Source organism: Sturnira hondurensis, unplaced genomic scaffold (assembly GCF_014824575.4).
Source record: "Sturnira hondurensis isolate 20B ecotype Veracruz unplaced genomic scaffold, ASM1482457v3 Scaffold0009733, whole genome shotgun sequence".
NCBI classification, from domain to species: domain Eukaryota; kingdom Metazoa; phylum Chordata; class Mammalia; order Chiroptera; family Phyllostomidae; genus Sturnira; species Sturnira hondurensis.
In genome coordinates this window covers 6,913,380-6,981,369 of record NW_028082364.1, presented here as the reverse complement: position 1 = coordinate 6,981,369, position 67,990 = coordinate 6,913,380, and the positions used below count along the sequence as shown (strand labels likewise).

At 62.5% G+C, this 67,990-nt stretch overlaps 3 protein-coding genes across 4 annotated transcripts; 1 reads left to right on the top strand and 2 right to left on the bottom strand.

Moving 5' to 3' along the window:
- Nucleotides 1-2,090: 2,090 nt before the first annotated feature.
- GRIFIN (galectin-related inter-fiber protein) lies at nucleotides 2,091-3,490 on the top strand. The gene is made up of 4 exons (XM_037057730.1): nucleotides 2,091-2,174; nucleotides 2,389-2,468; nucleotides 2,563-2,722; nucleotides 3,024-3,490. The coding sequence occupies exons 1-4, from the start codon at nucleotides 2,163-2,165 to the stop codon at nucleotides 3,192-3,194; spliced, it is 423 nt and encodes a 140-aa protein (XP_036913625.1). The 5' UTR covers nucleotides 2,091-2,162; the 3' UTR covers nucleotides 3,195-3,490.
- Nucleotides 3,491-20,465: 16,975 nt separating this feature from the next.
- CHST12 (carbohydrate sulfotransferase 12) lies at nucleotides 20,466-33,227 on the bottom strand. Of its 2 annotated transcripts, none has more exons than XM_037057929.1 (2): nucleotides 33,163-33,227; nucleotides 20,466-22,173 (listed from the first exon to the last, which is right to left on the bottom strand). In XM_037057929.1, exon 2 carries the CDS (start codon nucleotides 22,114-22,116, stop codon nucleotides 20,857-20,859), a length of 1,260 nt encoding a protein of 419 aa, XP_036913824.1. In that variant the 5' UTR covers nucleotides 22,117-22,173; nucleotides 33,163-33,227; the 3' UTR covers nucleotides 20,466-20,856. The 2 variants fall into 2 exon arrangements, with proteins under 2 accessions (XP_036913824.1, XP_036913825.1); XM_037057930.1 differs by having other exon boundaries at nucleotides 33,158-33,179.
- Nucleotides 33,228-40,332: 7,105 nt separating this feature from the next.
- On the bottom strand, nucleotides 40,333-67,732 carry LOC118995036 (kinesin-like protein KIF19). The gene is made up of 19 exons (XM_037057928.1): nucleotides 67,556-67,732; nucleotides 66,776-66,856; nucleotides 63,819-63,929; nucleotides 63,094-63,181; nucleotides 62,260-62,396; nucleotides 61,967-62,092; nucleotides 60,816-61,010; nucleotides 59,672-59,821; nucleotides 58,851-58,973; nucleotides 56,782-56,932; nucleotides 54,640-54,817; nucleotides 53,196-53,388; nucleotides 50,377-50,647; nucleotides 49,709-49,830; nucleotides 49,210-49,349; nucleotides 48,906-49,014; nucleotides 48,112-48,453; nucleotides 46,604-46,751; nucleotides 40,333-40,509 (listed from the first exon to the last, which is right to left on the bottom strand). The coding sequence occupies exons 1-19, from the start codon at nucleotides 67,580-67,582 to the stop codon at nucleotides 40,418-40,420; spliced, it is 2,784 nt and encodes a 927-aa protein (XP_036913823.1). The 5' UTR covers nucleotides 67,583-67,732; the 3' UTR covers nucleotides 40,333-40,417.
- Between the last annotated feature and the right edge of the window lie 258 nt (nucleotides 67,733-67,990).

Here is a 67,990-nt window from a genome sequence, read left to right as displayed (position 1 = left end):
TCTCCTCCTGCACCTCGCTTCCCCCGCCCGTGGATCGGTGGCCCGGTGCTTTCAAACTTCACCATCCCTCATCGTGGGGCTCTGGGGGCGATTGCTTCTGCCTGAGCCTCAGTTTCCTTTTCATCAGATAGGCACCATCACGCCTGACCCCAGGAGGCCATGGAAGCAGAGCTGGCCTCCTGAGAGACGAGGTGATCCTCCAGCTTGTCCCAGGGACTTGTGCCCGCCACCACGGGGGCCGCGGAGGTGTGTGGGACCCCTCTGCCCTCTACCCCTGGGGCCTTGCCTCCAGCACAGACTGGCCTCCCAGGGTGAGGCCAGCCCCCCTGCTCAGCTTCCTTTTCCCTGTAGTACCCTTCCTTCCCTGCCACCTTCTGACTCCTACTTGCCCTTCAAGGCCCACTTTAGGTGCCTCCTCCTCCTCCAGGAAGCCGACCCTGACCACCCCCATCCTAGCCTGGTGTGGGGCTCCACATTTAGGAGGCAGGTGGCTGGGTACAAACTCTGGCTTTGCCACACCCTAGCGGTATGCCCTTGGGCCAGTGCCCTAACTCCTCTGAGTCCTTGAGTCCTTCTCTGTAACTCGGGATGGCAGTCTCACCCTGCAGTCGGGTGCAGCGCAGATGGTGACGTGTGGAGAGAGCTTAGGCCGGCGCTGGAACAGCGACCAGCAGTGGTGCTGTCTGCAGGTCCCTGGGGAAGGACTGCCCACCACTGGATGACGGAGGCCCCAGGCCCAGGGTGGGCTGTGGAGCCCAGGTGGCCACCTGCTGAAGACCCTCACTGACTCTGGGGGAGACCCTGCTGCTCCTGCTCCTCCAGAGCCTCTGAGAGTCCACAGCCCGGGCACATCCGGGATTGGGGGCAGGGAGGGCGGCGCCTGCAGGCTGGGTCTGTCTGCTCCAGGGCACCAGCTCTGGCTGGCCAGCAACACAGGGTGGGGGCCTGCCCACTGCACCCCCGCCCACCAGGCCAGGCTGGGCCCCACCTGGGCTCCTTGGTGCCGGGGTGTGCCTGCCGGGCTGGGTCGGCCACATGGGGCCTTAGAATCCCCCCACCCCCTCCAATAACGGACTGGGCACTCCCCTGCACTGTCCACGGGGAGAGGCCAGGCTGCTGTTGGGCCACCCTGCCTGGGAACTGGGGGGAAGAACGGGGCTGTGGGGAGCGCTCGGGGCTCAGGGGCTGAACACCCAGGAGCCCAGGGGCCACATGAGTGCCCACCCTCCTCAAGAAGCAGGGGCTCCCGAGCCACACACGCGGGCACTCACCCCAGGACACACATGGGCCCCGGTGTGCACACACACAGCCCCGCACTCAGCACAAGCTCACACGCATTGCACGCTCACGCAGCAGCCCTGGAGCTCTGTGTGCCCTACCCCCACCAGCTCTCCTTTGGGTAGGTTCCCAGGTCAGTGCAGCCAAGGGGCCCCACCGCTGCCAGAAAGCTTGGGGAGACCCTGCCCATCTCCCCTACATGCTCTGCAAGGGCCCCGGCCTGGCTGCCTCCTCAGTTTAGACACCAGGAGGGGCCTGGGGGTGGGGAAAGCGGCCCCCCTTCACTTCTGCCTGCTCTGGAATGCGCTGACCGGAGTGCCCAGCCTAATCCCTACTGGGTGCTCACGGGGCCGCTGACCCACTGCTGAGCCAGCCAGAATGGCACCAAGGGAGGCTGGGCAAAGTGGAGTGTGGTGGGGTGGGGTGGGGTGGGGGACCCAGGCTTCTGGCCTGCAGTGGCCAGACAGGCCCCCAGAAGGCCAGGGAAGGGGTGGCAAGCCCACCTCCCTCCCCCCCCCCTCACTGGACCAAATGGGAGGGTTTGTGTCCTTGGGGGCAGAGGCTGGGCTGGGGCCTGCCTCAGGGCGTCCTTCCTACGAGAATGGGGAGTGGCTGCCTTCCTGTTCCTAGGTGTCCGAGGGTCTTGACAGAAGTTTGAGAGCCAGGTGAAGCCTGAGGAAATGGGGGGGCAGGGGAGGGGAGCTGGGCAACCCTCTCCCTGGTGCCTGAATGAAGCGCCTGCGGAGGCCGGAGAGGCCAGGACGGAGGGAGAGGCGGGGCAGGGAGGGGCAGGGAGCGAGACAGCTGGGGGGGGCGGGGCGGGGCCCAGCCCCTGCTGGGCCTATATCCCAGGCCTGCTCTGCCCACCAGCAGCGGCTGTGGCCATGGCATTGCAGGTGGGTGAGGCCTGGTGTGCAGGGAAGGAAGCAGGGCTAGGACAGGGGGCTCCCCAGTCACCTGGCTCCTTCCAGGCACAGCTGCCCTCTCATCAGACCCTGGGCAGAGACCCCTGTTTCCTGCACCCATCAGGGAGGGAGCCCTGCCCACAGGGCCGGCTGGGGTGGGCCTCCTCACCCTGGGCCCCCTGCCTCCGCCGTTGTCTGCCTGCAGTTCGAAGCCTTCTGTGCGGAGGGCCTGGCTCCGGGCTGGAGCCTGCTGGTGCAGGGGCACACGGACTCTGGAGAGGACAAGTAAGGGCAGCCCCTTCCCCGGGGCCACTCCTCGGCTCTGTGTGGCGTGGCCACCCAGCTGTCGGCTGCTCTCACAGCCCTAGGATGCCCCCAGGTTTGAGATCAACTTCCTGTCCGAGACGGGGGACATTGCCTTCCACATCAAGCCCCGCTTTGCCAGCGCCACCATGGTGGGCAACGCCTTCCAGGGCGGCCGCTGGGGCCAGGAGGAGGTGTCCAGTGTCTTCCCGCTGGTGCTGGGGGAGCCCTTTGAGGTGATGGGGGCAGGGAGCCTGGGGGGCTGGGTTCGGGGCCCTGTGGCCCACAGGGGGCATTTGCAGGCCAACAGGCTAGCGCCTATCTCAGGACGGGTGGGTGCACGGGATAGCCCCCTGCTCCCCAAACACCCCCCCAGGAGAGAGGAGGGGGTGGGCCTGAGTGACAGGGTTCTATGGGGTGAGGGGACCCTCGGGCCCACCTGGCTGTGCTTCCGGGACTCAGAGGGCGTGTGGAGCAGGGCCAGGACCAGGCCCCGGGTAGGTGAGGGTCACTGGCTGCCCGCCCACCCGCCTGCAGATGGAGGTCAGCTCGGACGCTCAGCACTTCCACGTCCACGCCCAGGAGCGCACGGTGCTGCAGTTCGCCCACCGCCACAGGCCACTGGCAGCCATCACCCGGGTGCAGGTGCTGAGCGACCAGCACCTGGCCCAGGTGCAGCTGGTCAGGAGGGGCCTGGGCTGGGGGTGACACTCCTGCCCCACCCCTCCCCGCCGCAGGGCCATCAGTGTGCATCCTTACGCTGGGACCCCAGCAGCCTGGAGGGGCTGTGGGCTTGGTCCTCCCTCTGCCCCCGTGTGGGTGGGGGCCAGGGCTGAGCCAAGTGGAGTTGGGTCTGGCAGCTGGCCGGGCTGGGGGCTGCTGAGCACGACCCAGGAGCCAGCCTCGGCCACCAGCCACCCCCTATGCCCCGGGGCCATGGGGAGCGGTGGGTGGCTCTGGGGACCCCTCTCCAGCTCCACATTCAATAAAGTCTGAGCAGAGTGCAGGGCCTGGCTGCTGTGAGGGGGGAGAACGGTGTCAATGGGCAGTGGGGTGGGGGGGCTCCTGGCCCGGCCGAAGGTCCAGCTGGTCCTCGCCAGGGCTGCTGAGCTCACCACCCCCTCCAACAAGCTCCCTCAGCGTCTTTCCTGTGGGTGGAGGGAGGGCCTTCCTGTTTCCCCTCCCACCTGGAAACGGGACGTGCTCCTCTCCTTGTCCCTTGTCCCTCCTGAGTGTGGTGGCAGGAGGGGTGACAGGGAGGCCTGAGGACCACCTCTGGGGGCAGTGAGCAGCGCGGGGGGTCTCCCAGCCCTGGTTTCAGATCGAGGTTTGCCTGTCACCTATCTGCCACGTATCATATCTGCATCTCCATCACCTACCTGTCATCTGTTGTAACTGCCTTTTACCTGTTATACCTGTCTACCAATCATGTGCACATCTGTCATCTATCGTATCTGTCTCCTATCTGGCCATCTTTTTTTCTAAGATTTTATTTATTCTCACAGAGCAGGAAAGGGAGGAAGGCAGAGAAACATCAATGTGTGGTTGCCTCTTGCACGCTCCCTACGGGGGACCTGGCCCACAACCCAGGCATGTGCCCTGACTGGGAATTGAACTGGTGACCCTTTGTCAGCCTAAGACGGCTGATCTGGCCGTCTTAATTACACTGGTGATGTCACAGCTTAGGGCCAGGCCTGACCGGTACTGGCCTTTTGAAGGAGTTATTTAAAGAAAGGCAGGAGGTCAGCTGTGGCGGGCAGGGCAGTCAGGCCTGGGCTGTGGGGCCTTGGCTCCTCTGCCGCGTGTGGCCGTGGGCAAGTCCTGCGTTCTGGGGCAGCTGGAGCCCTCTGCTCATCGGAAACAGGGAGGCTCCGGTGAGTTCAGGTAAAGCACTAGGTACAGTCATGTACCAGGTCATGACGACCTTTGTCATGATGTCACCTGTGTGGAACTTCAGGCACACGGGTCTAGCGCAGACCTCATGCCCTCTAAGGTTTTATAAGTGGGGAAACTGAGGCTGAGTGGGGGAGGAAAGCAGCAAGGTGGCGCCCAGAGAGGGAAGGACCTGTTGAGATCCCTCTAGGCAGTGCCGCGGGATGGAAGGGAGCCCACAGCGTCCCCACCCCCAGGTGGGACAATGGTGGCCCCAGCCTCCTGCAGCGAAGCTTCCTTCCTGTCTCCACTCCCGTCCTGCCTCATCCCCTTCTTCGGTGGGTCTGGCTGTCTGTCAAGGGAAGGGGTGGGGCAGGCAGGCAGACACAGTGGACCAGGCCCTGGGCCCTGGGGAGGACTGGGGCAGCGGGAGGGGCGGCCTACATGGGGACACCAGGCCTGGCTCTGTGGTCAGGCCAGGCTGCGCCTGTCCCTGGAGGGGCATCGCTGCTGGGAGCCCCAGGCCCTGCTCCTGTCCTCGGGCCTCAGTTTCCCCGCAGACAAAAGCCCCTCCCGGAGATGCGCTGCCTCCAGACCAGCAGACGCCATGCTTTCTGGCTCGGGTGGGTGGGTGGCGGGCGCTGAGCCTGGGGACGGCCTGAGGCTCAGAGTCGGGGCGCAGGCCTTCCCTGAATTTTCCGGGCTCCATGCCAGGGTCCAGCCTGTATCATCTCCCAAGAACCGAGCAAGTCTCGGAGAGAAGCGAGCACCCAGCCACCCAGCTCTGAGAGGTCGAGGGACTTGTCTTGGGCTGTTCGGCCAGTGAGGGAAGGAGCCAGACACGCAGGTCTGACAGGCTCCGTGTGCACGTAGCCCTGGCCCTTGGCTGCCACCCCCGAGCAACCTTGAGCCCGCCCTCTGTCTCCTCCAGGGTCCAAGCTGCTGTGGGCAAGTCAGACCCCAGCGGCCCCAGACCCTGCCTCTTTGGGCCTCCGTCTCCCCACCTATGAAATGGCGGGGGGGCTGTGGTGTCAGAGTGCGACCCCTCCCTGATGCCCACTGCCCTCAGCACACAGTGTGCGTGCCCACCCAGCTGTCTGTAGCTGTGCTCCCGCCCAGCGCTGCAGCCCTGTGGCCAGAACTGCCGACTGGCTCCTCAGCTCAGTTGACACCTCCTCTGGGAAGCCTTCCCTGACCTCCAGTGGGCTCTTCACCCTCTGCTTCCCTGTGCCCTGACGTCCAGCACACTGCCTCGCTGTGGGTAGGGAGTCTGGTCTGCCCCAGCCCCACCGCCCCGCAGCACGCCCGGCTCTGGGAATGTAGGCCAAGTAAACGATTGAGTTCATGCATGAATGACTGGCTCAGGGAAGTCACTTAGAGTCAGGTGCCCCTCCCAATAGGGGCCACAGGATGACGGAGGCTTCTAGTGCAACACCGCCCCGATACCTGGACCCCCACTCTAGAGGTGAGAATAAACACAACCCTCCCCACAGCAGCACGGTGGGAGCCCTCGCTCCCCGGCTCACCCCCTTCCTCTCCAGTCCTGGTGCACACTGAGCCACCCCTGCCTCAGGACATTTGCACGGCACCTCCCTGCACACCCCAGCGTGCAGCCTGCCCAGATCACTGTTCGGGCCTCTCCTGGACACTGCATCCTCAGCGACACCTCTCACATCCCTGGCTGTGCTTATCCTCCATCACTGTTGCAGTTATGGTCGTGGGTTCACCTGCTCACAGGTGGGTCGGCCACCCTCTCCCACTGGGCAGTCGGCGCCAGGACAGGGCCAGCCACCAGTGTGCTCACCACTGGGTTCTGCAGATTTGGCACATCTTAGGCACCAAAGATATCTGTTAAACTAACAAATACATGCAGCCAGACCCTGCTTGAATGCTGTGAAGGACGGGCAGCTCACCACCTACCACAGTAGCCCATCTTCCTGATGCTCATAGGCAAACCCTGGAGTTGACAACTGTCTCTACCTCCTGCACACCTCCTGCCCCTCCCTGGTGCTGTCATAGAGTCCCCAGGAGGAGCCCAAACAGCCCTTGACACCCTCTGGAGACCCAAAGGTATCAGCAAGGTGCTGTGCTCCCACTGCAGGGGTTCTGGGAGGTCACCAGGGCAGCCCCTGCTCCTGGCAATTCTCTTGGAGGACTGTCTGCTGTGGGGATAGGGCAGACACCTCTGGGCCAGGCCTTGGCAAGGAGGGTCAAGTCCACAGCCTTCCAACACCACCAACTGGCTGAAGGTGCCAGACCCTCGGGATGGTCCAGGAGAGAGCTCCAATGCCACGGGCCCCAGGACCAAATGAGGCAGGTGGGCACAGGGCAATAGGGATGGGTGGGGTCTGTGGCTAACAGGAAGGCACATAACCCATTGTGCTCAGCTATGCACAGGGAGAGGGGGGGTTCAGAGTGGGAAGATCTTCTCATTTTAAAAAACACGAGGTTACCTGGCTGTCCGATGCCTGTCTTTAATTACCGGCCACCACAGTGGGACCCAAACAAGGTATCCCCAGGGGTGACTAGTCAGAGACCTCTGCTCTAAAACCAAATTTGCCCTGCTTTGTCCCACCAGCGCAGAGGTCATCGGTCACCCCAGGGTGCAGGTGCCTTTCTGGTCCCCCATATTCCTGGCTCTCAAGCCTCTTGGACCATGAGGAACAGTCCCACCAGCAGGGGGCGCTCCAGACATGGTTTTCCTTGACCGTCACTCCTGGTTCCAGCACCAGGACAGGGAGAGGTTTTGTTTCCACGGAATGACACCCTAGGGGTGTGTGTGGGGGGGGAGAGAATCAGGCATGGCCACGCCCCTCCTGCCTTTCCTACTGTGCTGAGCGCCAGGCGAGCTGATGGACTGGACAAATGCCACGTGGACTGGAGCGAAAGGCCACCTCCCGGAGCCTCCGTTTCCAGTTCTGTGAGGCGGCGTGGCCGTGAGGAGCACACGGCACCGGACAAGCATGGTGGGGTGAGGTCTGTGTGCCCCCCCAACCAAGGCAGCAGGGGCCAGGCCCCAGCTGCTCCCCATGGGGCCCTGTGGGTGTCTACAGCCTGCCTGGTTTCCCCACTCCGTGCCCAGGCCAGGCCCCTGTCCTCAGCTCGCCTATTCTTGCTTCAGGTTGGAGACCAGCCACCAGGGCTCCCTCAAGGGCCACCAGAGCACAGGGGCTGCCGGCAGGGCCTGGTGTCGAGCTCCAAGCATGCCTCAGCCTGGCCCCGGAGGGCTGGAGGGCTGGAGGCCACTGGGGCTACGGCGACACCCCCAGAGAGATCCCTGCTGCTGGGGGGTGAGGTGGGCTGCATGGCGAACCCACGCCCCCTCAGACTCCCCAGGGCAGTGCCTTCAATGAGGGCAGTGGCCCGCAGGTGCCGATGGTGCAGGGACGGTGGCCAATCCCAGTGCAGACAAAGCTGCTGCATTGGTGGGGGGGGGGGGTGGCGGCAGGAAGAGGGGAGGAGACACCTGGCTCTCCACCATTGGCCTTGGAAGAATTCAATAAACCTGGTGGCAGGAGCTGCGGGGAAGGGCGTCAGGGGGCTGGAGACCCCTTCTTAAGCCTGCACTTTAACCCCCCAACCTTTGGTTATGAGAAACTTCAATCGCCCAATCGGTAGCTCCGAAGTGATTCCCAGTGAGCAGGCCCTGCCTGAGGGATGAGGAGCTGTCTTTTCAGCACCAAGTGGCCCGCGGCTCCACGCTCCACCCGTGACCCAACCCAGGGCACCTGGGGCCCTCAGGGTCCATCCCCCGTGGCCTAGGTGTTCCTAGGGCAGGAGGAGACGAGTCAGCCAGGCACAGGGGCATGGGACACAGGACAGGGAGGAGCGGTGGGTGGCCGAAAGGGCACACACCTGGGAGGGTCTTCTCGTCTGGGGGTACTTGCAAGAGGACCCCTTCTTTGCAGGCTGCAGTGGGGGCCTCTTCCCTCAGGGACACCTTCTTGGATGAGTCCCAAGGCTTTGCTTCCCTCCTGTCCTATTGAGCCCTAGGACCACCAGGCAGGGATTTGGGGTCAAAATGGGGGGGGCTCCACGATGTCACCTGTGGGAACCCAGCACCCTGGTCCCCACTGATGGAGTGGGGTGGAGGGGGCCCCTCAAGTTGGCACTGAGCCCCCACCCCTGGTCCTCCTGGCCTGCAGGTCTCCTCTGGGAGGTGGGGCCATCCTGGGGGCTCGGCTTGTCCAGGACGAGGAGGCCCGTGGAGAGTGAGTCCTACAGACAGGGGCTTGACCAGGCCTCCTCCCTGGGTCACGGCCTTGATTTTTACTCGGGCCAGAGCCTCTGCATTACCCACGGGGGTGGGATCCTGCTGGCTCCCCAAAGCTTCAGCACCCCAGCCATACTCTAGGTCCCCATCAGGGGGACAGGAGACAGGAGAAAAGTCCCTTCTCGGACGCCAGCAGGGCCTGGGCCTGACACCCTGCCCCAAAAGGGACAGAGCAGCCCAGGGCACCTTGTGGGTGCTGGGGAGGCTCCCCATTGGGAGGGCACGGCAGTGGGGGCAGCTCTGGGACAGGGAGGAGGCACCTCGCTCCCACCTCCGCAGAGGCCCCTCCAATGCCCCACTCCTAGCTGGGGGGGGCGGCGGTGGCACATCCGACAGTGGTGTCCAGAGTCCTGTTCCCCCCAAACCTACCTCCTCTCTGCTCACTGTCCCTCCCACTTGGGGTTTCCGTGAGGACCCCCTGGGCTAAGAAGCCCTGCTCCAGGGCAACTCACGGAAAACCAGAAACACAGGACCAGCCCTTGGGGCTCAGCCGCCTCCTCTCCGACCTCAGGGGCCCTCATGAGAGCCCTGCGAGGTTGGTCTGCCATTCGATTTACACAGGAGCAAGGGAGACGTCCACCTGAGGTGGCCCAGTGACTGCGGCAGAGCTGGGGTGGGGGCCCAGGCACTCGGTGTCTGTGGTTTTCTTTAAGTATTTTGTTCCATGTTTTTTAGAGGGGGAAGGGAGGGAGAAAGAGAGGGAGAGAAACAACAAAGTGTGGTTGCCTCTCGCACGTCCCCCAGCAGGGGACCTGGCCCACAACCCATGTGTTCTGACTGGGAATTGAACTCGCAACTCTTTGGTTTGCAGGCCAGCACTCAATCCACTGAGCCACACCAGCCAGGGCTCTCCTCACTCTTTCTTAAAGGAGGTCCTGACTGCAAACACAGGTTTTGTAAGCATGACTTTGGGGGGACTCTGACCCCCACGGCTGGAGAGGGGTTGGCCACTCCATGCCCTGGGCGTGGGAGTGGGCCGAGCAGGTGGATACGCCGCGTCCAGGCTGAGGGAGCCCCGGGGACACCTGGAGAGAACCCTGTGTACTCTGGCCAGCTGCCTGGAACATCCCGGAACTTGGAGAGGGGCCCTGTGCCCCATGGGGGGGGCTCAGAGGGCGGGGAAGGGGGCGGCAGTGTGACGACCTCCTGCCCGCAGGCATGGCGCTCCAGGATGTGCTCAGGCCCAGATTGGCTGCGGTTGGAGGACCCTGGAAGCAGCCCCCAGCCTCTCCTCGACCCGGCCTGTTCTCCAGCCCTGGCCCCGTTCCTGCCAGCCCGCCCGCCCGCCATTCAGAGCTTGTGGGCTCGGGACCGGTTCCAGCCTGAGGGACAAAGCTGCAACCAGGGTCCTGGGCCCCGGCAGACCCTGATGGGCAGTTGGCTCTGCTTCCTTGCGGGGCCCCTCGCCATGGTTACGGCCCACCCACAGCCCTGCTCAGAGGCGGGCATTGTTAGGGCGCCAGAACGTGGCGAGCGCCCAGGAGCCCCGGTGGGCACAGTGGCTTTGGCGGGCCTTTGGCGGGGACCTAGAGCTGAGCACTTTCCCACGCCCCAGTCCCTGCAGCCCTGGGAAGGTGAGCGGGCCTGGCTCTGGTAGACGGGGACCGAGGCCTGGTGAAGGCGTGCACCTTGGAGTCAGGGCCACCCTGGGACCAGGGTTGGGGTCAGGGCCCGTGGCAACCAGGCCCCGGTGGGGGCATCTGCAAAACGGGGACATTGCTGAGCCCCAGGTGGCAGACACTCCCAGGTCAGCACTGGGCTGCGGCCACCCCAGCTCCCTGCTGCCCTGTGTCCCTGGCCCTGGCAGACAGAAGAACCCACTGCGGACACCAAGCCCCAAACCTTCGCTGCAGACCACTCTGCCTAGGTGCCTCGTCTAGGCTCTGTCCACGGGCGCAAACCTCCCCTACTAAGTGTTGCCTTCCCTAGCTGCCCCTCCAGTGGAAAGGGACACTTCCTCCTGCCCCTGTCCACGCGCTTGCCACCTTCCCTGTGGAGACCTGTCCCTGCCCACACAGGTCTTGGGGTACAAGCAATCCTGGGTCCTGCCCACCCACCTCAGAGGCTGAAGGACAGGGGGTCTTCTGCCGGGACCCTTGTTACTGCAGGGACCAGCCAAGGACAGGCCATCTGGCGTCATCGGTGGGGTCACGAATGAGGGCGGGAGGACAGGTCTCTTGCTGGCAGCCACACGGCTGCATCCGAACACAGAGAAAAAGGTGGAAACAGCAGGGAGCGCGGCGCTCAGGCACACGGGGACGACGCAGGGCAGCGCTGAGCTCGCAGAGGCAGGGCAGGCAGCGGGGGACGGAGCACTGGCATGTTCTGGGCGCTAACGGAGTCCGGTGGCAGTGCCCCGCACACACGAAGGGGAAGCACGAACTCCCAGACTCAGAGTCTAACCAGCCGCCAGCAGGCCTGTCTCTAGACCAACGCCGACCGAAGCACGCAGGCCACAGAGAAGGGACCCAAGACAGGGACGTGGACCCATGGGAGGGAAAGGACCTGGCCTGGCCAAAACATTGCCAAAGGAGGACAGTCGGGGGGCTGACAGGACCTCTTCTCAGAGCTCCCACAATGCCACGGGGGTGACGGGGGTGTTGGGCAGGCCGATCGGTGGAGCGGAACCGGGAACCTGGAGATCGGTCTTGTGTTCACGGTCAATGGACTGTTGACAGAACGCACCAGACGGTTCGAGGGAGAAGGGACAGGCTGCTCAACGCCAGGCACTGGGACACAGGGTCTTCCACACCCGCCCACATGGAGCCTCTGGCCGCGCCGCAGTGGGTGCCCAGCGCACCCGAGAACTCCGTGTGCGGAAGAGCCGGAGCCACGCAACTTCCCTATGAAAGCCCAGGCAGGCCCCTCTGTGACCGTGGGGTGAGCGTGACCCCAGAAGCACAGCCCATAGACACGTTGGTCAACAGGAATTCATTATAAATAAAAATCTCTCTTCAAGAGACACCATCAAGAAAATGAAAAGACAGGCTGTAAACTGGGAAAAAACTGCTCACAGAGCACAGGCCCGGTGAGGGCCTCGAGCCCAGAGTGCGACACCTTTGGTCAGGGACCTCCTCACGCATGGTGGGCGGCAGGCCTGAGTGGGCAGCTCATCACGGGGATAACTGGGTGACGATGAGCACGTGCAGACGCTCGGTGTCACTAGTTGTCCGGGACACGCGATTCCAAGCCACTGTGAGACGATGTGACCCACCTGCTAGGAGGGGACCACCAGGAAGACAGGTGCCAGCACAGGTGAGGGGGTGGGACACTGGAGTTTCTTCACACAGGGGGTGTTCCCGTGTGACCCAGCATCCCCACACTCACGGTCTCCGCCAGGGAGCGAGTGGTGGGTGTCCACACGTGTTTGTGGTGGTAGTTCTGTGACAGCCCGGATGGGACCCAGTCCCAGTGTCCGTCCCCGGGGGTGGGGGCAACGAGGGCCACCGTCCGACAGGAGGGACAGCACCGAGTGACTCCGCAGAGGACTCCGCACTGCCTGCATCCCGTGTCACTTCCAGTGGGCACGTTACGTCTGATGTTAATTTTACCTTGACAAAGCCACGTTGAAAAACGTTGTTTCTGTGGTGCGATTGCACCGTGTCTGTGTTTGCTGTTTCACTGTGTTAAAAATACAGTCAGTCGGAAAAAGAAACACGGGAGTCGTACAGGATTTTATGCTGGAAACTGCAAAAACACTGCAGACAAACCAAAAAGGAATAAAGGTGCGGAGAGGCACACCACGTCCACGGACCAGGAGATGCAACAGCGAGGGGGGCCCACCCCCCCAGACTGACATGCAGCGGCAGCACAACACCCACAAAAAACCCAGCGAGACCTTCCGTGGACACGGGCGGAACGACGGCATGATTCACGCGTGAAGGCAAAGGGACGTGAAGAAGAAACCGGGAGAAATGCTCCTTGCAGGACCACACTGTGTTGGGGGTGGAGGTCACGGCGCCTTCGTGGAGGCAACCGGCAGGCGCGCGGGGTGATGGAGCAGAGGGAGGACCTGGAAAGAGCAGCTCGGGGAGTGACGGCAGCCACTGAGCGCCCAGAGAAGCTCGGCACGGACTGTGCAGCCCACGCACACACCCGCTCCAGATGGACCTCGGACTCCGCGGATGATGGCGCAGAAGATGCTCAGGACCCAGGCTTGGCAGAGAGATGCCGGCGGGTGACACAGCCCTGTCCCCGGGACCCAGCGGCCTGGCGGAGGCCAGCTTCTGCCAGCTTCCTGCTGGGCGTGTGGGGGGCTTGGGGACACCCATCGTGAAGATGGGGTCCTGGGGGTGTCCAGAGGCCTGGGAGCTGAGACGTAGACCCAGCCCTCTGAGGGGCCGCAGACCCCGTGGGCATCCTGGTTCAGCACCCGGGCCCCCCACAGCCCGGCCAGAACCTGGCCTCTGTGCTGGGCAGGAACCAGCCGCCCCCAACAGGGGCTGCCGCTCAGAGGACTTCCAGATCGCCCTGGGTGGGCCCCTCACTCCAGCTATAGAATCGCCCGCAGGCTTCGACCAGCAAGCCCAAGGCACGGCGCCAGCCTGGGCAGACACAGAGCAGAGACCCCACTCCCCCGCAGGTGGGAGCCTAAGCTGAGGCTGCCCCCTGGTGGGAGGAGCTGGGAACAGGAGAGCCCAGCCGGACACAAATCCTGCTTATGGGACTCAGAGCTGCAGCCCTCCCCAGGGGGCCGGTACTTCCTGCCCTCTTCCCCCTTCCCCCACCCCCGTGTGTGGCAGCAGGGGCCGCAGGGGCCCACACTGGTCAGTGGGAGAGGAGCCCCACCCCTGATCAAAGGGGCCAGGACGGTTCCCCTGGGCCAGCCCCTCCCAGACAGAGCCAAGAGCTCTGACCTTGGGGAAAACCCAGCCACTGGGAGCCTGTCTCCCCACCTGGAAAACTGGAACAGCTGTGGAGACTGCTCCTCAGAACCCTGCTGCCCCTTCAGTGGGCACCAGCCACGTGCGGGGGTCTGGGTGGGTGACCCCAGCCGGGACGTGTTGTGTGAAATCTCACAACACACCAGAAAATATGAACTTACTGTGTGGCTCAAAGGCTTGTTGGGAAAATCCAACCAGACGCCCTGGTGGGCAGGCAGTAGACCTGGGTGGGCAGGTACTCGCGGCCTGAGAAGTGGCACCAGACAGGTGGGCCAGCCCTGGCCACAGAGGCCACCGTCCCTGCCCAGGGCACAATGCAGACCAGGCCGGGTCTCCGCCCACCGAGATGGCGGGGCTGCTGGACACCGGTGGGGCAGGGCCACGAGCCCGGTGTGGTGGGGGCAGTGTCAGCATCTGCGCCTGGGGGCCGCACACCGCCGTCCCTCTGCCTCTGGGCCTGCGTGCGCTCTCACCTCGGGGGCACCCCATGCCCAGGAAAGGCCACAGCGGCCCCCAAGGCCCTGTGGGGTCCCTGTGCCTTGAAGGCAGGAGCTTGCAGTAAGGGCCTGGGCAGGCAACACACAGGAGGGGAGGGCCAGGGGGGTCCCATGCCGGCAGGAAGTCACCACGGAAGGCAGCCCTGCCCGCAGGCACCCACGTCCAACTCCCTGGGAACACTTCCATGCCACCCGACGTGCTCAGCTGCTGCCCCACAGGGCGCCCAGCCCTCCCTGCCGGGGAAGCCCGTGAGGGCAGAGTAGAGGGCAAGTGGCCAGGCCCTGGGAGCCCGGTGCCCACCCTGAACCCTAGGACATGGGGCCTGTGCCGGGGGCTCCAGGACCACCTGACCTGCTCCCGGGAGGCAGCCCCAAACCGGAAGCTGGAGGCTCAGAGGGCCTGTTTCCGGGCCCTGATAGCAGAGAGCGCAGGCTTTGGTGCCACCGGCACCTGGGCCAGCCTCCAGGCCAGGGAGCCCCGGGCATGTGGGACTACTAACAGGGCTGGGGGCCATGCCAGCTCAGGAGGGGAGGGCTGGGGTGGACAGCCGGGGCTGCTGATTCCCCCTTGGCTGAGGGATCAGAGCCACACCTCCCAGTAGGACCAAGAGTCTGGGGAACGTGCCAGGTGCCCACCACCCCTCTGGGTCAAGGCTATTTGAATGTCTTTCTATTAGGTCCGGTTCCTTTTGATTTTGGCCTTGAGATGGGTCCTGCACAGACATCAGAACTGGCTTCTGAAGGGGCCCCGGGCCCGTCAGAGCAGGAGAGTATGAGGCCTCTGTCTTAGCAGACGAGGAGCCAGCAGCCAGAGCACAGGCACGCCTCGCGCTCCCTCCCACAGCCGCCCGAGTGGCGGGAGCCCCACCGGGCAGGAGGGCCCCGAAGGGAACAGACACATCTCAGGCAAGACCTTGGCTTCCCGACCAGGTGCCGCTGCCCAGGGTGGGGCCGCTCCCTGGGTAGCACGGGGGAAGGCCCCGGCCCCTGCCTAGGCTGGATGTTTTTCCTGAGTGCTGGGTTTTTCCTCTCTCCTCCCCTCTGCTCCGGGCCTCTCTGCCAGCACGCAGCGCCCACATCACTCCGCCCCAGCCAGCGCGGCTGGCTGTCCCCTGCGTGCCCTCTCCACAGCTCCCCGCTTGTCCACCGTCACTGGTCTGCAGGCCGGGTGTCCTCGGGCCATGCCTGTCATCTTCCTCTGGCCGTCGCCCAACCCTGGGCTGGCTTTTTCCAAAGGCCGGGCCTGCGGCCAAAGCCCAGGGCCTGCTTGGAAGGACAGACGCTCGAGGAGGGCCCGAGTTGGATGTTGTGAACAGTTCCGGGAAGCTGGGCTTTAGGGTTGGAATGACTGGGGCTTGAGTGGCGTCGGACTCGAGCAGGTCAGCACAGCCTCTCGGCCTTGCTTTGCCCACCTGGAAAACGGGACCAACGGCCCGTACATCAGACTCTGGCTCGGCCCAGGACTGCGCAGGCTGCTACGAAGCCTGGAGTTCCCATCAACATGCCTTTTCCTACACGAGCCCCCTGTCAGCTTCCCCTGGAGTGTGACGCAGTGGACAGGCACCAGAAATGTGCGGGCAGGCTGAGGTCAGGACGGACTAGGGCCCCGCACAGAGAGGAGACACGTGAGCAGAGTGACGCGTGGGGGGCGGCTGCAGGGAAGGACCCACGTGGATGGCCTTCTAGACACCAACTCAAGCTCCTGCCTCCTGTGCCTGGGGCTGGGCAGTCGCCCCGCTCACCTGGCTGTCCCCCACCCCCGCAGGCCGCCCGGCCCATCTCCCCAGTCCACTCCTGCCCTGCCCCCTTCCTATAGTGCCGAGGAGCTCTGTGCTCTGGGAAACACCTCCGGAACATTTGAGACCAGCACATTTCCAACCAAAGTTTTAGAAGCCCAGACCACATTCACCGCCAGCCTGCTCTGAAACCCGACGCTCTAGAAGCCATTTGGTGAATTTGTGCCCCAACAGTTTGAAACCAAAACATTCTGGAAACCTACTGAAAGCAAGACATCGCACGCAATGGAAGAAAACCAACAGAAAACAGCAGCCGGCTTCATCAGGCGGTGCCGGCTCCCGGGGCCCTGCAGATCCGGGCATCAGGCCGCGCCTGTGGGGCTGAGGGAGCTGCAGGCAGCAGCTGGCCCCACCCCCACCCAGGAAGGCCATGGCACTAATAAGGCTCCCACTCTGCCCTCGCTCCGCCTTCCCTCCAGGACCCAAGGGAACTCTCGCGCACAGCCTCTGCCAACCCAGGTCGGGCCCGCACCTCACCAAGCCCTGTGAAGCTCCTGAAACATCACAGACAGAAGCTGCCCAGGAGCTGGCAGGGCAACGTGTCCTCGGGGCAACCCCGGAATTTGGGAGGTGCCCAGAGAGGGCAGAGTCGGCGTCTGACCCTTCTCATGCAAGCACAGAGAGGTGCTGAGTCTGGCTCGGCGGCCGGCCGTTCACAGACGACAGAGGGGAGAGCACGGGAGCGCTCGCAGCCCGGCCAGACGCAGACGGGCCACAGCCCAGTTCCCAGGCCTTTATCCAGTGGCCCGCTCTCGAAGCGCTGCCTGAGCAGTGTCTTTCATCCATGTGACGGCAGGTGACCACACGAGGGGGAGGAGCCAGGAGAGAAAAAGCTCACTCACAGACCAGCCTGCAGAGCCCGCGGGCGCCTGGCTGACCTCCTCTGTGCAACTCGGTGCAGCCGACTCAGATCCAGGCCAGTGCCACGTGCCAGGAGAGCGTGGACATCCAGGCTGCAGCCCAAAGTTTAGGTCAGACACCCCGGGCCCTGGGCTGTGCTTCCCAGACCCCTCCTCAGACACACTGCACCGCCAGGCTTCCACAGGACGTTGGGCCTGGGCACCGCAAATCCAGCCAGTGAGGAGGCCGTGCCCATGATGTCCACTTCCCACCGACGGCTGCCCTGCAGCCGCTCGCCACCCAGGGCCACAGTGCCATCTAGACAGTCCAGGCAGGCCTGAGCCAGGACCCGGGGCATGGGTCAGAGTGCCCGGGAAAGGCAGGCCTGTGGCAACGCACCAGGACCTGCCCTGAGACAGAAGCACCCCCGGCCTCTCGTTCCCATGTTGGTTTACACGGGAGGACCTTGCCTTTCCCTGGGTCTCAGCGGAGGGAGGACGGGTGTGACGTCGCATAGTGACCCGTCCGTGACTAATGAGCGAGACCCTCTGTGAGGAGGTCACAGCCTTTCTCCATCACCGGGACACCTGGACCCTGCTGGTCCAGAGCCAGTGTGGCAATTACATGGTGCATGAGGCAGGGTTCTGAGGGGTCAGGGCCAGGAATCCAGATCCAATGTGCTTAAGCCCGTGGCACGCGCTGGCCCCAACCTGCAGAGTGCAGACGGGTGCAGCCTCAGGCCACACGCCCTCCAGGCAGCCCGCTTTTCAGCCTCCACCCTCAGGGTGTGGCCTTGTCTTGGTGCGGCCCCCCCAAGACGGCACAGCCGAGGGTGCTGGGTCTGATGGTCCAGACCAGGGTGTGAGCCCTGCCAGAAGGAGTGCAGGACCCCCCAGGCGGCCAGGGCTCCGGGCTGGGTGCCACAACCCCGCTTGGCTCTCCAGGGCCTGGGGCGAGGGCAGGCTGACCAGAGGAGGGACGGGTGAGCGTAGGCAAAAGCAGCAGACACCTGGCAGAGTCACCCCATCCGGAGCAACACTCACAGGTTTTTAGATGAACTGGGTCGGACTAGTCAAGATCCATCTCGTCATAATTTCAGGTTTGGAATGTGGGTGGGCAGGAAAGAACATGTAGCTTATAAATACATGAGCCGTAACCGCCAGGTCACTGGCTCGGGGCAGCGGACCCCCTGGGTCTGCGTGACATCTGGGAGCCTGTTTGGAACTCGACAGGGTGGGGCAGCCAAGGACAGACCGTCCCAAGCCGTCTGCCAAGAGTGGCACTCCACCCCTCTGAGCAGCTCTCTGGTCCAAGTGGGGAGGGCACACGACCAGGGGACAGTCCCCCCAGAAACCCACCTTCCTTCTGGAGACACAGAAGGCCTCTGCCCCGCAGAGGGCTGCAGAGGCAGGGGAAGCGGCCTCCTCTCTTGGGGGGCAGGGGGTGGGCCACAGCAGCCCTACAGGGAGGACCTGGGGGGGCACAGGAACAGAGGCACTTCTCATCTGGGATGGAGAAGGCGCAGTAACTTCCCCAGGAACAGGGCTAACTGCCCCCAGGAGCCACAGACAGCACAAGGCTGAGACAGCTTCCCAAGTGAGGAGGAGGGAGCTCGAAGCCCCACGACCTTGGAGCACAGCACTGACCCTCAGAGCTGGGGTCACCTCCGTGAAACACGTGGGAGCACCATGCAGGCCCCTGGCTCACTGACCTTGAAGGAGGCCCTCAAGGAATCACCCCTTCATCCATCCATCCACTCACTCGCTCACAAAATAAACAGTCACTGAGTGCCCTGGCATGCCGGGCAGGCTCTGCTCCCCACCCGGGAAAAGGGGGGGGGAGACGCAAACCGCAGTGGGGGTCCACTGCCCACGCCCGTGACTCCACCGTAACAAACCCCCAAGACTCCAGTCCTGGAGCCGCGGTGGGCTCTGTGTACTTGACACAGTTCCACAGGCAGGCAGGTTGGACGGCCATGCTCCTTACAGCACCCGCCTCGCTCTGTCCCCAAAACGCCACCTTCCCCCTCTGCCAGGTGCTCCCAGCTGGATAGCTCCAGCGCAGCCTGCCTGGGGAGGGCAGGTGGGCGGGGCAGCTCCCCTAACTGCCCCCCGAAGAGGTGGGGCTGGGTTAAAGCCCCACCATCACCGATCAGACTGTGGATGCCGCTGATGGGGCACACTGACCACACTGCAGAGGGAAAAGGAGACCCTCACCCTCGCCAGAAATAAACTTAAAATTCGTCAAGAGTAGAAATTCCTTCAAAATAGATGAAGGCACTAGATACCGAAATATTCATTAGGAGCTATGAATGGACACACTGTTACCAACACACGAGAAAGTGGATCAGACACTGTACTGATTCACGAGAAAGTGGATCAGACACTGTGAGAGTTAAGAGGACAAGGGCGCAAGCCCCCGCCCCAGAACCACGCTATCTGGGGGAGGTGAAAATGCATAACCCCAAGGCTGAGGCATAAGTCCAGGGCAGGCTCTGCCCCACACCACATCCTCTCCCAGGCTGTGACAGGCACAGTGCCCAGGGGGCCCTGCTGGGGGCTCAGTTATGGCATACAAGGGGATTTTGTAGTACAAACTGTGGTGGTGACAGTTATCCAACAATGTGAATGTGCTTAATGTCCCTAAATTGGACACTTACAAATGGTTAAAAAGGTAAATTTTATGTTATGTATAGTTGACTACAAAAAAAGGGGGGGGTTAGCAGGTCAGGAGGAAGGTCTCCGCCACCCTTCACTGATCTCCTACATCGGTGCCTGCTCCCAGCAGAGCCCTGGGCAGGGGACCTGCCCAACGGGCATCCAGCCCGTCTCTCCGTCATCACTGAGCCGGCTCGAGGCCCAGGAAAATGGAAGATCTCCGAACACCTCGGCCCTGCTCCTCATACCAAAACCAGGCCAAAGACAAGGCGGCCCCTGCTCTCTGCCACAGACCCTCATGCCTCCCGTCACCAGTCCCCTCTGGCCTGTGCCCCACCCCTCCTGCCCACGGCTGCCCACGGCTGACCCCGGGCTGGGCCCTGCCCCTGCACTCCACTGGTCAACCCACAACCAGAGGCCATGGGCTCCAACAAACGGCCAGAGCAAGGGCACTCACACCAAGGAGACCCGAGGGAGGGCTTCCAAGCCTGTGGCCTACTCCCCAGGGACTGGGCCTCGAGGTCCCAATGCCCGAGATCAGGAAGTCAAGGTCAGATGCGATGCCCCAGCATCACAAAATGACGGCACACTTCTCAACGGTCATATGGCCAACTGCAAAGGAACTGGAACCAGATGTTTTGAAAGCCTTCTGGACTAGCAGACACCTTAACCGAGTCATGGCCACCAACTGGGACTACCCCAGGGTCAGTGACAGCCTCGAGGAGGAACATCACCAGGGCTGGACCTGGCCAGCCAGGCCTGCCACAAGAGCCAGACAGGGCCTCGCCTTGCTGACAGCGGGGCATGCGCACTGCGGGCTGACTGCTGCCCGCCCATCGCTGTGTCTGCAAGCCTTCGGTCTGTGGCTCTGACGCAGGGGGAGGGGCCGGAGCGAACGTCCCACCTCTGGGGCTGGGACCGCGGGGCAGTATGAAGCCCGGGTCTGACCACTGCCCCACGAGACGTGGCCCCGGTGAAGGAGCGCTCACTTGTGAAGGGTGTGTCTGCTGCACGTTCACAAGCACCAGGGGGGGGGAGGGGGGCCTGGTCGCACGCGGGGGTCCTCCCTCCCCTCAGTCACGTTTCCGAGTGTGAACGCTGGCCGTCCCCACGCCTCAGAGCCCTACTGTGTGCACCTGAATAACCACACGAGCAGGCGGTGCGGGCAGGTGTGGGATTTACTCCATCATCTCCTCTGCCCGCCTCATATTAAATATCTGAAATATATTAATCTTAAAAAACAGTATTAACACAGTACTCAGAGAGTACAAGCGATGGGGTAAGCAGTAAGTCTGGCTGCCAGACTGCAGCTGATTTCACAGACTGGAGTGTGGCTGTGGCCCCAGCCAGTTCAGGCCCTGGGGACAGGAGTGCTGCGGACTTGTCTGCCATGTGCCACACTGGGAGGGACACAAGGCCACGGACACCAGTGCGTGGCGGCCCCTGGCTCCCTCCTCGGGACAGCGGGCCAGGAGGCCCAGCAGCCACCACCTCGCTGAGTCAGGACGTGGCCCGATCCGCGGGCCTCTGGTGCGGGGAGCGCGCCCGCGCCTCAGCCCCGGAGGAGGTGCTCGGGCTTGGGGTAGCCGAAGAGCACGAAGTCGGCCTCGTACAGCTTGTACAGCTGCCGCCGCCAGGCCAGCGGGATTTCGGAGAACCAGTCCTCCTCCCAGCTGCTGGCAGTTCTGTTCCGGTAGCTCGGGGGGAAGTGGAGCTGCCCGTCCACCTTGAGCAGCCGCAGCAGCTGGGCGGCGTCCTGGTCCAGGGTCTCCAGCTTGCCCACGAAGTCGTACTCGATCTGGCAGGGGTGGCAGAGCCGGTGCACCTGCCGCCAGTGCTCGTTGAAGGGCGCCAGCTTCTCGGTGCGGGGGTCCAGCAGGTACTGGATGAAGTGGGAGAAGGTGACCTTGAGGCCCGCGCTGAAGGCCTCGCTGACGGACGCGGGCAGGCTGGTGAGGTTGGCGTAGGCCCTGAGCATGGGCACGGCGAACCTGCGGTAGAACTCCTCGTTCTCCAGCTCGAACTTGCTGCGGAAGGCCGAGATGAGGCGCACGAAGGGGTCCCGCACGAAGAGGAACTTGGTGTACTTCTGCAGCTTGACCTTCATGAGGTGGCGGGACAGCCTCCCGTAGCGGCGCCAGAACTTGTTGAAGGTCAGGTGGGTGCTGGAGTTGTGCACGTCCTCGCGGGGGATGTCCAGCGGGTCGCGGTAGGGGGCGCCGCCGTGCAGGAGGCTCTGGCTGAGGACGATCATCACGCGCTTCCAGTTGGTGCAGGCCACCTTGGGCACGTAGCAGTAGATGACGCCGTGGCGGTCGTCCACGATCAGGTGGTTCAGCTCGTAGTTGGGGATGTCGTCGAAGGAGCGCTCCTTGGCGGGGAACACGAAGCTGGCGTTGGCGCAGAAGTCCCTCAGCACCCCCCTGCGCTCCGCCTGCCGCCGGTCGGAGTCCGGGCCCTGCTGGGCGGCGTGGCTGGACCAGTCGTAGCCCCTCACGCTCTCCTCCACGCTGCCCAGCGGGGGCCTGCTGGGGGTCGGCAGCGGGGGCGGCTCCGTCTTTCTGCCCGGCGGGACGTTCTGCTTGGTGCCGGCACCGAGCAGGTTCTCCAAAAACGCGTCCATGTCAGGTGTGAGCTCCCTCCCCACAGCCTGCTCGGGGCTGGGGCGGGGCCCCAGGGTGTGCGGCCGGGAGACGGCCGTGTGGGGGGCGAAGTGCGCCGTGCCCACGCTGTCCCAGTACACGATGATCAGGAGGACCATGCCCACGGAGCCCAGGGCCAGCCCCAGGCGGAACAGCCGCGCCTTGGCCATCCTGCGCCTGGTCCTCACTCCGGCCGCATGGAGAGGCTGGCGCCGCGCTCCCGGAACCTGGAAAGGCAATGGAAAGCCACGTTAAAGGCTGGGCCCGCCCAAGGGCCCCTCTGTGGGCTCAGGGTCCAGTGGGGGGTGCTGGCTGGCTGGCGCTCAGGTGTTCCTTCCATGAGGCCGTCTGCCGCCCACGCCGTCCTCCACGCGCTGGGTCCGGTTAGGCTGCCGACCAGGAGCCCTGGCCTCTCTGTGAACAACGCTGCTCACAAGGGCCCGAAAGGACGAGTGTGACTGACGAGGTGACTAGAGTCCTTTGTCACTGCCCTGCGGAGAGGAAGCCCGACAGAGCTGTCACTGGGGGAACGTGGATGGGGAAGAGGGGGCGCGAGGACCAGAGCACACGGGATGGCGAGGCAGCGAGGTGGCGCGAGGGTGAGGCTCAGGGCAGCTGCAGGTTAGAGAAGTGGGAAGGTGCCCGCTCCCTCCCAACCCCCTTTTACTGTGTCCATTTAATCCCCATAAACACAGGAGACAGGCCCCTGGGTGTGGCTGACATGCCTGTACGTGCCCCCCCCGCCCCAACTTAGCATGTGGACTAAGTTGTTGGGGACCCGGGCGGGGATGCGGGCTCGGAGACGGCGATACCCTGGATGCCTGACCTGGTTCGACTCCGGTTCCGACAGAGCAGCCTCGCTGCCCCAAAACCCACCCTCCTGCAACTAAAACTACAGACAGGGCACAGTCGCCAAGCAAAGGCGGGGGTCCTGGGACCTGTGGGGCGGCACCGGGTTTGCTGGGCCCCTGCTGTCTCCCATGTACCCCGGACAAGGCGCTGCAGAAGCCACCAGCCCCAAACAGCCAATGGACAGGAAAAAGCACCAGCTCCTGAGGAGAGCCCAGCCAGAGGACAGGAAGGGGCAGCTGTGTCCCTGCCCAGAGGCCTCCCCGCCTTGGGCTCCTTGGGAGGGAGCTCTGAGCCCTCGGACGTCCTGCCTGAGGGGACCGGCGTTGCTGACCTGGGGGCCTGGGGCCGCGCCACAGAGTCCTGGAGTGTGGTTCAGGGTGGGGGCTTCCGGGTGCACGGGTTTAAAAGGGCTGCAGACCAAGGTCAACCGTGTGGGGGCCCACATTGATATGACAAAGCTCCAGGAAAGACGCTGGCTGCGGAGGCTCAGGGGCTGTCCCGTGAGCGGTGCCCCAGGCACAGGGTCCCTTGTCCCTGCTGGGACAGGCCAGCTCGCCTGCACTGGGAGGGGCCAACAAGCAGGTCTGCGTGGGCGCCTCCTGCCCTCCGCCCCGCGCCGCTGACCCTGGCTGAGGCTGACTGGGGCCATGTGCTGGGATGAGCCAGGGCTGCGAGCGTGGTGGCTTGGGGAGCTCTGCAAACCCTTCCGGCAGACGATCCAGGGGGCGGTGGTCCGGGGACCCCCATTTCCTATCGGTGTCGGGAGTGGGAGAAGGGGTCTTGGGAACTGTTCCTGATGTGGCAATTACCTGACAACAGAAATATCTTTCTGGCAACACATGTCCTGCCGCAGCCGAACACCAGTGGGAAGACCTCGCCCACAGGGTCAGAGAGCTGAGCTGGGAGCTGACCTCCGCCCCGCCCATGGAAGCGGGCAGTGGGCACAGTGCCTTCCCTGCCAGGGTGGACGCAGTGTGCCCAGTGGGGAGCTGAGCCTCCGCCCCCAGCCCCCCAGCCCCCCTGGATGGACCGCGGAAGCAGGGGCAGGTGGGTCAACACTCTGCTTCCTGCCCCCCCACCCCCGACGGTGGACAACATAAGCCACGCAGACACTGTTCAAAAGAAGTCACCCACTGGGGTCAGTGTGCCCACAGTCCCCAGTGACTCACTTAGTTTAGGCCCTTTCCCTGACAGGGTCCGAACCCCAAGCCACCAGCCCAAAGTCCAGCCCACACTGCCACCGGCTGACAGGAAAATACTGTCACTAAATATCCCCGTGAGGAGAGTGCAGGTCCAAACCACAGTGAGACACCATCTCACACTCATCACGACTTCTTGTTAAAGAGAGACAGACAGAAAGACAGACAGACAACCGGTGTGGGCGGCGGTGGGGAGAAGTCAGAGCCCTCGCGCACATCGCTGGGAGCGCAACGGCATCACCCTGGCGGAGCACAGCCTGCAGGCCCCTCGGACACCAAACATGGCGGGCGCACCACCGGCAACCCCACCGCCGGGCTGGGGTCTGAAAGAACCGAGAGCAGGGTCTGCGCAGCCGGCTCCCCGCGGTGCTGCTCCCACTCGGCGGCTAAAACGGGGAAGCGGTGCGCATGTGCACTGAAGCACAGATGCACACGGGCGGCTTACCACACGACGGGACACTGCTGACCTCAACGAGGAGCCGACACAGGCTGCGATGTGGATGAGCCTGGGGACAACATACGCAGGGACGTAAGCCAGACACAGGAGGACACACACTGTGTGACGCTGCTCACATGAGGGCCCGGAGGGGTCGCAGTCCCCGAGACAGGAGGCGAAGGGGGCAGCGGGGGTCCGGGATGCAGGGTGAGGGTTTCCTGAGGACAGAGGCTCAGTTTGGGAAGCTGAGAAAGTTCTGGAGATGAGTGTGCTGCCCCTGAACTGGACACTGAAAAAAGATTAAGATAAAGTATTTTATGTTAGGTGGGGTGGTTTTTTTCAGTAAAAAAATGGGGGAAATGAGTCAGAGCTGTAACAGGGGACTTGGTGACATTTCCAACAGACACTGTTGAATGAACCGTGTTCAAAAAGAAATTAAATAAAGGCCTTAATGTGACAAAATCAAAATGGAGGCTAAGCCCAGAGCCCGCTGCCAAAGCCACACTCGCCGGAAACCTTCAGCAGAGCTCGCAGGCCGACCACCTGCCATCGGCGTGTGAAACAAGCACCGCCCCTCTGAACAGTCATGGGGGGGGGCATGAAAACAAGCCAGGACTTCCCCTCCGGCCGACCCAAACCTGGGCCTGGGAGGTTGGCACGGCCGCCCCAGGGTCCCGTCCCCCCTGGAGAGTGGCCAGGGGCCTGGCTTGTTTCGGGGCAGCGCTTCCAGGCCTTTCCAAGTCAAGGCATGGAGCACCCTGGTGCTGCGCTGAGGCCATGTCCATTTTTAACATCAAGGCACAAGGGCGGTCCTCTGCGTTGTCACTTCCAACCTCAAACATGCCACATAAACAGCAGTTGTGGAACTGAGCTGGCGGGGGAGTGTCCTTGAAAGCGGAGCACAGTGGGGCCTTGGACCTGTGTGGCCCAGGCTCAAGTCTGAGAGCTGCAGAGAGGGGGCCCACTGGACGGTGGCCCCACAAGTTCTCCTCTTCAAAGGGGTCAGGGGGTCAGCTAGGGAAGTGTCTGAGCAGGGCAGCTGAAGCCAGAGATCTCGGCAGCACCCCACTGCTTTCTGGGGAGGAGGGAGCCAGGTGACACCCAAAGCCACGACCCTGTCTTACGGCATGTCAGGGACAGATGTTTCTCTCCCTCTCTTCTTTTTTTTTAAAGATTTATTTATTTATTTATCCTTAGAGGGGAAGGAGAGAGGGAGAGAAACATCGGTGTATGGTTGCCTTTCGTGAGTCCCCTGCTGGGAACTGGCCTGCAACCCAGGCATGTGCCCTGACTGGGAATCGAACTGCGATCATGTGGTTCGCAGGCCCGAGCTCAATCCACTGAGCTACACCAGCCAGGAAACTTCATACAGTAATTTTTCATCCAGAAAATAAGGGCATGGTTTCCAAACTCAAATCTCCCACTATTTCAAACCAGGTCAACAAAAGCCCACACGTTTGAAATGACTTCCCACCGGGCCTACCTCGGGCCAGAGGCCTGGCAGTGGCCTCAGCCAGAAGCTGCATCTCTGGGGCTAGCTTTCCTCCAGAGCTCGGTCAAATGCCCTCGTCACCGCTCCTGACAAAGGAATTCGGTCAGGTTCACACCCAAGCACCTGGGCTGGCAGGCAGAGCCGTCTGCTGGCTCGGGCGGGCAGTCACGCTCATCACATGGCAGGTGGGAGGCTGCCCCCCACACTGGCTGCCCCCCACACTGGCTGCCCCCCACACTGGCTGCCCCCCACACTGGCTGCCCCCCACAGTGGCTGCCCACTCAAGGCTGCCCCCCACACTGGCTGCCCCCACACTGGCTGCCCCCACACTGGCTGCCCCCACACTGGCTGCCCCCACACTGGCTGCCCCCCACACTGGCTGCCCCCCACACTGGCTGCCCCCCACATTGGCTGCCCCCCACACTGGCTGCCCCCACACTGGCTGCCCGTCTCAAGGAGCCTCCCCACCAGGAGCAGGCAGAACTGGGGAAGACGGGGTGACCTGCGGCTGCCTTTTGGGCTCAGCCCCTGACATTCGGGGGTGCCACGGTGACAGTCGCCCCGTGAGACCCGTGGAAGGGCACTTCCCACGCTCTTTAGCAGAGCAGACGACTCCAGTGCCTAAAGGTCAAGGGATGTGATGCTCGATCTTATGTGTGCAAATGTGACTGAGCCTCGGGCTGCTCAGGGAGTGGTCGCACATCGTCCCCGAGTCACATGGAGGCCAAAGACACGGAACAGCGGGCGCAGCCCTGAAGGAGGAGGACAGAGTGGGAAGACGGATGCTCCCTGACTTCGAGGCTCACTGGTACATACGGGGATCCATAGTGTGGAACTGGCAAAGGAGCAGAGGAGCGATTGATGGAACAGAGCAGAGATGACGCAGGGAGCCACGGCGGCGTCCCCTCCCTCGACAGCGCCGGGACAACTGGACGCCCACATGCCAAACGACACACTGGACACGGGCCTCCCTCTGCTCACACTGGCTGGCTCGGCAGGGTCACAGAGCTGAACGGGGAGCGCGGCACAGCCAAACCCTAGGAGGCAACACGGGGGCACCTCGGTGCCTCGGGCACGGCAAGGCCTTTCAGGTAACAGCCCCATGAGTGGAGCTGGCCACACACTGACCTGTGGCCGGGCGCGCACTGCAGTGTTACCTGAAACAGCTACAGACTAGAAACAGGCCCCAGCCCATCCACGTACCCGGACGAACCTGCCGGGTGCTCGCTCACTGGGGGACTGGTCAGCCGTGACAAGGAGCAGGCCCTGCCTCACACAGCAATGCACGGCACACGTGGGTGGCATGGAATCAGTGGACCAGACATGAGAGAACATTCCACATGGCTCCATGCACAGGAAACTCTCAAAGGGCAACGCCAGCGACGGAAATCACAGGCCTCGGGGGCACCGAGGGAGACCCTGGACGGAGAGGTTCCAGCGCACTGGCCGAAGTGATGGTCTGTGCCCACGCTCATAGAGCGGAACACTTACAGTGTGTGTGTCTCCGGTGTGTAAACCACCCTACCGCACACTTCACCCAGGAAACGATGGCAGCAGTCTTATGAAGTCAGCCTCCAGCAGGCAGGGCCTCCAACAGGGAGGCTGTGCCTGGCTCTCAGCGGTCCCCACAGTGCGGGTCAGCAGTTCCCGTGGTGCAGGGCAGGCCCCAGCAGCAATGTCCTTGTCCACATGCAGAGATCGAGGAAGGGGAGGGCATCCTGGGGCCAGGGCTGGCCTCTGCCGGTGGCCTGGGACATGGCTTACGCCTGCATTTCCAGCCCCCACGTACAGCACAGGGGTGGGGGAGGCCTGTGCCCCGCCCCGAGCTACCGAGGGTGAAAATGAGAGACACCAGTGGATACTGCTGCAGAGCAGAGCGCTTTCGCTGCGCTGTACCACTGGCCTTGACCCTTCCGCCTCCACCAGACCCCCAGCATCTGTCTCACTGAATAGACCATGTGATTTTCATTATTCTCATGCTTTCTGCCAACAGGCAGCTACCAGCAGTCAAAAACTGTGAGTTTCAAGTAGATTCTACAATAAAAAGTTAATATACTTCCAAAAGTGCTGCTGCAAGGCGCTGCATATTTTAATTTGATCCTCACACGAACTATGATAAAATCAAGACAAAACACACAACCAGCCGGAGTCCACAGGACCAGGAACTGCCCAGAGCTGGCCCGGAGCCCGGGCAGGCAGAGGGAAGGCCCTCTCCCCAGACACTGCCCCTCGAGGCCGCTTCCATGCGGACAGCTTGGTTTTTCGACACTCGGGTTCCTGTTACCTTTACCTCTGAGAGAGCCCACCTCTTCTTGTCCAGCTGACCAACTTCTGAGCACGATGTCCAGTGACCAGAGCTGTGCTTGGGAGTGCAGGCTGCCTCAGCATTGCTGCACTGATCCCCCGCGGCTCACGCCAGGGCAGTCTGCAGAGCTCTGGAAAGTTCCTGTGAGTGGCTCCACGCCCACGCCCTCTGTGCCCGTGCCGTCCAGGCTGCAGCGGACACTCCGAGGCCCGAATTAAACCCCCACTGAGAGGCAGAGCCGCACATGCTGCTGCCAGCACACGGGTTTGTTTGCTTACAAAACGACTTCACTTCTGTTCTGCTCACCCTGCAGCCTAACCCCGGCAGTGCATCCAAATAAAAGTAAGCAATAAACGGTCACACTGACGGAATGGAAGGTGACGCACAGCCCAGAAGGCCTGGATGAGAACCGAGCCCAAACTGAGCCTCAAAAGTGAAGGGGGGAGGCCCACAGCACCACTGGCTGTCTGCTCCCCCTGGTCTCTAAGGCCCCAGCGACATCTTGGTAGCTGGGACATTAAGGCACGTGTACTGATCCCCCACTCTGGAATTAGATACACCTTCTCATTGGACAGGCACTGCATCTACTAAATCTCCCACATTCCTGCCTTTACCCCATATCCGTGTGGTACTGGACTCTGGACTCCAAATAACTCACTTCTCAGACTTAAGTCAATTCAAAGAAATCATTTCAAGGTGAAATCAGGGTAATTAATTTTGCCACTATTAGTTCAAGAACCTGCCTGAGGCTTTCTTCACCTTAGAAACACATCCAGCCCCTAAGCCCTCAGCCCTGCCACTGCCCCGGCCCTGGTGCACGCTTCCCCCTAATTCCTGCAGCGGCAGGACCGTCCCCCCTGCTTCTGCTCCAGTCATCAGAGCCCACAGCTCCCCACGTACAGCCCTCACAACGGCCTGTGACAAGCCCGTGAGTGGAATCCTCTGGTCTCGCCTCTTCCTCTGTCCCCACAACGGCCGTGCTGTTCCTCAACACCGCCGACCTGCCCACCGCCTGGTCCAGTTGTCACCACCCTCTCCTGGGCCACTCACACAGGGGAACCCAGGGGCCTGACCCCACACTTGCTTCTGATCTGTGCGCAAAGCACCTCCTGCGTGAGGGCTGCCCTGGTCACTCCCAGCCTCCCCCCACGCACCACTGCTTCGCCAGCCCCCACCCCCCAACACTGTCTGCTCCCTAGCTTATCCGCTCACCATCCACCCGCATAGAACAGAAACTTGTAGAAGGGGAGTACCTGCCTGTCCCTCACGGCTGCCGCCTCATGGCTAGAATGGTGTCTGGCATACAGCAGGTGCTCAATAAAGTGTTCTTATGCTACCAACNTCCCAGCCTCCCCCCACGCACCACTGCTTCGCCAGCCCCCCCCCCCAACACTGTGTGCTCCCTAGCTTATCCGCTCACCATCCACCCGCATAGAACAGAAACTTGTAGAAGGGGAGTACCTGCCTGTCCCTCACGGCTGCCGCCTCATGGCTAGAATGGTGTCTGGCATACAGCAGGTGCTCAATAAAGTGTTCTTATGCTACCAACAGCAACAGCAAAGCGGAGGAACACGGCCGGCCCTGGTTCCATCATTTATGAAACTGGCGGATGGGCAAAGGATTCACGATACCATTTTCTGGACTTCTGCAAGTATGTAAAAATCTCTTTATAACAAATGAAAAGAAAAAAAAAGCTAAAGAAAGTGCTGAACCTCTGATATGTGCCCACAGCCAGGAGACAGGAAACAGGGAACAATGACAACAACGAAGAGGAAGGAAGGACACGTACACCCTGACTGATAAGGAAGGGCTGCTGAGCGATCCCCTCACCCTACTCCCCAGCCGCAGCCCCCAAGCACAGTCAGGGTCAGGGCCTCTGCTTCCGGTGGGAAGTGTGCCGCGCCTCTGCCCTCAGTTTCACGGAGGCTGGGCCTGTGTGCTCCGGACTAAGTCATTCTGGGGAGTTCACCACCAAAACAGCAGAGCCCCACCCTGCTCCCGTGCCCCACCTCCACCCTGCCTGCCCCTTCTTTGCTGCCGAGTGTCTGGAAGCTCGGGCCGCTCCCTCCCTGCCTGAGTAGCAGCCCCGGAGCAGCAGCAGCTGGTCAGTGGGGGCGTCACCTACAGCTCTGCCCGCTCTGCCCGCGGACGCCTTCTCCAGACTGGCGTGCCATCTCTTCCACCAGAGCCACGCTCAGCGGCCTGCCCGCCCACGGCCAAGTGCGGGCTGTCACAGCCGACCGGGCGGCATCCCGCCACGCGTGTTCTGCTCCCACACAAGGCTTCACTTTCCCTGGAATGAACCACAGCCCTGGTTTCCGTTTGATTTGTGTTCTGTGCACTCGTCGCCAACCCGGCCCCAGTGCCTGAACCTCCACACACCCCAGCGCAGGTGCCCCATCAATTTCACCTCCCCCTCAAATCCTTCCCAGGGACCTCTGGCCAGCTCAGGTCACCAGGGGTCTGGCGTCCACGCCCGGTACCTGGCGGGCAGCCTGGCCTCTGGGGCTCACCCAGAGCCTTTCCCCTCTCTTCCAAGGGTAGCTCTGTCCGCCTAGGCTGACCGCCTCGTTCTGACAGAGCACGCCTGCCAGTCACTTCCTTAGAAGGTCTCGAGGGGTGAATTTTGGGAGCTCATCTGAAAATATTTTGACTCCACTCCCTTTGCCTCAGTGTAGAGCTCAAGATTCAAAAGTGGTCCTTCAGAACTTGGAAAGCCCTGTCTCGTCTCCCAGCTCCCACTGTTGCTGCGCGGGAGTCCCCGGTCGTCCTCCCTCCTCCTGGGCTGCCCTGCTTCCACGCTTCCTCTAGAAGCCAGCACAGCCTTCTCTGTCCCCGAGTCCTGAGACCCCACAACAACGTGCCTCGGAGTGGGTGTGCCCGGCTCCCCAGGCTCTGGGACCCACAGCTTCAGAGGCACTTCCAAATAAAGCCCTTGCTCCCCAAACTCGCACTAGGCACCCTCCGAGGAAACCCAGCACCCTCACAGCTTCTGCCCACACTCTATCCATCGGGGAGCTGAACTCACTGCGAGAGTGAAGGACACCCGCACTTTCCTCCGCGCTGCCAGCCCCTGCAGCGCCCTTCAAGGGGGAAAGGTACGCGTCCAGGAAGTTACCTTGCATCATCTGGCCAGCGATTTCACCCCACTTTCTTCCTTCCTTTCTGTCTCGCTCTTTTTCACTGTCTTTCTTACTGAAATCATCATTCAGCTCCCAACCTCCTGATCTGATCCTGCAACTTTCTTTTTCCTCTCTTTTTGCCTCTCTCTGCTTTTCCACTCCTCTTCCTAAGTTCCCTATCCTTCCCCCCCCCCCACCCCGAGTGTTCATCTCTGCCATTGCTCTTTACACCCAGGGCTTCCTTCTGGTTCTTTGCTCTTCTTTTTGGAGCGTCCTGCTTGTATACGTGTGTGCCACGTTCATCTCCGTGCGTGTACGAGTGGCAGCTTGCTTTTCACAGCTTCTCCCTGCACACCTGCACCACCTGCGAGTGTGTTCTGGCCTCTATCTCCCCCTATGGAAGGGGTGGGGGAGTAAAGGGCCCTGGAAGCTCTGAACCCTGGGACAGGGGTTAGTAATCATGAGCCTCATCAGCAAGTGCTCTAGCTGGGCCTCCTGACCAAGGGCCCTGACGACACTGTTTTCAGGTCTTTGCTCTTGGGCTGCTCAAAGGCCCCTTCACTCTGCTGCCTGGACGGAAAGGGCGGTCCGTCGAGCTCCGGGCGCCCAGCACCCTCCCAGGTCCTGCTCAGAAGTGCACTGCTCTCCCCCGTGCAGCTGGGCCTGGCGCTTTCCAACTGGGCTGTGACATTTCGAAAGTCCTCTCAGCAGTTACAGAAACCCCCACCCCTTGGTTAGCTGCAGGAAGTACCGAGTCGCTATGTCAGTTGTGTTCAGCCCATCTGTTGGCAAAGCCACCAGCCCTGGCCGCAGCCACACACCCACTAAGTAGGTGTGAAACTGCCTAACTGCTTCTTTCTGAAGAGAGAGAAACCATGTCCACGATCAAAACCAAAGACTAAGTTCTTTTTAGATGACAAAGTAGCTGCCTTTGTGTCAGTGGCGTCAATGGCGGGGGCCGGCCAGCCCACGAGGTGCGTTTCTGCGGGAATGCGGAGAGAGTGGCCGTCACGAAGCCGTGTCACGCACCTTAAAGACACCGAAGTCATGCAGGTGCCTGCAAACGGCTGGGGGACAGCAGATCCTGGAGCCCTTGGAGCCCAGTGACCGCGCAGCGGGGTGACGCCCGCCCACCCACGTCCAGGGCCGGCCGCCCCACGCGCGTGTCCCCAGCGGGGCCTCCGTGGACACCGCTCCGCCCTCCGCCGGGGCCCGCGGCACCGCCCGCGAATCACAGGCGTTCTGCCCGCGCCCGGGCCAAATTCCCGGCCGCTGCCAGCTCCGTCCTCGCGCCGCCAAGTCCCGGTGCCACGGAGCCCACGGCCCGCGACCCCCGCCGACCCGGCGGCCGCTGCGGCCCCAGCGCGGAAAACTTCCCGGCGCCGCCGCGCGCGCCCGCCTAGGGGGCGGTCGGAGCCCGGAGCCCGGAGCCCCGCCGCCGAGAAGCGCCCCTCGCGGGTCTGCCGAGCGGCCCGGGCCCCGCACGTGCGGCCGCGCCCCCCGCCCCCCGAGCGGAGCCGTCCGGCGCACCCTGCCGCGGCCGGCTCGCTCCGCCCCGCGCCCGACGGCGCCCCAGGCTCGCGGGCCAAGTCCCGGCCGCTCGCTGGGGAGCGGCGTCCCCTGCCCGGGCCGAGGCGCGGCTCCCGGGGTGGCCGGCTCAGAGAGGGCGCGCGCCGAGCCAAGGTCACACAGCGGCCGGCGCGGGGCTCGGCCAGGGCGCCGCCCGGCCCTCCGGGGGGAGGAGGGGGCAGGGACCGCGCGGCCGCCGCGAGCCCGCCCCGCGCCCCGCGCCCCGCGTCCCGCACCTCACCTCCCCGCCGGCCGCCGCCACCGCCACCGCCGCCACCGCCGCCTCGCGACCCTCGGAGGCCGCCCCTCCGCCGGCCCCGCCCCCGGCTTCGCAGCCCCGCCTCCCGCCCCTCGTCTCGCGAGAGCTCGCGGCCCATCAGCGCGCCCACCCTCAACGCGCCTGCGTCCTCCGCTCCCCGCCCCGCCTCCCAAACCATTGCCATGTGGCGCCGTATTTACGACCCGAGATGGGCCCCGCCCCCTCCCCCAGCAGCCAATCCTGCCCTGCCGGCCCCGGCGTTGGCTCCGCCCCTAGCGGCCCGGGGCCCCTGGAGCTAGGGGGAGCCCCGGATGGCTGTCAGTGCAGTCCTCTGACACCAGGCTGCGTCTGCAGCCAGCACGGCCCCGCTAACCGACACTGAGGCAGCCCCTGCTGTCTGCAGCACCCGCCCGCTAGCGCCGACTGCGCGCAGGGCGTTGTGAGGCTCCCGGCCGTGGCCGTGGACTCGCTGTGCCACCTTTGGGGAAGCGACTGAACCTGTCTGCGGTGGTCTCCAAGTCAGCCACCGTGAGCCACCGTGCAGGGACCCAGTGAGGCCCGAATGAACGATGCCCGGATGAATGATGCCTATGCATTCTTAGCAAGATGCGCGGCGGCTGGCCGTTGCTCTGAGTATCACTTATTTTGTAAATGTGCTTAATGCGCGTAAGTTACTATAGGCACTATTTTTAAGTGTTCAGTTCGGTGGCGTTAAGTACGGAACTTTTTCAGTTAGCGATGTTTTTACGTGGTTCCTGCCTCTGGACAACCACCAGGGACCGACCGAAACCCAGACAGTTGCGGGAATCGAACAGGCAACCTTTCTCTTTGCGGGGCGACGCCCAACTCACCGCGCCAGGCCGGCAGGGGCGGCAGGTGTCTTCTGTTGGAAGGAGGGCTGTGTCTTCTTTACTCCTTCCCCAGACAGGGCTCAGACATGGAGAGTTCCCGTTGCTGGGCCCTGCAGACCTGGCATGGGAGGAGCCAGGAAGGCCTTCCTGCAGCTTCACTTCTAACAGTGGAGACCACAACGACAAAAGGAAGATACTGCCCTGGTTGGTGTGTTTCAGTGGAATGAGCACAGGCCAGCGAACCACAGGGTCGCTGGTTCGATTCCCAGCCAGGGCGCATGCTTGGGTTGCAGAGGCCAGGCCCCCAATAGGTGGAGTGGGAGAGGCAAACACACGTTAATGTTTCTCTCCCTTTTTTCCTCCCTTCCCCTCTCTAAAAATAAATAAATAAGATCTTTAAAGAAGAAGAATGCACCAACCTGTCCTTTGCATCCATCCTTCCCCTTAGCATGAGAATAGCGAGCCCAATACCCTGTACCCACGTACTCCCCAGCTACCACCTTCTCAGCTAGTCTCTCAAAGCCCGAGTCCCATTCCCAGGGCACCATCCCCCTTCCCCATCAGCCCCACTCACTCCCCTGCCTGGAAAGAGGTTTCCCCAGCAGGCAGGCTCCGGGTGGCAAAGGGCAGGAGCACTCAAATGCAAAGATACCGGTTACCCTCTGCTGGTTACAGTGGGTAGCAGGTGACAGGCCATGTCATGTTACTAGTAGGGTTTGAAATCTACAGACACAGCAGCTGCGATGTTTTGTAGGAGTATGAGTTTACTAGGGCCACTGCGATGAAGTTCCACAGACTGGGTCGCTTAAACAACAGAAATTTAATCTCTCAGTGCTGGAGGCTGGCGGTCCCAAGGTCAAGGTGTGGCCCCATCTGAGGGTGCGAGGGAGAAGTGCTTCCAGGCCTCTTCCTTGGCTTGACAGTGGCCCTCTTCTTCACGTCTCTACTCCATTAACTCCCCTCTGTGTGTTGCTGCCTCTGTGTCCAAATTTTCCCTTTTTTATAAAAACACAGTTATACCGGACTAGGCCCCACCCTAATGACCGCACTTGAACTTGATTTCTCTGTAAAGATCCTGGTTCCAAATAAGGTCATGTTCGGGGGTGCTGGGGTCAGGACTCAAACGGTTCTTCCTTTTTTTTTTTTTAAAGAGAGACACCATGTAGCCTATAATACTTCTAGAGTAACCCCCTATTAAATGTTGATTTCTGCTACATGTATGTTAGAATGGTTAAAATACATGTATACATTTATAAACCCAGACACCACCACATGCTGGCAAAGACATGCAGTCGCGGGGGCTCCTTGCATGGCTGGGAGGAAGGCAAAATGACTAAACCTAAGTCTAACATGTGGCCCACACACTGGTTTCTCAGTATTTCCCTAAGAGAAATAAAGACCTAAGAAACTGACCCGAGAGAAATACATTTGTACAAAACCCCATATGCAGCTGTTCTTAGTGGCTTTATTCACAATGGCCCCCGCCTGGAAATGGCCCCAAACCTTCGGCTGGCCAATGAACAGACAAGCAAGCTGTGGTGCGTGCAGACATCGGGATCCGTCTCACCAACACAAGGAGCAAGCTGTCGAAGCGCAAAGCAACAGACAAAACTCAGGTACGTCCTGCTGCGTGAAGGAAGCCGAACTCAAAGCAGGAGATGCCGTGTGATCCCACTGAGACGACGCTCTGGAGAAGGGACAGGCACTTTCCTTCTAGGGACGGGGGTTGGCGAGAGTTTGGCCAAGAAAGGAGAGAGGAAACCGGAGGCGATGGGACCATCTGCACCATGAATATGGTGAGGATGGCTCCGTGGCTACAGGTTTGCCAAAACTCAAAAAACTACAGGCTGACAAGGATTCATTTCGTCCTATGTAAATTACACCGCCATTAAACAATATTGTAAACTGTAACTTCTCCAGCGGAGATTTAGCTCATGGTGAAGAAGTAATACAGGTGGTTCACCCAGCAAGCCTGCGTTGGAGGTGCTCAGTTAGCAACTCTGCAAGGCCAGCCATTCCCAGACCACCCTGAAATGGGCACAGAGGGGCATGGGCACCCCCGGATAAGATAAAAGGGCTCCTGGTCACATAAGAGGGGGGCACAGAGAACGCAGTTCTGTGTCTAACTAGAGCCGGAGTTCTCAGCCAGGCTCTCTGCAGGTAGCATGTGCTGTCTCCGCCCCCTGGGAAGGTTGGTAAAGGCAGGTTTGAATTAAATGGAGGTTCCGGCTTCCAAGAGCCAGAGTCCCACACCCTGAAAGCCTTTGAACAAAACTGTTTGGTGAGCCCCGGATAGGCTGAGGAGGGGGTGAGGGCCCCAGCGAGGGGAACTCTGGGGTCGGGGAGGAAAAAGGAGAACAGCTGGGTAATGGGGACCAGGTTCCCTTTTGGGGTGGTGAAATGATTCGCATAACATTGTGAATGTGGTAAATGACAGTGAATTGCTGGCTTTAAATGTCATGTCAATTGCACTTCCGTTAAAAAACTCACACATCTCCTTTGGAATAGCTACACAGTATCCTCACAGATGAGGCAGCAGAAGCTCAGGGAAGTTAACCCACCAAAGGTACACAGATGTATAAGTGACAGAGTCTGGACCAGAAGCCCAATTCGGGGCTCCAGAGCCGGAAGTCCACTGCACTGCAGTTGACCCCGTGACCCAGAGGGCACCTGCTCCGAGGGCTTGTGAGCAGGCCAGCTCCTCCCTGGAGACACCCCCACTGTGACCTTCACCTCCCTGCTCTCGGCCCAGACCCCCTTCAAGTGCTGGTGGATCCAGGAGGGAGGCCTTTCCTGGCAGGATCCTTGTTGGCTGCAGCGCCCCCGCCCACCCCCTGGCTCCCTGTGCAAAGGCCTCCCCAGGGCTGACCACAGCGTAGCCCTGTGGTCTCTGGGCTTCGGTCTGAGTTATTGCAATGTCCCCTACAGATGACAGCGATTGCTGGTTTCACAACCGGCATTGCAACAGAAAAAAGACAGAAGGGCTGTGGCCTGGGCTCGGGGAAGTCAGCTGCTGATGGAACTGGCTGGGAGGTCCCAGGTCTCTGGGAGCTTGGATCAGGGTGCTAGGAGAAGAAAGAAACCTGAAGAATTGGTATGAGAATTGCAGATTTAGCTCGCCTTTTGTGCGGGGGGTAGAAAAGTCTGGGGAACCGGACAGGAACCTCATGAGCAGCCCTGAGCTCGGGCGCCCTCAGCCCCACCCAGGTTCGGCGCCCCGAGTCTGTCTCAGAGGGCGTGTCTTGCCTGCAGGGTGGGGTGGGCTCCCACAGGGGAGGTGGCACACTGGCCCTGACGTGGGGCACTCACCTGCCCTGCGTGACCTCATGGGGGCTTCAGTCTCCTTCTCTGTTTAATGGCTCAGGGGACACCCCTTTCCCGGGGGTGGCTCTGTACTCCGAGGAGGACGAGGACAACAGTGTGAGCTGTGCCGGTCTAGGCAGCCTGTCTGCTGGGGGACCTGCCAGGTCGCCCCCTGCTGGCCACCCCCGTCTCAGGTAGACCGACCACCTCCTTAGTCTTGCAGCTGCTCCGGCTGCCCCTGCAGGGTTTGAACCCAGCGAAGGCTGAGAGGGCACCGAGCTGAGAAGAGCGATGTGTCATTCCTTCCTCTCAGGGCGGCGAGAAACAACCGCTGGACCTTCACAAAACCCAAATAAAGCACCGTCAGCTCACTTTCCTTTTCCACTCGGGCAAATGCTCGGCCTCTCAGAACGCGGAGAAAGCTCTTAGCAAAGAGGCCCGGACCCAGTGTCCCCAGCACCACCAGCCCCCCTGGAGCAGGCTGCCCAGGCCCAGGGGTCCTCGTGAAGCTGCCCTGCCTCAGCCTGGGCCCTGAAGCAGACCCTGAGGTGGGGTGCGGGAGTGTATTTGGGAAGCACTGGATCCAGGGGCAAATGGGTCTCAGTCCCTGGGGTTGTCCACCAGCGTGGGGAGGCTGCCCCCCATCCTATGGTGGGGGTAGGGTGGGGTGGGGTGGGGTGGGGGAGGGATGCCCTGGGGCTGCGCCTTGCACAGGAGCCGCACCTGGGCTGCAGGTGTGCACGGAGAGGGCCCAAGGAGGGCCTCCCCACACCTGGCCAGTCCTCCCGACCAACCTGCCCACCTCTGTGCAGGGCATGGGTGTCTTGCCCCACCGTACCCATCCCCGCTGCTGCCCAGGTGGGCCTACAGGACAGCAGACCACTGGAGGCTGGAAGTCAAGGTGTGGGCTGGCCACGCTCCCTCCCGGGGCTCCAGGGTCCAGTCCTTCCTGCCTCATCCAGCTTCTGGGGGCCCTGGGTGTGCTTTGGCTCTCCCTGCCTCGGTAGCCCCCGGGCTGTCACCCGGCTGTGTGTTTGCGTCCTCTCCTCTCAGGAGGACACTTGCCTCCGGATTGGGGGCTCCACCCTAAACCCAGGGTGGTGTCATCTCCAGATCCTTCACTAATTTCATCTGCAAAGACACAATTTCTCAATCGAGTCACATGCTGAGGTTCCGGGGACAGGCATTCGGCAGAGGAAGAGGAAGAGGACCCTCTGGGCCTGGAGCCAACCGTCCAGGAGGGCGGCCCCACTGGATTCACGAGCACGACACAGCTCTCCCCCTTCCGGAAGGGGCCCCCGTGGGCTGGCCCGTGCCTCGCCCAGCCCACAACGTGTTCTCCCAGATGTGGACACAGGTGTTCACGCTCATGCGTGCACACAGATGCACACAGACTGGCACGCAGACACCACACGGAGACACACTCACACAAAGCACCAGTGTGCACAGCCACGGGCCCACGTACGGCCCTGAGCAAGGGACACTGAAGCCCCGAAGCCTTCCACTGGGGGCCCATCAGCTCCAGAGCCGTGGGGAGAAGCCCTTCTGAAGGGGTGTTTCCAGCCCCGCCTGGTGCCCCCCCTCCCCCCAGCTGTGGCATTGACTTCAAAGCCCAGCACCACTTCCGCCCTCGAGTCCTGGGAATTCTCCCAGCAATACTTGTGCCGACCACATTTGTATACATCTTCATAAGTGTCCTCATCCAGACCCCAAATCACATCACACATCCTGTTGTGAACCTTCATTCTTTCCGTTGGCGAATCTGGGACCGCTGCCCGCACCGCAAATAACAGAACTGGGGCTGCTTTAAAAATAATGAACGCTTTTTAAAAGTTATTTATTTACTTATTTATCCCACCGCACCCCCACTGCGGCCAGTCTCGGCCACTTCCTGTGACTTCCTGTGACGCTTCCTGTGAAGGCAGGACACAGGCTCGCACCTGTGCACACACAGACACACATACACGCCTGCGCACACACCCGTGCACACACAGAGGTGCACACCCACGCTGTATGTGCACACAGATTCCTGCCGGGTCTTCATCACCCACACCTTCTGCTGTCTCAAGGAAAGAAATGATGGATGCTTACAACACCCAACTGCAGTTGGAGCCCCAACTTTCTCTCAGGCCTGGCCACGCCGTCCTGCACCCCACGGTCAACGACGCATCCCTCTCTGTGCAGCTGGGTATTGAGAGGAATGTGGGCACGTACTGGGGGACGGTGGGTCGTCCCGCCTGTTCGTGGGAATAGGAGAACACACTCGTCTTCCCCTGGTGCCGGCTCCTCCGGGAGCCTGTGAACATACCGGGTGGGGTCCAGTGTCACTCTGCAGACTGGCCAAGGCGTGTGGGGTGCCAGGGCTAATTTCACGCAGCCACTTGTCTAGGCAACGGAACCTGGTCAAACCCCAGGCTGGACGTTGCTGTGAAGCCATTGTTCAGAAGGGACTGAGTGGAGCCCATGCCCCTGTGTGTGTGTGGGGGGGGGGCCACGTCCCACCAGGCAAAGGCTGCTGGACAAAAGGGCCGCGGTTGTGTGGAAGAGGGTCGCTGCCTCCTGGGCCTTCAGACTCTGGGCCTCCGGGCTGCTCCAAAGACTCCAGACCTGCACGCTGGCAGTCACGGTTTGGGGGGCAGGGGGCAGTTCCTTAAGGTAAGTCTCCCTCCCTCTCCCCTGCCTCCTCGGTGTCCCCAACAGCTTCCTCAGCCTGAGCTGGAGCTCCGGGGGGGGGGGCATGGCCTGGGGGGCCGTGGCCTGGGGGGCCATGGCCTGGTGGCCCAGGCACACAGAGCTCCTCCTGGAGCAGAAACCGGGAGGTGTGGCGACCCTTCGGACCAGCACCACAGTCGGCGGGAATCAGCCATAGAAGCCCAAGGCCCTCTGCAAGGTCCTGGGAAGGGTCCTGACACCCCGTGGGTGGCCTTCTTCTGAAGGTGGCTGCTGAGGTGGCCTCTAGGGCAAAGGGCTGTCCCCCAAAGTGCCCCCGCCTGGGCCCCCCGCCTCTCCAATCCAGCCTCAGGGCAGAGCCCCACATCCCCAGACCTAAGTCTCTGGCCTCCCCAGCTCTGTCACCACCACCTTCACTTTGGTCTCCTGGCGCTGCCGCCCTGGCGCTTGCGGGGGTTGCTGGGGGGCCGTGGGCTGTGGCGCCGGCTCCCGCTGTCTGCAGACCCTGGAAGGGGTGGGAGACATTGGTCAGTGGGCAAGGCCAACTCCAGTGACGCCTGCGTCCCCGCCGGGGCTGCTGGCGGGGCCCTGCCCAGGTGGGTGCCTGGACCTGGCTGAACCCACTCACCAGACTCAGGTGGGACCCACATGAGCTCTCGCCTCTCTGCCATTTCTGCCCACCCCCCAGGCCACCCTCCGGGCCTGCGACACTGGACTGCCCCACCCTGGAGCTTCACTCCTGAGCCTGTCTCGGCCACCGCTGCTCTGGTAGCAGCAGGCCTGTCCACGGGACGCCCAGCCGCCTTGCCCATGGTGGGGACACACACACACTGCTGGTACACCCCCTCCCTCCCCCAAAACACGCAGTTCGACTGCTGGGCACCGCGGGCAGTTGCGCAGCCTGCTCCCGTCTGGGAGCTCCTGGCCCCAAGGCCATGGCCAGTCAACACCTCTGAGAGCCCTCCCCCAGGAGCCCTTCAAAAGGAGGCACAATGACAAGAAGGTCCCATCGGAACCGCTCCAAGAGGGGTGGGCTCCAGGCCCAGCGAAGGACCAAGGACTGGCCCTCCCTCCCTCCTGTTCCCCAGAGGTTTCCTGGTGACCCAGTGATCCTCCCGAGGGCTGGCTGTGGGCTGGCTCAGGGGGAGAGGAAATAGGGCCTCAGGTGCCAGGAGTTTCCTGTCCCCAGCAAGGGTCCAGAGGACACGGGCCTCACGGGCTGGGTGGGGAACTGGACCTCAGCCATATCCGGGACTCCGAGTTCACCCAGCAGACTTTGGTGTCCTTCTCCCCTCGGGGCACAGAAGTGGACGAGGAGGAGGAAGAGGAGGAGGCGGGCGAGGAGGGTGTGGAGCACGCAGACAGGCTTGAGTGTTCAGGGTGACCCTGGCACAGGGGATGCTGCAGAAGCACCCACAGTCCCGACGCTGCTGGTGACCATGGGAAGCTGAGCAGGCTCCTGGGAGCCCGTTGGCCAGAACTTACTATCAGAAATGAAACAGACAAGCAGCCTTGCTTTTGAACACAGAGACCAGGACGGCTGGGATCGGTCATGCTCTGGACCCGCGCTGTCCAGTTAAGTGGCCATACATGGCTTCTGAGGATGGATGTGGGCGCCTGTGGCGAGTGGTCACACCCGAGGTGGCTGAGAACCTCCCACTGCCCAAACATCTCCCGTGGAGCTCGGCACAAGGATCCAGGTGGGACAGACCTCAGGCCCACGGTGCCTGCTCTTATTCAAGCCGTGAGACCAGAGAGGACTATGGTGCCGAGGGGCTGGGCTTGAATTCTGGGATGAGCTAGATAAGGGATTAGGGGAGTGACATTTGGAAAGCCCACCGCAGGCTGGGCTCCTGACTGGAGTCACCTCGTTGGTGCCCACAGACCTGCGAGGGGGTTCGTGTTTTTCCTCCAATGGACTCACTCATTCATTCATTCTGATTCATTCATTCATTCTCCGAGTCATTCATTCAACCCCTGATCGACTCGATCACCCAGACTCACTCCTCTGTCCCTCCACCCGAGGGCAACTCACTGAGCCGTCTCCTCGGTGCCAGGTGCTGGTCAGAGCCCCGGGCGCTCAGTGGAGAACGGGGTTGACAAGGTCCCTGCACGCAGGGGCGGTAAGGGGAGGAGGACGATGAGCCAGACCAGAAGGACGACACGCATTCCCTTCTGTCCGGTATGGGGACACGTGCTGTGGTGGGGTCGGAGGCCAGGGGTCTGGGAGACCCTTGCTGCGGGGTCTGGGGGCTGAGGCCGCCCTGAGGGTGGGGAGGAAAGGGGCCGTCTGGCTCCAGACAGTCTACAGAAAGGCTGGACTCTGGCACTTCCCCTGCACCCGACTCTCCACGTTTCTTTAAAACACGCTACTGCTCCGTGGACGGGGCCTCGGCAGCATTTGGCTTGGGAACGGCAGGCGGCCAGCCCAGCCCAGGCAGAGGGTCAGTTAGTGCCTTACTGGGGGCAGGGGCTCCTCACTGAGGAATTCCACCCCTGTCTTTGGAAGGGTTTGGCTTCGTGACCAGCTGGGCAGGGAGCACTGGGGGGCAGTGAGCACAAAGGCGCAGCCCCCTGGGGAGACTGGGGTCAGCAAGCTGGGGCCACCCACGGGTGGGAGGGCAGCCCTGGGCGCGGTCCTCACCCGTCTGCGCCCGGTCTACCATTCTGGGACATGGGTGCCTGTCTGACCAGGTTCACGAGCAAGGGGACATGTTTACCTTGGGGCAGTGAGGGCCCTGACCCCCTCAAAGGCAGCAGGGCACTCGCGGCCACACACCCAGATGTGACACATGTCGAGCACAGTGCACAGTGGGGGACCGGCCACACCACTGCCCCCAAACTGCGACGCACATCAGATGGACCCAGCGCCCTGGGCCCGGGCAGCCTCCCCGGGGACCCTCCCAAGCACGGCGAGTCTGGTGGTCAGGCCCCCTGGGCAGCTCTACTTCCAGCCCAGGCCTGCCCGGCGCCCGGCAGAGAAAGGGGAGACCTGGACCGCCCCGCTCCCTGCGGGGCCGCATTGCACGCCTGCCGAGTGTGGCTGTGCTCTGCGTCCAGCAGAGGCCCCAGCCGCAGCGGGAGGGACGTGGGGTGCCGCGCCAGCTGGACATCGACAGGCAGTGCACCCTTCGGACATTGTCTCCACGCCCCCAGCCTCAGCTCGCCGCTGCGAGCCAGCCGGGCTGCCGGTCCTGGAGGACCCTCGACCGACTCTCCTGCCGACTCACCCATCACAGGAACATGTAGATGCAAAGGCAAGGACCCTGTGCCGCGGGGACCCTGTGCAGTCCCCGTGGTGGGAGGAGGGCCCTGCCTTTCCTCGGAGCCCACCCAGATGGCAAGGCTCTGCGCAGGCCAGGGCTCGCCTGGCGTGAGTGAGGACCTGGGCCCTCTCCTGGCACCTGCTGGGGCCCCGCCCGTCCCCCCCTTTTATCTGAAACGGCTGATTTCTCTTGTACCTGGACAGGGCATCAGCGGACCCCAGGGACTCATTCCTAATTCGTCCAGCAGTGGCCTGTACTCACCCTCTGTTATCAGAGGGCTGTGAAACGTTCATGGGTCAAGTTCAGGGGACCCGAGTTCTGCGCTCCCAGAGCTGCTTTCCGAGATACTGATTGTGAGCTGTTCATTAAGAAACAAGACTCAGGAGCCCTGGCTGGTGCAGCTCAATGGATTGAGCACGGGCCTGCGAACCACATGATCGCGGTTCAATTCCCAGTCAGGGCACATGCCTGGGTTGCAGACCAGTTCCCAGCAGGGGACTCAGGAGAAGCAACCATACATTGATTTCTCTCCCTCTCTCCTTCCCTTCCCTCTAAAGATAAATAAATAAAATCTTTAAAAAAAAGAAAAGAAACAAGACTCAGGAAGAACCTTTGACCCTCCCCACTCCTGTCCAAGGGATTCAGACGGAGACGCCTCAGTATAAGGTGGGTACAGTGTGGTCAGCAGGGGGCCTGTGGGGGTGTCTCCACGCTTCCTCAACTCCCTGCAAATCAGCCACTCTCACTTCTGAGTTCTAACGCCCTTTCCCCCACTTCCTCCTTTGTCCAGCAATGAACTTCCATGGGTTTATCGGCTGATGTGGCTTCCCCTCACGCATGTACTAAATGCCGATTCTCTCCTGTTGGTCCGTCTCCGTGAGTCGGGTTGTTGGCCCAGCCTTGGAGAAGGCGGCGGGGAAGGGGTTGGTGTTTCCCAGCCCCCGCAGTGTGATGGGGACCAGATCACGAGGAAGCACCCTGCTCTTTGGGGGCCGGGGCTTCCCCTCCCACTGCTCAGCTGGGCCTGTCTGGGCATCTCGCAATGAGACGCCCTGGCAAAGCACATTCCTCCTCCACCATCCAGACACACGCAAGGCTCATCTCCAGACGGGGCAGAACGCGGAGGGCTGACCCGGGAGACTAGAGCTCCTGGTTAGTCAGTGACGAGTCTCCTCCTGAGCCCCACAGCTGCCACACCCCCCCACCCCATTATTTTACAGACACCTGGAGGCTCCCCTCCTGTGGGCTGCTGCTGTCTTATCACCTCCTCCAAGGAGGGAAGGCAGCCAGCATGAGGTCAGGATCACACCTGCCCTGCCTGGGGAGAAGGGGTGCTGAGCCCCTGCACCCCCCGTGATTCCCTGTCGTTCCTGAGTGTGTGAGAGAAACAGCGAGAGCTTCTGANCCTCCTCCACCATCCAGACACACGCAAGGCTCATCTCCAGACGGGGCAGAACGCGGAGGGCTGACCTGGGAGACTAGAGCTCCTGGTTAGTCAGTGACGAGTCTCCTCCTGAGCCCCACAGCTGCCACACACCCCCCACCCCATTATTTTACAGACACCTGGAGGCTCCCCTCCTGCGGGCTGCTGCTGTCTTATCACCTCCTCCAAGGAGGGAAGGCAGCCAGCATGAGGTCAGGATCGCACCTGCCCTGCCTGGGGAGAAGGGGTGCTGAGCCCCTGCACCCCCCGTGATTCCCTGTCGTTCCTGAGTGTGTGAGAGAAACAGCGAGAGCTTCTGAAAGCGGCACAGCCCGTGCGGGGTGAAGCGCACGGCGGGCGTTTTCAGGGGCTTGGTTTTCAGGCGCTGCTGCAGCAATTGCGGCAGCCAAGCTGGGAAATCACAGGCAAACCTGCCTTTCGTCCTGGATTTGTGGGAAGCCCTGGGGAGCGTGGGTGGGAGTCGGGCCGTCCAGGGGGCGCACCCACCAGCAGGACACATAGCAAGTGTGTCACCTGCTGCCACTGTCCTTGAAGTGTATCCCTGGTGCCCGAAAGTTGCGCTTGCCCTTGACCCACCAAGCACACACACGCCAACAAAACAAGACACAAGGGGACAAGGGGACGGCTGATGTGTGCTTGGAGCCGGCCACCTGGAGCCTGCCCACCTGGCTCCAAGTCCCAGCTGTGTGACCTCGGGCAAGTCCTTTCACCCCTCAGTGCCTCGGTTCACTCATCTGCACAATGGGATGACCGGTCGCTCCCTGCCTCACAGAACTGTTGTAAGGACAAAGGGACGGACACCTGTAGAGCGCCCAGCACGCAGTAGGTGCTGAATGCACCGGAGGTCTCGCCACATAACCAGTGACAGGGGCCCGTTCGAGGACCGGATAGCCGTCTGCTTTCTCCAGTCAATATTGGACAGACACTTTTACAAATGTTACAGAAATCTTCACTGGAAAGGCTAAATGAAAAAGTTTTTTAAAGGCTGGTGTGGCTCAGTGGGTTAAGCGCTGGCCTGGAAACCAACAGGTCGCCAGTTCAATTCCCAGTCAGGGCACTTGCCTGGGTTTGGGGACAGGTCCCCAGTAGGGGGCGCTTGAGAGGCAACCACACATTGGTGTTTCCCTCCCTCTCTTTCTCCCTCCCTTCCCCTCTCTCTAAAAATAAATGAATAAAATCTTAAAAAAAAAAGGCAGAATGCAGGCCATGGACCCAGGTGTGGGGCTGTCCAAGTGCCACATGCATTTCTAAGTTCTCCATCTCCACTCCTGTCCTCCACTGTTGGGGTCAGTGACCGTTGGGGGTCCCTTTTCAGGATCCCCGACGTCACCCACCTGTCTGCTGTAGCCACTGGGGCCAATGGGGAGCAACCAGACACCCTGTACCAGGCGCGGGGCTTCCCGACACTGCTCGCCCTTGGTGAGGACCTCAGGGCACAGCCACTGTCTCTGAAGGGCGGGGGTGGGTACAAGTGTTTCTTGTTTATAATTTTATCTATTTGCCAAAGTTGCCACAACACGTGTGTGTTGTTTTTGTAGTCACCACAGCACAGCAGCCAGATTCAAAGCTGTGCTGGAAGAGGCTGCCACGGCCCAGAGCTCGGGCTGAATGTGCGTGGCCCACTGCAAGGCACGGGGTAATCATTATTCCAAACCTTGCTGGGGGGCTGGGCAGGCCCGGAGCTGAGCGCCCTGTACACATGACTCTCTGGGAAGCCAGTGGCCTCAGCCCACTTGCTGCCTCGAGACCCCGAAACTCACCCCCACCAGGGGCAGACATCGGTCATACCTTCCCAAGGTTGAGCTTGGAGACCAGGGTTGGAGGGGGAAGGGGGAGCCCAAGCGAAACAGACAACGCCCGCGGGCTGTTCTCTCTTTCGGACCCTGTACCTGCATGGAGGCTGAGGCCTGGTTTCACCTTGGAGGCCGTGGGGACGGCGGGGAGGAAGCCCCGCCCCGAGGGCAGCTGCTGGGGTGCAGGGGGCGTCTGGCTCTTGGTCAAGTGCTCCAGGGACGGGGGCTGAGTTCTCTCTGCTGCCTGCCAGGGAAAAAAATCACACAGCAGGCAGGGAGTGGGTGGGAAGGAGTAAAACATGCAGTTACACCCTGCAATGCGAAGACGCCCACCGTGTATGGACCGCTGCAGGGACCCTAAGGGTCAGGACCACCACCGACACTCTCCTCCAACCCCCAGTGAAGAGGGCTGTCTGCCCCCCATTTTCCCCTTCCACAGTGCCCCCCCACTACTACAAGGAACATTTAAATACACAGACTGTGGGCAGCAGACTGCCTGCCCTCCGGGATGGGTGGGCCGCACCCAATCTGCTGAAGGTCGGAGGAGAACAAAAAGGCTGACCCTCCTGTGGGTCAGAGAGATTCCTCCAGCCCGGGCTGCCTCGAGCTGAGATGCTGGCCTCTTCCTGCCTCTGAACTGGAGTTGAAATGCCAGTTCTCCCGAGTCTCCGGCCGGCTGAGTGAGGCTTGTCAGCCTCCAGAACCACAGGAGCCGGCCATGTACAACAATCTCCCTCCTTCACCCCCTCCTCCTTGGTCCCCTTTGCCCGGAGAACCCTGACCACCACTGCACCCTTGCTCCCACTAAGCACTCAGCAGCAAACTTCTGGTCTGAGGCACAGACACCGTGGTGTGCCCAGCGGACTGCGGCCTCCCTACCCGCCGGGGCCAAGCCCACCCACTCACCCTACATCCAGGGCACAAGGAGAGGGAACCCCCCAAAATAACGACCACCCCTGGGAATCAACCCCCACCAGGCCATCAACGGAGCACTCCGCTGTAAGGTCTCTGAGTTTAGCTGGACCCAGTTGAGACCTTCACACAGGCCAGCACTGCCCGACACCCAAGAGGACGGCTCCAGCTCGGGATGCAGATGTGATGCGTGACTGTCACAACTGAGGGACCACCACGGGGGCCACGCCACAGGGGACAGAAAACCACAAAGCGGCCCTGATGGGGACTGTGCGTGCCGGTTGCCCTCCAGGTACAGCTGGACGAGGGCCAGTTCGGCCTGTGCCAACACGGCAGGAAAGCAGCGGCCTACGGTGGCCGGTGGGTGCCGAACCCCTCGGCCCACGTGCAGCTGCGTCAGCTGACACGCGTTAGAACGGAGGGATGTAGCCTTCCGACATTCAGAGACAGAACCTGCGTAGGCCCCGGACGGTGTCTGAAATAGTGCTAAGGAAGACCAGGCCCCAAAGTCCATCGCTACCGGACGCCACCAGACATCGTCTGGCTCAGGGGATGCGCAGCGCAGGTGGGGTTCGCTCCCAGCTCCCACAGCCAGGGCCCCCCACCCCCACGCCCCTGCTGTGCCTGTCCTTCCCTCTCTGCTGTCTGCCTGGAGCCCTGGAACCGAAGGGCCAGGGCTGGTGTCCACCCACCGGCTGCGAGCCCCAGGTGAGGAGCGGGGACCGCTTCCTGCTGGCCTTCCTCTCCACAGAGCCGCCCCTGCCCACGCTGGCTCGGGGCCACCTCCTGTCTGCTGGGCTCGGGTCCCTGGAGGCTGAGGCCACCTCCTCTGGACGGTGGCGGGAGGAGTGTCCGCTGCCCCCCTCCAGGTCCTGTGCCTTGGAGCGCCGGGTGGCCGCAATGAGGGCGATGCTCTTGGTGCCCAAGGCCATCTCCTTAAGGGCGGCAGCCGCTGCCCTGGGGGTGTCCAGCTCTGAGCCTGCCGGTGAGCAGAGCTTGGAGACCCGGCTCCTCACACTCAGGGAGCCGGACTTCTGCAGGAAAGAGACAGGGGTGGGTGGTCACGCAGGGGCCCCAGCAGCAGACCAGGGACAGTGACTCAGCCCAAGTCACTCATTTCGGGGGGAAGACAGCTTCGGTGGGTTGGGGGAGCAAGGGCCAAGGAAGCGGCACATGAGGAAGCCAGTTCCTGGCCTGGGACGTCCTTTGAGGCAGGACAGCTCTCAGGCCTCAGGGTCCCCACACCCAAGGGTCGTGGGGTCGAGGCCAGAGGCCCCGACGGGGGCCTCTCCTGGGGACCTCGATGCTCAGCCCCGCAGCACGCAGGGTGGCTCCACAGGGACAGACGGGGTGTCCTCTGCACGTCACCCAGCTGCTGACAGCCACTGTGACGGCTCCTCACAGACAGTCCGCCTCCGGAAGCTTCTCTCCCGCTCCCCCTGGACCAGGGCAGCTCTGACAGGCGCCTGACCCCATACACACCCACCTCACGTGACGGTGGCGTGAGCAGGATGCGGAGGGCTGGCGGAGGGACCAGGACGCCCTGCTTGCCGGGCTTTCTTGAGGGTGTGGCTTTCGAGGACCTGTGACCATCGCTGCAGGCAGGAAACACAGGCGTTGGCCAGGGGGTGGGTGGGGGTAGCTCAGAGGGGCCTGCTGTGCCGGACCACACTGTGTTCGAGGGCTGCACATACTACAAGAGGACCCTGAGGTCCCCAGTCCCGGCCGCCAGCCTCCAGCCCCTGCCACTTCACCGGGAACCAAGAGCCGGTGAGGCACGGCCAGCTTGCCTGTCCGTGTCCAGCAGCACCGGCGGCAGCTCAAACTGGGCACTGCCCGGGAGGTCCCTCCAGTCGTCCAGCAGGTCTCGGCTGGATTCCTCTGGCAGCGGAGACGCAGTCCCAACAGAGCCGTCCTGGGACCAGAGTTGCTGAGGGGGGCAGCAGGGACCAGGGCCATGGGCAGGTGGCCGTGTCCAGCCCAGGTCCTGTTCCTCCCAGCCACCGCCACCCGAAGGAAGACACCTGCAGGGAGGCCCGGCAGCAGCCCACTCGCTCGCCCGGCCAAGCGCCCATCGCGGCTGCAAGGGGGCCTCTGAGCCTGAGCGGGTGCTGGGGCCGCGGCCAGGCCTCCGCCTTGGAGCAAAACCGGGACACAGGGGAAGTGTCTGCTGTCAGAGCCCCTCAAAGCCGCAGGTCCAACAGAATCCCCTGTGACCCAGCAGCAGCGGCACCCCAAGCCGGTGGGGACAGGCTGAGCAGGCACCGCGCTCCCACCCCGGGCACTCACCGGCAGGGAGCTGGCCGTCACTGAGTGCAGCCGCAGAAGGCGGTCCAGCGAGCCCTTGTCCTGCTCCCGGGAGTACAGGCCGTAGTACGCGGCCAGTGCCGCCGGCACCTGGAGGCCACCATCTGCAGGAGCCGGGAAGGCAGGTTGGGGCCATGAGCACTTTTTACCAAGGCAGGAAGCCCACTTTGTGGTTGGAAGGTGACGACTCCCACCCACACACACCCACACGCACAAACACGTATGCACACAGGCAGAAAGGTGCACACAGACACTCACACACAAGCACACAGAGACACGCGCACACAGGCATGGACACACATGCATGCACACACATGCACAGATGTACACAGGCATGCCTGCGTGAGTGCACAAGCACACACAGTGCACAAAACATGCGAACATGTTTCTGTGAAAACAGAAAGTTGAAAGGAGAGAATCTGGGGCAGGAGCCCAGAGACGAGAGGGCAGGAGGGGCAGCCACCTGCACAGGCTCACGGAGCGGAGGAGGGGCCTGCAGGTGGCAGGGCCTGGGGACACCGGCTGCGGGTACCACAGACCGCCCCCAGCAGGAGGCACGACCCATCGAGTATCTCTGAACCCTGGCAAAGGGGCGGCGGGACGCACGGGTGAGTGAGGGGAGCCGAGCCGAGAGCCGAGCGGGGCCTCACCCTGAAGGAGCCGCCGCTGGTCCCGGATAATGCGCTCGCACAGCAGCTGGTGCTGGTGGCAGCGCCGGATGACCTGGTCCTTCTGGCACAGCAGGCTGTCCCTGCGCAGGAGGCTGGCCTGCAGCCCCGTGTTCTCCAGCTCCAGCTCCTGGGCCCGGCACAGCAGCCGTAGCGCCTCCTGCTGGTCCTGGCTGAGGGCCTGGGCAGGCAGCAGCCGCTCCAGCTGCGCGGCCTTGCTCTGGGCGCTGGCCAGGCGCTGCTCCAGCCCGGCCTGGCGGAGAGACAGCGCACTCAGGTGCACGCCGGGGTCTCTGCTGCCCACCTGCCCCGACGGGCTCTGGTGTGCAAGCCACACCCACAAAAACACGCGGGTGACGGGCTCTGAGGACGTGTGGCCACGCCCCTGTGTTAGCCCCGCCTTTTATGTTCTGTGCACCAACATGCTGACACCCGGGTCCCGCTGGCCTGAGGGCCTGACCACCCTGGGTCCGCTGAGTCCTAGAGACAGAAACCTCCCTCACACTGGAGCGCACCTTTCAGATGCAAACCCCCAGCCCAGAGCCGCCCCACCCACTCTCCCAGGGCCACCCACGGCCTCGTCACCCAGGGCCAGTACTGGACATCGAGGGACCGACCTGTATCCTGGAGCCATGCTCCATCCTGAGCCTGCTCACCTGCCTCCCCTGCTCCTTCCCATGGAAAGGCTCTGTCCTGTGTCCCCCCCACCGCCCGCCCTAGCTGCCTGACCGGCCGTGGCACTTCCCGTGTGGCCCTGCGTGGCAGGGTGCACACCCTCCTCTCAGGGACCGTGAATAACAAACTCTCCGCTCAGGGAGTCATCTCTCATCTGTTGGGCTTCCTCTATTTCCTACTGAAAGGCTGTATTTTAGACCACACCCCCAGGGCCGCCCGCCCCACCGCGTCTGCTGGGGGGGACCAAGGCTGCCTGTGTTCCCACCTCGAACCTGCTGGGCCGTGGCTGGTGCTCACAGGGCATCCCCCCAGGGCCCTTCTGCGTGCCCCACGGCACACCCTCCTCTACAGCTGCTCCCTGACCCTCGAGAAGCGGAGCAGGGGCTGGACGTGGGCCCAGTTCATCCACCGCAGCCACAGGGACACGCCCACCTGTGGGAAACCGCTGGGAACCCTGGGGACCCGCCTGTGGCCTGTGACCTGTGACCTTGCTCCATGTGTGCGTCACAGCTCCAGACACAGCCAGTAAAAGACCTCCACGCCTAACAGGGTGCGAGTGCATGTGTGTGCATGCATGTGCGTGTGTGTATCTGTGTCTGTGCATGTTTGTATGTTCCAAAGAACCCTGACGGTGGGGCTGGTGTTTCAGGAGTGTGTAGGGGCGCCGGCAGGCTGGAGATGCAGGCAGGAGCACATACTGCCGCCTGGAGGCAGAACCTGGTTCTGCTCCGGGAAACCTCCATTTTCGCTGGTAGGGCCCTTGCACAGGTTGGCTTGGGTGGGGTGGGGTGGGGTGGGGTGGGGTATCCCGCCCACCTCGCCAGGATAACCTCTCCCTGCTGAGCCCCCACAGTGGCCCCTAGTGCAACGCTCGACGGAGTCCCTGGGTGCTCTGTCCAGGCCGGGCTGACACAGGGAGCTGAGTGCCACGCCATGGGACCACATGGCCCTGAGGGCGACGCTCAGAGCATCCAGCCTGCCCAGCCCAGGGTCATGACCCCAGGCACACGTCAGACAATAACCTTCGGTGCAGCCAAAGGGACATCCTCCAGCTGTCCCCTCTTCGACCCCTGGGACTGAGGGGAGCCACTCTGGGAGGGGCTGGCTCAGCTCCCCTATGAGACCCTGCCCCCCTTCTGCCCCCCGAAGCCCTCCCAGGCCCCCTCTGCTGCTCCCTGCTGCCCGTCCTGTGTCGGCCCTGCACCCCCCTGAAGTGGGGGCGGGTGGGTTGGTGGGTCTTCCCGGCAGACCGAGAGTCACGGGGCTGTCCGGTGCATCTTTACCTCCCTGCAGCCCAGCCCTGACTGCGCCCTTAAGAGACTGGAACGGGTGGACAGAATGGCTCCCCATCTCACGGGGGTGGGCAGGCTGCTCCGCGTCCCAGCACCTGTGGCGGGCGCGCTCCCAGCCGATGCACAGGACCGGTCTCAGCCGGAGGCACGGCCCCCTTTCTGAGTGTCGGGGGACTTCCGATTGGAGAGTGCGCCATCTCCAAACCGCGGCGGCAGACGCCATGATACCGGGAGGTTCTCGGTTTGCTGCACAGCTTTTGAGTGGAGTAAATGCCACCTGCCATGGGCCAGGTGACGTCACCAGATGCGCCACCCCCCACATGAAACTACACTGGCCTGCATTTCGCTGGTGGGCTGGGCTGCAGCCAGCGTCACAGGCGTCCCCCGAGGTCTCCACTGTACTCCCGGGGCTGGACTTGGGAGGCTGGGCAAGGTGCTGGTGGACGCGCCGGGCCAGGGCAGCTGCGGCTCAGCCAGTCCTGCGCGGACCTGGCTGCCGTCCACACACGGAGGCAGCAGGGGTCTCAGGGGATGCCCCACGGCCACTCCTGCCCCGCTGCCTCTGGGCCCTGCACGCTGGCCCTGCAGCCCCTGATGTGGCCGTAACTCTGGCACGCAGGGGCATGGATTTGCCCTTGGACCTGTCACCTCTCTGGGGGTTGGGGACAACCTCTCTGACCTCTCTGAACCCCAGTATTCCCACCCACAGAGGGGCTGCGCGTGCACGGCCCTGCGACGAGGGGCTACAGCGATCGGGTCATGCCTGGCAACACCAGTGCGTGCTGGTGACTCGTGACCACCGCATCACACGGGCCCCCCGGGCCTTCTCCCCACCTTGAGGGCCACAGTCTTCTGCTGCTCGGCCAGCAGCATGCTGACCTCCTCTCTGGCCAGGGTCACCTCGTGCGGCTCTGCGGGCACGTCCTCGTCCCCATCCCCGTCTGCGTCGGCCGCCTCCGCCTCCTGTGGCTCGTCCCTCTCGGGGGACTCATCCTGGACATGGTGGTGGGTCTTCTCCCACTCCCAGCTGCAGCCGTGACAGGGGTCAGGGGTCAGAGTGCAAGCTTTGCCCCGGCTGGGAGTCCCTGTGGGCACCAGCTGGTCGACTCGGAGGTGAGGGCATGAAAATGGGGCAGAGTGGGGTCTGCTATCTGGTCTCTTCTATGTCCGTAAAAAACAGAAGTTACCAGGAAAAACTGAAGAAAATAAAGAAGCGGCAAAGGTTTGCGCAGGATCCCCGAGTGATTCAGGACGCTGCAGCCAGCCCGGCCCCTCCCACCCGACCTCCCCAAGGCCACCTCTCTGAGCCCCGTCCCTCAGCTGTAAAACTTGGGTGACAACAGTGCCCTCTGGGGCCCTGTGATCTCAGGGCAGAACCTGCCACAGCACCAGGCTGAATCTGAGCCACAGGGCTCAGGCTGGAAACGGAGTGGGGTTCAGGGGCGGGGACAGCGGCTCTCCTACGCGGAATCCCTGGGATGAGGGCGTCCTGTGTGATTTGGCAAACACCCGGAAAGAAGGAGGAGGGGGTGGGGGGAGAAGGGACTGAAAGCGAAGCGTGTGTGGGGGGCAGCCAGCTCGTCCAGGGCAGTGTGGTGACCCCGTGTCGCTGTTCACAAGGCCCTCACCCTCTCAAACGTCCCCGTCTGGGTGACAAGCCACACGGTCAGTCCCCTGCCTAGGGTCAGCCTGTTCACAGAAGGGTGCCCAGGGAGTAAGTGTGGGGCAGTCTAGAGAGCCCTGGCCAGTGGACACACAACCGCGGGCTGACGCCACCCCTCTGAGCCTCAGTGTCCCCTTCTGGCTCATGGCTGATGTAAGCCAGAGAGGCTGGCCCTGCACCCGGCCTGTGAGAGAGAGACCAAAGCGGTGGGGTCGGGGCAGGGGGAAGCTTCCTCCACCAGCTCCAGCCTCGCTGCAGGGCGGACGGCACGGGAAGGATTGGGCCACAGGTCTGCGTGGAAGAGGGGAAGCCTTGGCCAGATAGCTCGGTTGGGTGGAGCATCAACCCAATACTCCAAGGTTGCAGGTTCAATCCCCAGTCAGGGCACATACCCAAGAAGCAACCAAAGAATGCATACATAAGCGCAACAAATCAATGTTTCTACGTCTTTCTCCCTTCCTCTCTCTCTAAAATAAAAATTCAAAAACAAAGTTCCCTGTGGGGACCCGCAGGCAGTAGCAAAAGAAGGAGTTCCTGCCAGCGGCCCCACTGGCCCTTCCTGGCCTCCCTGCCCCTTCGGGTGGGCGGCGCTGGGGCCGGCGGCGGCACACTCACTCCGCGATGGCCAGCAGGGGGCGGGACACGGCAACGCGCAGCTCCACGCTGGTGTTCTCCAGCTCCAGCAGGTTGCGCCGCACCTCCAGCTGCTCCTCAAAGGCCCCCACCAGCTGGGCCCGGATCCTGCTCATCTGCAGGCGGCTGTCGTCCTCTGTGTCCTGGGTGGGCGTCAGAACTGGGGGCCACAGAGAGCCAGCTGTACCGGGAGCAAGGCCACCTGAGCCAGACTGAACCCCATGCTTGACACCAAACTAGGTCCGGTCCACGGAGGAGCTCCATACATGTGCGCGGGTGGGTAGGTGACAGAGAGGTGGGGGGGGAATGGGGGGTGACGATCGGGCGGATGGATAGATGATTGGATCGGTGGGTGGGTGGGTGGATAATTAGATGGCTGATGGCTGATGGATGGATGGATGGATGGATGGATGGATGGNTGCAGGCGGCTGTCGTCCTCTGTGTCCTGGGTGGGCGTCGGAACTGGGGGCCACAGAGAGCCAGCTGTACCGGGAGCAAGGCCACCTGAGCCAGACTGAACCCCATGCTTGACACCAAACTAGGTTGGGTCCACGGAGGAGCTCCATACATGTGCGCGGGTGGGTAGGTGACAGAGAGGTGGGGGGGGAATGGGGGGTGACGATCAGGCGGATGGATAGATGATTGGATCGGTGGGTGGGTGGGTGGATAATTAGATGGCTGATGGCTGATGGATGGATGGATGGATGGATGGATGGATGGGTGGATGGGTGGATGGGCAGATGGATGTACAGATGCAGGAAAATATTTGCAAACCATATATCTGCCAAAGAGTAAATACTCAAAATATGTAAGGAACGCAGACAACTTACTAGCAAAACCCAAAGAATGCAATGTAAAAAATGGGCAAAGGACCTCAACAGACACCTTTCCAAAGAAGACATGCAAAGGACAAGTGCACAGAAAGTTGCCGACGTTACTCCCGCAGGGCAAGCACGAGCGGTCACTTGGTGGCTGTCGGGATGGCGACTGTCAAAAAGACAAGTCAGAACAAGGCCCCAGCGACAGGGATCCCTGGTGCACGGGCGGTGGGAATGCAAATCGGTGCAGCCGCCGTGGAGAACAGTACGGAGACGCCTCGAACAATTAAAAATAGGACGAGCGTAAGGTCTAGCAATCCCACCGCCGGACATCACGGCTGCCCAGAGGCCTGGCCCTGGCCCACCTGCAGCCTCAGGCCTGCTGCTCCCTCCGCCCGCCGAGTCCACCCCCGAAAATGCAGGGGGCTCTCAATTTCATTTTCATAAGAATATTTTTAAAAAGCCCGTCTCAAGACTTTAGACTCAACTACCATTGCACAGGAACTACAGAGCGCAGAGGAAGGCTCAGTGGGAGTAAGAAACTCCATGGACGTGTGGCCCAGCGCCTCCCCCGGAGTCCTAGGGAAGCCAGAACAAGAGAGGGGGAGGCCCAGGGAACAGGCTTCGGAGGCTTCGGAGACACACCCACTACATTCGGCGTGTGGAGGTCGTGGGGATCCTGTCCGAGACCCACCGTGATCGGCTCAGAGACCCAGGACAGGGTGGGCGTGCGGACCCCAACCGCCGACAGATGGGAGACGGCGCGAGCAGGCTGGCGCTCACGTGTCTCAGGGAATTTTGCGGGGGTTATGCTGACGTCTGCAGACATGAGGGGCAGGGTGTCTGGAACGTACAGCTGGACACCCGGACGGGGCTCGGCGGGGCCCTGGGGGGCTGCTGTGCTGTCCGTTGTTTCTCCTCCGTCAGTGTCTGGATTCCCCAGAGCAGGACCCGTAAGCGCGTCTCGGGCCCTCGGTGGCTGCAGTTCACCTCCGAGGTCACCCGTGGGCTCTTCCCTCAACACCTGCCATTTCTCTAGGCAAAGCCACACCCAGGACAACCCTCCACGTGTGTGCCACCATCCCAGACTGAACAGACACAGACCTGCCGGCGGTCTCACCCCACTGTAGACCGGGCGTCTCCCGGTGGCTCTCCACACAGGGCCAGCCCTCACCTCGCACTCTGAATGCACCTGGGCCCTGGTCATCGGCTTCCCCGCCTCACCTCCCACCACGGGGGCACCTTCTGCCCCTCGAACAAACCCCTCCCCACGCAGGGGTGGCCCCAGGTCTGTGCCAGGCTCTACCTTGGGCGTCCCGGGCCCCGGGTTCGCTCCTCTTCCCCGGGTCCTGCCTCTCCATTTTGGACTTGAGGTGCTCAATCTGCCTGCGCAGGTCGGAGATGACGCCCGTGTACTGGTCGCTGTGGTCGGACACGTTCAGCAGGTTGCGCTTGACCTGGCGGGGCAGGACACGCCCGGGGTCAGGGCCAGGGGACTGCCCAGCGAAGGAAACGTCCTAACAGCAGCATGTTTGTGCCAGAAACACGCAGACCGTCTTGTTGGGGACATTCAAATCAGTGCAACTCGGCCTCAAAGAGAAGGAGATTCTGAAACATCAAACACAGAAGAACCTCGAGGACAGTACGCGATGGGACGGGAGATGGACACGGAGGACAGACCCTGGTGAGTCCACGCATAGGAGGGCCTGGAGGGTCAGGTTCACAGGCGGAAAGCAGCGGGGCCGGTCAGGGGCTGGCGGAGGAGTGCAGGTGTCTAATGGGCAGAGTCTCAGTGTGGGAGGATGGAAAGTTCTGGAGAGGCCGGTGGTGCCAGCGGCACAACAGTGTGGGTGTGCCTAAAGCTGTCACGCTGGACGTGGTTAAAATGGTGGATTTCACGTCCTGCGTGTCTTGCCAAAACACAAAAACAAAAACAGCTCTGGCTGGTGTGGCTCAGTGGACTGAGTGCAGGCCTGAAAACCAAAGGGGTCGCTGGTTCGATTCCCAGTCAGGGCACAGGCCTGGGTTGTGGGCCAGATCCCCAGTAGGGGGCGCACGAGAGGCAACCACACATGGATGTTTCTCTCCCTCTTTCTCCTTCCCTTCCCCTCTCTCTAGAGATAAATTAAAATTAAAATAAAAAAAAACAATGAAAACAACCCATTGGGTTTGTAGAACCCCCACGAGGAACCCACTGCCGCTGTGGGGTCAGGGGCCCCTCACACCTCCCGCACAGAGCTGTGCACACGTGTGGGCCTGCAGACACAGGGGCGGTTTCTGTACCACAAGCCCAGCGTTGGGTTTTTACGTCAATCATCTCAGATGCAGCCCCTCTCCCCCAAGGACTTCCCCGAGCGACAAGGTGTCCCGGAGGCGGCCATCAGCATAGATGGGTCTACCCACTCCGACAGCAGCAGAGTGGCTTGTCCCGTCCCCTGGGACAGGCACTGCACAGGAACAGAGACACACCTCTGGGAGGCTTTCGCCCCAGCAGGGCCCTGTAGCCCCCACTCGGGGCACGTTCCGCAGCTGGGGATGGCACCTGCATCCTGGCGAGTCCAGGCCTTCTGCCTGCCCACACCCCGTGGCCAGGCGCGGGGTCTGGGTGAGCATGAAGTTCGTCCTCTGTCTCACATTATCATAGTGCCTGGCTCTGAGCTGGACACCAGGGAGGCTTGCCTTGTGTTTGCGGACAGGTGATGCTAACAGCCGCAGCCATCACAGCGGCCCCCAGGCACCGGGAACTAAGGGGGCCATGTGCACCATCTCGCTGAAGGCTGGGGGCAAGGGCTGGGGGACAGTGTGGACAGGTCAGCACAGGGGTGCGAGGCGAGAACTGGGAGCCAGGCCCTGGGCTCCGTGCCCGCTTGGCTCCACTGTGGAAGCTGGTGACGCTTTCTCTCTCCACACTTCAGCTGCCTGGGCTGTGAACCGGGGTGACCTAGGACCCTGCTCCCGGAGACAGGGCTGCTCGGAGCAGAATACGCGAATGCTCTCAGAGAACGCGCAGCCTGCCAGGCTCAGGGGTAAGTCCACACACCGGCTCCCTGAGCCCTGTGGATGCACCGTATGTGGAAAAGCGCCTTTGCAGATGACAAAGAGGTGAGGACATTCTGGACCAGGGCCCAAGGACCAGGGTTGCGGGAGGGCCCTGAGTCCAGGGCCAGTGATCCCGTCAGAGAGGAGGGGGCAGACACAGAGGGGACAGGAGGCCCTGTAAGGACGCACAGAGCTGGGGGTACGGTCCCGGCCAAGGCACTCCTGGAGCCACCGAGGCAGGAAGGAACTACGAGCAAGGACTCCCCTCACCGGAGCCTCCAGGGGGCGAGGGCGCAAGAGAGCGTGGACGTGCTCGAGCAGGTGGCGGCGGCTCACCCTGGTCTTGATGTTCCGGGCTCTGTGTGCGTACAGCAGGGTGCTCCGAGACTCCTCGAAGTGCGTGCTGGCCGGGCTGATGTGGGCGATCATCACCGTGCGGCTGTTCCCTCCCAGGGCATCCTGCTCCGGGGGTGGGGGCCGCAGGGGCTGGGGTGATGGGAACCAGCCCTCGCCTGCCCCGTGGTGCTGCCCGCCCCCTGCCCATGCCGGGCCCATCTGCACCAGCCCCCGGGGTTTCTGCTCCCAACCCTGACAGGGGCAGCCGGTGCCGGGACCCAGGGCCCGTGCTCCCGGGGAGCTGCCGCGCAGGGCGAGGTGGGGCCTGCTCTGAGCCCACCCGTCTGACTCCCGCCCACATGAGAGCAGATCGGGCCAGGAGGCCGAAGCTGCAGGGACGCGCCTGCAGCTGGGCCTGTTTTTGCAGAGCCCGCCTTGCTGTAGGAGAGAGGGGATGGCTTGGTGAAAGGGGACTCTCCACGCAGCCTGCTGTCCATAACAGGACAGGCTGCCTGGACACAGCGGCAAAGGCCCCTGTCCCAGAAGCACAGGCTGTGCCACACTCAGAGGGGCCGGGGGCTGGGGGCGCAGGCAGGGGCCGGAGGTGGTTTCTGTGGGGTTTCCTGCCTCTGAGGTTCCTGGGAAACCCTCCTGGGAGGGTCCCCTGACCCTGGTTGCGGCCTCATTCCCAGCAGCTAAGTCCTAAGAGACGCAGTCAGCCATGGCAGCAGCACACGGCACACACCCATGCACCCACGGGTGAGTATATGTGCACACACATGTGCTCACATGCACATGCCCGGTCAGCCCGCCACGCATACCTTCAGCAGGCGGGTGAGCTTGCTGTCCCGGAAGTTCACGAACTGCGCACGGCCACCCTTCTCGCTGAGCGCGGCGATGCAGTTGCCCAGTGCCAGCAGCGAGCGGTTGATGTGCGCGCCCTCCTGCAGCCTTTTGCCGCGGTTCTGGGTCTGCGTGGGGAGAGGCCGGGCTGGCGGGGAGGTGGTCTTTGCTGCCCTTCCTCTCCCCAGGACGGGTCCCCAGGGAGGGGACTGAGGTCTGGGGGCCAGAACCCATCTCCCTGGGGGCTCTGGCCCTGCGTGTACTGACTGTCCCCGAAACGCGGGCTGCCGACATCCAGGACAGAACCCCACGGGGAGTGCTACGCGGCCACGAGAGGGGTGGGGGGCCCTGTGCCAAGAAGTAGGCCCTGGGCCCCTTGCCTTATGCTGTGTTGGGCACAGGCTGGGTTACGACTGCTAAGCGCCTGGCGCCCCAGAGGGGCGGGAAAGAGGTGTCACTGATGACGTTCTCTGACACCACCTTGGTCAGGCGTCGTCTCTGCCCCGGCCCTGGGCTGGGTCCTGCCCGCATGAAAAGCTCAGGCCACAAGGGCAGCAGGCACAACCCCCAGTCCCAGCTACAGGCTCGGCAAGGGGTGGTACATCAGGGGCTCGGGGCCAGCAGGGTCAGGACAGCAGCCACGTCCGGCCTTGCAAAGTGGACACCGTCTGTCCTCTCTGCAGCCAGGCTTTGCACGCACCGTCCCCTCCACCTGGCACGCTCTTCCTCACACTCCTCTGAGCTCCTAATGACCCCCAGGCTCAGCCCTGAGGCGCTTCCACTGCCACCACCCTCTTCTGGGCTGTCACAGCCTCCATGTGGACCCCAAACCTCAAAGCACAGGCCCCCCTCTGCTATATTGCTCCCAACCTGTGTCCCCCGATTCCCTGAGGCTCCAGGGCCCGAGGGCGGGTCCGGGCCTCTGACCTCGGAGGGCCTGCCACGCGGGAGCCTTCTGTGAACAGGGCCCTGCGGGCTCCCCACGCAGTGCTGGCTGAGGATTCATTCACACAAGCAGCAGGCGGTGAGTGGGCACTGCTCTGGGGGCTGAAGATGCTGCCAGACAGGGTCCTGCTCACAGACCCACAGGGGAGGGACAGTAGGGAGGGACGAGAGGGGCACCTGGGACGCCCGCTCCGAGCCCGCCAGGTCCACCATGAAGAGCCTGCCGACGCACACTTCTCCCGCCACGTCGGGGCCGCGGCTCTGCTGGCGCACGGTGACCTGCAGCACGGCGTGGGAGCGCGAGGACGTCCGGTTGGTGGCCGTGGGCTCCTGCGTGCGCTGCCGGTTGCCTCTGGTGAGGAGCTGCATGATCTGGGGACAGAGGTGGCGAGGCCAGGTGGTCAGGGCCCGAGGGGCCGCGTGCCCCCTCCAGTGTTGCCGGGAAAGAGAGGGAGGTGGGTCGCTGAGCATCTCAGGGCACCTGGTTGCCGTCCCGGTCCCCATGGTAGAACACTGAGGGCAGGACCCTTCCCATCCTCTGCCGAGGCAGACATCACTGATGGATTACCCATCTCTTCCCCACCGAGCCGGGGGCGGAGACCTCCAGGCAGGTGTGTGGAGATGGGTCCCTCCAGGACCCATCTGTGAGCAGCGGCTGTGGAAATCAGGCTCACGAGCCGCTGCTAAGCACCTACTGTGTGCACACCATGCTAGGACTACAGAGCAGGAAGACAGGTCCAGTCCTTGGCACAGAATTGGCAGGATGGCTCATGCCCCTGCCCCAACCCCACAGGGGGGGACACAGAGCCCTTGGACACCAGCCACCAGCGTGGCTGGGGTGCTTGGGCCTCGGGGGCGGGGTGCTGAGGAGTCTGCTGACTCTGGGGCGAGGGGGAGCCCTACAGGGTTTCTGAGCAGGTGGGAGGCACGCCGCCAGGCCGCAGTGCTGCGGGTGGCCCATGGAGAGGCTGGCAGTGGGGAGAAGAGACAGACAGGGTGGCGGAGAGGCCCCCTGCTCCCCTGGCTCTCGTGGCCGGAGCGGCACTCAGGCGGGGAGGGCCAGTGGGGGTCAGGCTGGAGGCCGGCTAGGATTGGTCGCAACCGCCAAGGGTGCTGCCCAGAGAAGGGTTCTGGCCTGGATCTGTTAGTGAGGCCTGCCCGGAGTGCAAGCTGGGAGAGGAGGGCGGGAGTGGGGGGAGGGGTAGCGGGCAGGTGCTGGCCCTCCCTGAGCCGAGAAACAATTGCGGGGCTGTGGACCGGGCTCCACTGTGGGCGTGGACGAGGAGGATGCTGTGGGCTCCTGTGGGCGTGGCCGCCCTGACCCTCACCTCCTGGGCGTTGGACGTGGACACCTCCGTGATGCCCGCGATCTGGACGGCACCCCTGGCATCTTCCCGCAGGTCTAGGAACCCCGAGGACGGGTTCAGGAGGTCCCGGAGGACTTCGTTGTAAACCTGGGATGGTGCAGAGAAGCTGGAAGGAGCAGCCGCATTGGTCCGTGCAGGGCACGCATGCGTCGAGCCCTGTACCTGCAGAGCCTTGGCGGCTCGGAGCCGGAGGCCTGAAAACACGGCGGGGCCTCCCAGCAGGTGAGGCACCTGAGGTGGGCGGGCAGGCTCACCTCGAGGTAGGACATGGACACACTGTAGTCCACGTCGTCACATGTCCCCTCGATGGCCTGGAAGAGGTCGGTCAGGGTCTGCAGGTAGATGCCGGGCTCCGCGTCCATGCCCAGCATCGTGTGGGTCTTCCCGGCCCCTGTGGGACCACGGGATTCCCACTGTGTGGGCGCCTGAGCAAGGCTCAGAGCCCCCTGGGATGCGCCCGCGCCCGAGCCCGCGCATGCCTGCCCACTGCTCCACACGCTCGCTTTCTACTTGGGAAACAAGGGGGAGGGCTGAGCCGTGTCAGGGCCGCCCCGGGAAAGGAGCCTGGGTGGATACAGAGAGGAGATGCGGAGGGTGTCGGAGGAGGGGACACGGGGCCGCTGTCCTCTCTCCAAACTCTCCTCTGAGCCATCAGGTGACAGAATCACCGAGCCGCCCTTTGAAAGGGTCTTTTGCCCGGCGGCCCCTCGCTACCCCTTCCCTGTGTGCCAACAGGTGAGGACCCGGCTGCTTGTCTGTCTTGTGAGAGCCCGGCACACAGTAGGTGCTCAGGAATGCTTTTGGACTGAGGGGGCCTCCATTTTCCCTCCAGCCCAGTGATGGGTCGGGCCTGCCCCACCCTGACCCTCGGTGATTCTAGTTTTCAGAGAGCAGCTTAGCCTGTGAACGTTGACTGAACCCGGCTGTGTTCCTCTCTGAGGCTTGGTTTTCCCACTGGTCTGTGAGAAAGGGGTGATGGGTGCAGGGTGCGGGAGCCAGGGTGGGGCCAGCACACAGGTGGGGCCCTGTGCTGTGGGGTGAGTCCCCCGCCGCCCACCCTGCCCTCCTCGGGAGCTGCCCGGTGATACCTGAGGGGCCGTAGGCAAACACTGTTGCATTGTATCCACACAGGACGCCGGCCACAAGGTGCTGGGCCGTGGCATGGTACACGTCTCCCTGCGGACAGATAGAAGGACACCGTGCAGGGGACAGCCCAGCTGCCGTCGGGCGCCTGGCTGTCTGGAGGGGACTGCCGACCACTGTGCCCTCTGGATGAGGACAGGGACCTGGGTGGGGAGGGCGGTTCAGACACAGCGTGGCCGCTGGGTGTTGTGGGCTCCACCCAGGGACATAGCCCTGTGTCTGCGCCACCCCTGGAAGTGAAGCTTCCCACTGGCAGAATTTAATTGAGGCAGCAGTAGGTAGCTATGAGTGTGTTGGTAGTGAGCTCCCTGTCCCTAGAGGCATTCAAGAAAGGACTCTCCCAGGGCTGGTGTAGGAGGGTGTGCAGGCTTGGCTGGACTGGATAGAAGTCACTGTCCCCCTTCCCCCGCCTTCCCTGGTGCTCACTCAGGGTCCTGCACTCCAGCTCCTGTGGCCGTCCCAATGGCCCCCACAGCTCACAGAGGGCAGAGGCAGCAGCTGCCCCGGGGGAGGGCAGACACCAAAGCCAGGGCTGCTTCCTTTGGCTCCAGACTCACACAGTCGGGGGTGGGTCTGATTCCATGGCCGTCCTGCCCTCTCAAGGGCAGGTCCAGGACACTCAGAGCAGGCCTGGCCCAGTGGAGAGGTGGGGGTGGGGGCAGGGGGCTACCTGTGAGGCATGCTGGTCAAAAACACTGTCAAAGGTAAAGGTCTTCTCCCGGGACCGGTGTGTGCGCAGCGTGTCCTCAGGGTCCTCGCCGGGGTCCATGAGCACCACCATCTGAGAGCAAGGAGCAGGAGGGATCAGCAGAGGGGCCACCTGGAGTCTGGGCAGAGGCTTCGTAAGCCGGGAAGTGCTGGGCCGGCCCCTCGGCCCCCGAGTTCTCCCCTCTGTGACCCTGAGCATGTCCATCCCAGTGGATTATGTCTTCTTGCTCAGGGGCTGGGCCCCCCGAAGAAAAGGGGGAGTGGAGGCGTGGGGTGCACAGGTACCTGGAGAGGGACCCCCCCCACCCCCGAGCTCTGCATCCCCGGGAGCCTCTCCTACCTGATGTAAACGCGTCATTATGGAGCGAGGACCTCTGGGGACCACAGGGGAGGTGCAAAGGCGCCTTCCCCAGGGGGCTGGGGGCAGGGGTAGTCGGGCTGTTTACTCGGGGCTGAAGGGTGACTCCGAAGCCCCCTGCATGGCTGGGCACTGGGGAGGAACCCCACAGTGTCAGGGGCACAACCGCAGGCCAAAGCCCTGCCACCTGGCCACCGGCCTGCCCCCTCCTCAGTCCATGGCTTTGGAAACAGGCCCTGGAGGTGAGGGCAAGGGTGGCCCAGGGCTCCAGGGAGGGAGGCGGGTGGGGAGCAGCTCCTGGGCCACCCTGGCTTCTGGCCAGCAACTTCTCAGTGACGCGAGGCAACTCTCTTCTCCTTGTGATTCTCTCAACCTTTTTCCATCTCGTGGCACACAGAAACAAGTCGCCGAAATTCTGCACTACACCAAAGATACACTTTTTGCCAACCTGGCAAAAAGTATGTGTAATTTTGATTGATTTCCAAAAAGCAATTATAGTAAATAGCTACCCTTTTTTCTCTAAAGTGACTTCTTAAAACAGCAGGTGCCTCCCTGGCTCATGTGGCTCAGTAGATTGAGCTCCAGCCTGTGAACCACATGATTTGATTTCCTGTCAGGGCACACACCTGGGTTGCAGGCCAGGTCCCCAGTTGGGGGCGTGTGAGGCAACCACACACTGATGTTTCTCTCCTTCCCTTCCTATTTCTCTTTTTTTTAAAAAAAAAAGTTTTATTTATTTATTTTCAGAGAGAGGGGAAGGGAAGGAGAAAGATGGGAGAGAAACATCAATGTGTGGTTGCCTCTCATATATCCCCTCCTGGGGACCTGGCCTGCAACCCAGGCATGTGCCCTGACTGGGAATCGAACCATGATCCTTTGGTTCACAGATCCATGTTCAATCCACTGAGCTACACCAGCCAGGGCCCTATTTCTCTAAGTAAATAAATAAATAAATAAAATTTTAAGATATTTTATTTACTTACTTTAGAGGAATAGATGGAGAAAGAGAGGGAGAGAAGCATCAGTGTGTGGTTGCCTCTCGTGCACCCACTACTGGGACCTGGCCCACAACCCAGACATGTGTCCTGATGAGGAATTGAACCGGTGACCCTTTGGTCTGCAGGCCAGCGCTTAGTCCACTGAGCCACATCAGCCAGGGCTAAAAATGATTTTTAAAAAGATCAGGTGCTGCCCCGATGAGTGAGGTTCAGGAGGCTGGATGTCGTCCCACAAAGCAAAAGGTTGTCAGTTCGATCCCCGGTCAGGGCGCAAGCCTGGGATGTGGGCTTGGTCCCTAGGAGGCAACCAATCAGTGTCTGCCTCTCTTTCTGCCGCGCCTCTGCCCTCTCTATAAATAAATAAATAAATAAATAAATAAACAAACCCTAAAACATCAGGCACCTGTACGGGTCCAGAAGCAATTCTGGTACAAAGACCGAGCCAATCAGACACAGCCTTGCTACGCGTGCGCAGTAAGATGGTACGTGGCAAAGAGGGCATTTTGACCCACCCGTGGGTGCAGCCAGAGCCTCCAGCATCAGTTCAGACCAAAGTCACCCAGGGACAACGGGCTCCCGGGGAGCCAGCCAGTCCCCACATTGGAACAGGTGAGTCTATCAATCCCAGCAGCCCATTACATGTGCCTTACAAGTCAGGTGGGAGGACGCGCCCTTCTTGTCATTCCTGCCACACGGGGTGTCCCTGCCTGGCTGCTGACTGCCGGCCGGTTCACTCGGGTGCTGGGTCCGGTCCGTCACCCTGTTTCACCTGGTGGGTCAGCTCCAGGCTCCCGCCCAAATCCCGGGGCTTCCTCATGCAGCTGGTTCCCTCACTGAGACACGGGGATACGACACAGCACAGCCAGTGACAGCACAGCACAGCACAGCCAGTCCTTCCCTGCAGACCTGGGCCCGTGTCCTCTGCCAATGGCTGTGATGTGCCCCTCGCACCTTTCTAAAGACCAGTGAGGAATGCAGTTCACCTGACAAAGTTTTGTTTCACCCCGAATGTGGCGATTATTCTGGCAAGTGACCACCACCATTTCCTAACCACACCGAGTGCTTCGAGGGTCCTCGGCAGCCAGGCAGGTGCAGGCGGGTCCCCGATCCTCGACCTGCGATCCTGCTGCCATCACCAGGCCTGCTGACCGCGCCGTGGCGCACTCCACTGGCTCCCACCTGGGGGCCCTCACTACCCTCTCCCTCGGTTCCACCAAGGTATCTCATCAGAGAGGCCATTCGTGGCCGCCACCTGCTACCGCTGCCCCGCCTCACCCTCCTCCGGGCTCCTGACACCGCGCATCCGTCTGCTGGCTGCCGGACCCCCACTGGAGAGCGAGCTGGGGGCGGGCCCTCACCTCCCCCACGGTGAGTGTGACCTGGACATTTCTGTGGTGGGCATGCGAGCGAGCGAGTGAACGGAACCGTGACGGCACGAGTTAGTGGATGAGCAAACAGGTGAATTCACGAGTGTGAGGGAGGGAGTGTGGCAGGTGAAGTTTGCACACCGGGGAAGGCTGGGCTTTGATCTCCGTGGCCACGCCCCCTGTGCCCCGGCCTCACCTGGTCGCCCACTCTGTGGGCGATGACAGTGGCCCCCTGCTCCAGTTCGGCGTCACTGAGTGGGCGGATCCGGACTGCCACCTGTGAAGACTCTGGGAGGCTGCGTCTGGGCCTCGGCCCCCCACTCTCAGAGAGCCGAAACCCAGGGAAGCCCCCACCACTCTGGGCCCTCACTTCTGAACCAGCAGCAGCGGGAGCTCGCTCATGTCCCCCCGGGACACTGAGAGTGCCGTGACTAGTCGTCACCGTGTTGTCTTAGCCAGGGAGACTGGGCACTCGCGCACCCACAGCCAGCCAGCTGCTGAGTGTCCCACCCCTCCCCTCGCTCGTCCCACTGCCCTCAGAGAAGACACTCAGGCCCCAGGGCCTTCCTGTTGTCCCCCTGCGCCCCCTAAGGGACCCCTTCTGTGAGATGCAGGCAGCTCCTCCCTGGGAGCTGCCTCTGGGTTTGGGGCAAGGCCATGGCCCCACCCACTGTCACCGGGCAGGTGGGTCTGGTCAGGCCTCCAGGGCCCAGATGGGGCCAGGGGGCGGGGCCTACCCCACCCCACCAGGGGTCCTGGTCCAGGCCTGAGACGTCTGGGGAGGGAGAGTCGGGGGCAGGGGGTGAAGGAGGTGTCTGGGAAGGGGATCACTACATCCTGAGAAAAGACGGGGAGGGTCCTGCACAGAAACTGGGCACTGGGGGCAGTGGGCCTGGAGGCAGCTCGGAGCAGGGAGGGCAGCCTTGGGCACACACAGCCCTGCCGGGGGCCACCACGCAACCAGAGGGACCCTCACCACAAGCTGCTGGTCCCTGGGTTCCATCTCCTTCACTGGCGGGGCTGCCCCAGGCTGGGGCGGGGCTGGCGGTGGGGTGGGAGGGCCCGGCCACAGCTCCAGGCTCTCTACCTACCGGCCCGCAGCCAGTTGGAGGCGGCCTGCCTGGCTGGCAGCAGCCCCGCCCCGCTGATGTCAGCAGCCACGCCCCGCTGATGTCAGCAGCCCCAGGAGCCCCACAGGTCCTCAACTGCCTCAGGGACGCCAGCACTGCCCACGTGCTCTGGGTGAGCCCTGAACAGCTGGGTGGCCCCGCCGCCTGGCTCGTAGTTATAGCCCCAGACACGGTCCAGCCTGTGTGTCTCTGCACTGATCTGACGCCATGGCAACCCCAGGGCTCCGCCTCAACACCTCACTTTCACCACCTCGCCTGCTCTACAGGTGAGCCTGCCTGAG

What these genes read in the sequence shown, in the direction of transcription:
- GRIFIN (XM_037057730.1), top strand. An exon ending in ACGGACTCTGGAGAGGACAA is followed by an intron (nt 2,469 to 2,562) that starts GTAAGGGCAGCC and finishes GGATGCCCCCAG; the next exon opens with GTTTGAGATCAACTTCCTGT. An exon ending in TGCTGGGGGAGCCCTTTGAG is followed by an intron (nt 2,723 to 3,023) that starts GTGATGGGGGCA and finishes ACCCGCCTGCAG; the next exon opens with ATGGAGGTCAGCTCGGACGC.
- CHST12 (XM_037057929.1), bottom strand. Translation starts at nt 22,116, where the DNA reads ATGGCCAAGGCGCGGCTGTTCCGCCTGGGGCTGGCCCTGGGCTCCGTG.
- LOC118995036 (XM_037057928.1), bottom strand. Translation starts at nt 67,582, where the DNA reads ATGGAACCCAGGGACCAGCAGCTTGTG. An exon ending in TCACGCCACCGTCACGTGAG is followed by an intron (nt 48,454 to 48,905) that starts GTGGGTGTGTAT and finishes TCTTTCCTGCAG; the next exon opens with AAGTCCGGCTCCCTGAGTGT. An exon ending in TCACCTGGGGCTCGCAGCCG is followed by an intron (nt 46,752 to 48,111) that starts GTGGGTGGACAC and finishes TTTCCCTGGCAG; the next exon opens with GCAGCAGAGAGAACTCAGCC.